The sequence below is a fragment of the Lagenorhynchus albirostris genome, chromosome 3 (genome assembly GCF_949774975.1).
Source record: "Lagenorhynchus albirostris chromosome 3, mLagAlb1.1, whole genome shotgun sequence".
Classification (NCBI taxonomy): domain Eukaryota; kingdom Metazoa; phylum Chordata; class Mammalia; order Artiodactyla; family Delphinidae; genus Lagenorhynchus; species Lagenorhynchus albirostris.
Genome location: NC_083097.1, coordinates 111,565,747 through 111,623,072, shown reverse-complemented (window position 1 = coordinate 111,623,072; position 57,326 = coordinate 111,565,747). Strand labels below are relative to the sequence as shown.

The following is a 57,326-nucleotide window of genomic DNA, read 5'->3' as shown; positions in this document are numbered from 1 at the left end:
GGGATTATCCTGGATTATCCAGATGGGCCCAATCTAATCACATGTCCTCCCACTGACCTCTCTTTCACCATACTTCAGCCTCCCCTGATTTCTGTTCAGTTCCTCATCATGTCAAGCTCATTCCTACCTCAGGGCCTTTGAACACACTGTTTCCCCTGCCTGCTCCTTTTTGTCACTCAGATCTCAGTTCAAATGAGAGTTGCTTCCCTGCTTCCAGATTTTTTTCCCAAAGCCTTGAGAACACTCCGTTCCTGGGACTGGGCTGGGGCAACGGGATGTCCAAGCTCCTAGCCTGCTCTGGCAGGCATTATCCCCAGCCCTGGGTCCCGCCCAAGGCTGCGGGATGGAGCAGTGTGCATGAGTCATCAAGCCACAGACACAGTCCCCTTGTTGGAGGGACCTGAGCAATGATGGTGCGGCAAACTCCTTGAAAGAGAAGGCTAGGAATTTCCCCAAGTTCTTCAGACTCATGTGGGACCAGGAGGGAACTGGAGAGTGGAGGAGCTGAGAGCGGTCTGCGTGGACAATGCCGTAACCTCTCTGGGCAGCTCTGTGCCCACCTGAGCTGGGCTAGGCTGTGAAGGAGCAGATGGCATGTGCCAGTCTTGATGACCCCTCCATTTACCTCACACTGATGGAGCACCCACTGTGTACCAGGCCCCTGCCCTGAAGAAGCTAACAGCCTAGTCTGGGAGGCAGGCTGGCCACAAACCTTACAGATCTACTGGACAAGGTCTCAGCATCGGGTGACACAGAGAAGTCACATTAGACTCTGCCACGTGGAGCAGGTGGTGGCACTTGAAGCCAGTAAGCAGGCTAGCTAGAAGGGCACAGACAGGATGGAAGGGTAATCCAGGCAGCAGAACCAGCCTGGGGCATTCACTTCCTGGGGCTGCCATAACCAAGTACTGAGAACTGAGTGGCTTAAAACAATGGAAATTGGTTCTCTCACAGTTCTGGAGGCTAGAAGTTCAAAATCAAGGTGTTGGCAAGGCCGGGCTCCCTCCAAATCCTCTAAAGGAGGATTCTTCCTTCTCTCTGTTCCTTGGCTTGTGGCAGCATAACTTCAATCTCTGCCTTCATTGTCACCAGGCTGTCTTCCTTCTGTGTCTAAGCGTCTCTGCGTCTTCACGTGGTGTTCTTCACATGTGTGTGTGTCTCAAGCATATGCGTTGTATGGGATTAGGGCCCACCCTAATGACCTCATCTTAACTAAATCTGCACAGACCTTATTTCCAAATAAGGTCACATTCACAGGTGGGGTGGGGTGGGGGAGGGAGCTAGGACTTCAGTATGTCTTTTTCAATTTTTTATTTAATTTATTTAATTAATTAATTCATTTATTTATGGCTGCATTGGGTCTGTTGCTCTGCGTGGGCTTTCTCTAGTTGCGGCGAGTAGGGGCTACCCTCCATCGTGGTGTGCAGGCTTCTCATTGCAGTGGCTTCTCATTGCAGAGCATGGGCTCTAGGTGCGTGGGCTTCAATAGTTGTGGCACGCGGGCTCAGCAGTTATGGCTCGCGGGCTCTAGAGTGCAGGCTCAGTAGTTGTGGCGCACGGGCTTACTTGCTCCGCGGCACGTGGGATCTTCCCGGACCAGGGCTTGAAACCATGTCCCCTGAATTGGCAGGTGGATTCTTAACCACTGTGCCACCAGGGAATTCCCCAGTATGTCTTTTTGTGGGGACACGATTCAACCCTAACAGTGGGCAAAGGCTTGGAAGGGCATGGAGCTCAGGGCCAGAGCTCTCAACTGCTTGCTGCCTCATCACCCACAACCTTTGTACACATTTCCCCCGGCTGTCTCACTGGTCCGGACACCTGCTGGGCACGCTCCCACTGCCAGACTCTTTGCTCCCACGGCCCCCTGTCTGAACAGCTTTTCTTTCTATATTGGCGCGCCCACGTCTTCAGGAAATGCTCCCAGGCACTGACCTGGAAGTGCCAGCACCTTCCTCTGAAGTCTGAGACTCACGGTCTGAGTAAGGGCTCATTTAGTCTGTAACACAGTGCCCAGGTGAGGGCCTTGAGGCCAGCCCCTCCGCCGTTTCCAAGTTCCCTCCTCACCACCCCTCACTGTCCCCAAGACAGGGCACTCAGTACCTCCGGAGCAGAACCATCCCACACCAGCAGCCCTGATTGTGGCCGTCTCCCTTGTTCTGGCCACACGGCATCTCCCCGGAGCTCCCTTGGAGTTTTGAGGTCCTCCCACTCTTGCCACTTGGCCCCACCGGTGACCAGGGTTACAGGGGAGCCCCGGCTACTTGAGGCAAGAGGAGGGGTTTGCAAAGGGCTCTCTCTCTCTTCTTTTTTTTTTTTTTTTTACTTTTTGGCCTCACCGCGCGGCATGTGGGATCTTAGTTCCCAGACCAAGGATCGAACCCACGCCTCTTGCAGCAGAAGTGCAGAGCCCTAACCACTGGACCGCCAGGAAAGTCCCACAAAGGGCTCTTTGACCCAATTCCCATCTCCCTCACGCACCTGCCCCGGGTAAGAAGTTCCACCATGGGCAAGTCTGACAGCGTTCACCCCTGATAAGGACAAATGCCTTGAAGGGGAGACTGTTTGCCAGGAGTGGCTGGGCAGGACTTGCCTCCGGAGCCTGGCAGCCTGGTGATATCTCACTCAAGTCCTACAGGAGACGTGCCACCGGAAGCAGAAGGAGCCGAAGAAGGACTATTCTGCAGAGCTTTGTCCAGACTGCAGGGTGAGGGAAAGCCCCGGCACGGACGCACTCAGGCCCCACGATGGGCACTAAGCTCAGCCTCTTCCTTCTCCCCAGCCCGCCCTCCTTTGCCCTGCACTTCCCTGGCTGAAGAACAGCCTCCTCCGCACGCGGCCCCTGGGCTGTTAGCGGCCTTTGGACTGGGAAGCACTAGGGCCTCCCAGGCCCCACACCCAGGCTGACACTCACAGGAAGCAGGGAGAGGCCCAGAACTGTCCCTCCCAGGGCACGGTCCCACAGTGTCCTCAACCGGCCAGTCCTGTTCTGCCCTTTCTCCTGTGGGGAGGAGCTGGGGGCAGGGAAGAGGGCAGGGCCCAGACCGGGCCAGAAGCATTGTGCTGCCCCGGCCCTCAGTCCCGCATGTGCCCATGGAGCTCCTATTCTGTCCGGAGGCCCTGGATGAGGCTGGGCTGCCTGGGCTGCTACTCCATTCGTGCCAGAGGGATCGGAGGGTAGGATGAGGGCTGTGCTCACCGTAAGACCCCAAGGGTCCTAAAAAGGCTCTTTTGGAAGGGTGAGCCAGCCACATCTAATAGGGAACTATTTCAGTTTCGCCATAATCAAGTCTAGCTCAGTGGGGCTGTCTAAAATAGCCAGGTGATAGAAGCCAAATGTCTGCAAGGAGTTTGGCTCCTGAGGCCTATGTGGCGGGGAGGGGGGTGGGCGGGGGAGTGAAGGTCCAGTACAGGTCCAAGTGTCAGGAGGGTAGCCTCAGCCCCTGCACGCAGACTCCAGACCCCCTACCTCTACCCCAAGGCATCAGTCCAGGCCTGGCCCCTAGTAGGTCCTTAAGCTAATGAAGCTTCTAACATCCCTGCTCTTACCAATCCAGTCACTGCCCACATAGCAGACATCAATAAAACCGTTTTTAGATTAAGGGATTCGTGCAGAATTTCATGGTGCCCCAGAGAGGGTAAGGTATGCTCAGAGGTTTGGCTAAGCTTAGCTTGGAACCTACTTGCTAATCAGAGAAGGCATCTCTAGGCCTGGCCAGAGCCCATGTTGGGGGTCCAGTCAGTGGCTTGGATAGCTGGGTTGGTATCTTTCCCCAGGACTGTCTACCAGCTGGGTTACTGAGGACACCTAATTTGGGGGCTGCCTCCACTCCAGGAAGTACATTCTGTCAGTGGCCCCTCTTGGGCTTGGTCCTCTGCTACACATGGTTAGACCCGCTGATCTCCCATTGTCCCCTTCCTTGCAGAGGAAAAGGGAAACCCAGCAGGGCATGGCATGGACCCTGTGGCCCACCGTCTGAGCCCTGAGTATGGTACCCACGTGCAGGCAGGGAGGGGCATACAGAGTATCCAGGGGGTGCCTTTGGAGCAGGGCCGGCTGTCTTTGTTCTTTGCTTCTGCTCTGCAGCAAACCCTGCTGTGTGTCCAATTTCCTCACCAGGCCCATGGAGACCTTCTGGAGAACCTGTGGGGTGTCATTGGTCTCCTCCAGGGGCTTGATCTCCCAGCCCAGCAAACCCCAGACTTCTAAGTATTCTCTGGAGGTCCTTGTGCAGTATCAGGAAGGAAGAACACTTTCTCCCCCCACCCTCCCCTAGACTTCTCTGGGAAGCTCATCCCTCCCCACTGCCGTCTGTGGGCTTCCTGAGTACAGCCCACAGCCCCGAACCTCAAAGCTTCAGTCTAACAAGGTGGTTAATGCCTGCTCCACCACGTGGCAGCTGTTTGAACATGGGCAAGGTACTTGACCTCTTTGGACCTTATTTGCCTCACTTATAAAACAGAAATAATGACAGTCGTTATCTCAGAGGGTCTTGTGAGGATCAAATGCTATCATCCAGGGGCTGACACAGAGTGAGTGCTTAATGAAGAACAGGTGGTAGAGAGTATCACTGTTATTACCTGTGGGTATCCCTCTTTAATCTGCTACTCCTCCTTTGCCCCTCTCCTTCAGTCCCTTAAATCCAGTCTTGTCACCTTCCTAAAGCCTCTGCAGTCTGAAACAGGGTAGCTGGTCAGGTCCTGCTCCCAGGTGAATGGGAGACAAGGATGTGTATCTGAGTATCCTTCGTCCCTGGTCGTAAAGCTAGAATAAGTCCTCCAGAAAGCTAGGATGCTCTCCTAAGTTACCATCCACACTCTTAATTCAAGGGGATTTCAAGAATCAGCATTTTTGTGGTAGAAGCCAAAGCCAAGAAACAGAGAGGGTGAGAGAATAACTGAAGGTCACACAGCAAGCTCAGGCCAAAGCTGGGTGAGTGCCCCAATGGACCTGCCATCCAGCTCTCCTCCCCCACCTGATGTAACAGCTTTCGTTTCTTCAGAAACCTCAGTGGAAGCCTCCTTCTAGAGCTTTCCTTTCAGAGAAAACAGCAAACAAAGTGTGGAGCCAGCCCCCTGGGCCTGGAGCCCTGAGCTCCCCAGGCCGACCCACAGGCTGACTGAGACGTTACCAGAGCTGATGATTCAACTTCCTGCCTTTTGAGAGCTCCCAGACCACAGAGGATTTCTCGCTTGGAGGAGGGGGCATCTCCCTGCTGAGGGCCAAGCAGAGTGGGACAAGGCCCCACCACAAACTGCAAGGAATAGGCAGTGTGTGGGGCAGGCTCTAAGGGGTCACTCTGGAATCCTGGCCAGCTGCTTCCTGAAGCCCATTTCTTTGGGTAATTGACTACTACCTAGGATGACCAACTGTCCTGGTTTTAGCACCCAGAATCCCACATCCTGGGAAACCCCTCAGTTCTGGGCTTGATCACTTTATTACCACCCATATTTCTATAGGACATGACCGCCTCAGTGACTCTGGGAGTCTGGGCCCCAGGGTGGCACATTCTAGAACAGGTAATTGGCAAACTATGGCCTGAGGGCCTCATCTGGCCCTCTGCCTATTTTGTATAGCCCATGAACTAAGAATTGTTTTTATATATATATATATATATATATATTTTTTTTTTTTTCAGTATGCGGGCCTCTCACTGTTGTGGCCTCTCCCATTGCGGAGCACAGGCTCCGGACGCGCAGGGCTCAGCGGCCATGGCTCACGGGCCTAGCCGCTCCACGGCATGTGGGATCTTCCCGGACCGGGGCACGAACCCGTGTCCCCTGCATCAGCAGGTGGACTCTCAACCACTGTGCCACCAGGGAAGCCCTGTTTTTATATTTTTTAATGGTTGAAAACAAAATTAAAGAAGAACAATATTTCATGACAAGTAGAAGTTATATGAAATTCAAATTTCAGTGTTCATAAACAAAGGAACACAGCCAAGCCCATTAATTTACGTATTGTTTCTGGCTACTTTCATATTACAAGGCAGAGTTGAGTAGCTGCAAGAGACCGTATGGACCTATGGATCACAAAGTCTAAAATATTTACTGTCTGACCCTGTACACAAATAGTTTGCAGACCACTGTTCTAGAGGCAGGCAAAAGGTATGGATGCCTGACCTGGGCTGGGTGTGAGTGTGTATGAGTGGGCAGTGATGCTTTTGTGAAGAAACTTAGAACTGAAGGAGAGAGAGATTCAAGGCAATGTCTCAACCCATTTCTTAAGGCTACAAATACTTGCCTGCCCAATTCCAAAAGTGATTCAGAAATGATGCCCCCATACCCACAGGCCCACAGATCCTACCCTCAGCCTGCTAACAATTCTGCAGAGCTTGGGCTTGTGGGGGGGCACTGGGGCTTGCAAGATACATGCAGTACCAAATCCTTAGCCCTAGAGGTAACAGAGTCCTTTTCAGGCATCAATGGGCCCAAATTGGAACATGGGGTCTGACAACTGGACAGAATATTTGAAGCTGGAACCATTCTGGGAAACCCATTTTTCTGACTGTGGGTAAGAACAGTGAGATTCCATGTAGGGTTAGGCATCCCAACATTGTCATACGGTGCCATAAATACAACAGGGGCTCCACGTGCCTGAACAGGTCTTGTCCACCTGTGTAACTGACTTAGCAGCTCAGGACTGCTAGGGGCTGGCAGGCTGTTCTCAGAGCCTGGTGAGGAAGGTCCCCATCTGGTCCCTTACTGAGCAGTTTCTAATTCATGGGACCTCCATTCCATGCTACTGTCAACACCTTCAAGCAGGGTTTCTCAGAGGTAGATTCTGTCCTCAAGTCACTCTCCCTGGTCCGGGTCTTCATTCCCTGGAATGACGGAGCTGACTGCATCTCTGAAAGAAGCCCCCCTCAGTATCTTGGGAAAGAAGGTGGCTCCCTTAAAGTTTGAGTAATGCTTTCCATGCTTTGAAGGCGGGTCGTTAAGAGCAAACGCCATAGTTAGCTTACTGCTCACTGCTCACTGCTCAAAGCAATGACGGTCAACCAGCACACATGGCTCCTTTGGTGGTGGTGGGGGTGCCTTGTGAGAGAAAGCCCTAGAGATGTCTTTGAGAAGACCTGGACAGGTGCGGCCAGGGGCCCTCAGTTTAATTATTACCCTGATGCCAAGAAGAATTTTATAATAGACCTAGGTTAGTTTCTTGAACTCTACATAGACCATGCATGTTCTTGGTTGGATATCCTACCAACCATTGCTTCAGCCATATGATCAGCTCGTTTCTAGCTATATATCCTCATACCGGCTTCTGAGATTTGGGGAGGTTGGGGGATGGTACCAGAGTCCCCTCATTCATAGGTTGATGGTGTGTACCCTGGGCTGTTGGTTAGTTGTCCCTCTGTGTTCCTATCTGTAAAATGGAATGACTTGGGAGACTTGCCTTATCATGGGGCTCTGAAGAACTACCGTACCAGAGAGAACGCCCTCTGCTGATTTCATTGTGGCTATTCCTAAGGAGTTGGCTCAAGGCTGGTGCTTTAGTAGACTGTGTGTGTAGGGGGGGAATCAATTAGGACTTTTTTAGCTTCAAGTAATATGAAACTCACCCAAACTTGCTTAAGCAAAAGGGATCTATTTATTTGTTTGGTTGGTTGGTTTACATAATGGAAAAGTTCAGGGCCTTCAGGCACAGCTTGGTCCAGGGTCTCAAAAATGCCATTAGGACCAGGTTATTCTTTTTTTATTTTGAAGTATAGTTGATTTACAATGTTGTGTTAGTTTCATCTGTACCTCGAAGTGATTCATTTATACATATATATAGTCTTTTTCAGATTCTTTTCCCTTATAGGTTATTACAAAATATTGAGTATAGTTCCCTGTGCTATACAGTAGGTCCTTGTTGAGGACCAGGCTATTCTTCATTTCTGCTTTCTTTAGAATTGACCCTGTTCTTAGACTGTGATGGCAAGACAGCTGCAAACAGCTGCAAGATGACACCCTCACATCTCCAAGTCCATGAAAGGACAACGTCTTTTTCTAGGCCGCTCAAATACCTGGTATGGCTCCGATTAGAACTCATGGCTTGGCTTGTGTCACTTCCCATCCCTAAACCAACTATTATGGAACTCTGAATAGCGCACAATGCATTAGGCTGCTCTGATTGTCCAGGCCTGATTCACATGTGACTCTCAAGAAAGGGAATTAACCACCTGAAGTACCCAGGTTGAAAATGACAAGAGTAGTTCCTCAGGTGAAAGTTGGGTGGCTGTTACCAGAAGAGGAGAAATGGATACTAAGCAGGGGAACCACAACAGTTCTCAACAGGGAATAAATGTGTATAGGCAGGAATCCTTGGGCCTGGGTCTATACAAGACATCAGGGGACTGATGCATAGCTCTAGGATACAATGAGAATATGAGATACCACCCACTTCCAAGAAAATGTTGGATTGCATCAGAAACCCCCAAATACTGTCCACTTCACTGGGACTAGGTACATCATAGTTAATCAGTGTATAATCTGGGCACCCTGAAATCCACAAGAGTTACCAGCCCCTGCCTGGAGCAGGGGTCATCTGGCCCATGCCTCCTTACTCCCTGATTGTACTGTGTTCTCTCTGAGGGCAGAGACCACAACTTTCTCCCTTCTGTATCTGCAGAAATATTTTTAGAATGAATCATAACTTTTAGCAGGTGTGTGGAGCTTGGTACCTTTTCAAACCTCTTTAACATCTACTATCATATTTGATTCTTTGTTCTTCTTTTTGGCTACCCAGGATCTGAACCCTCTTCCTGTGATGGGGAATTCCCCTCATGCTGAGGCAGAGCCCACTTCCCACCAGAGCGGCTGAAAGTACCACGTGCATTTGTTTCCCAGCCTCCCTGTGGCTGGGCAAGGACCCATGACCTAGGCTCTGACAATCAGACACACAGGCTCCAGATTGTGACCCAGGAGCTAGAGGCCCAAAGAAGCACTTGGTTATCGTGAGTGCAGCAGGTCCGCGTTCTGGGGTGGTGGAGATTGTGATACCCGAGGGCATGGACAGGATGGTGCAGCCCAGCCTGCACATCCTAGTGCCTGGTAGTAGTGTGACAGTGATGGCAGCAAGGGCCTGACTGAGTACTGCACTGTGATCTGGGGCCTTGTTAGAAGTGGTGTAGTCTATGGAGCTGCTGCTTTGTTCTGCCCAGAGAGTCTCAACTCTCTCAGCTGCTCAATATCCTTATTATTTTTTGGCTTAAATCAATTTAGCTTAAGTCAAGTAAGTTGATCTGCTTAAGTTAAGAGTCAATTTCTGAAAAAAACAAAAACAAACAAACAAAAAAAAGAGTCAATTTCTGTTGCTTGCAGCTAAAAAGTCTGACTGTTGTAATCCTTGAGATAAGACAACTGCATAATTCCCTTTTTCCAGATGGATAAATTGAGGCTCAGAGACTGGCCCAAGCTCATGCAATGTGCCAATTTCTGTGTTGAGACCAGAACCCTGGACTAAGTGGGAGAGACATACAACTGGCAGGTGGGAACCAGGCAAGGAAGAAATTGCTAAGTAGAGCTGCCTCAGCTGGTAGTAAGCCCCCTGTTACTGGAGGTATACAAGCAGACCTGGGGAGAGTGAGGGAGAGGCCAAGCAAAGTAACCCCAGTTCCCTTCTTCCTCAAGGGTTACACATGTTTTTATCTGCCCAACTTAGATTCCTCTTTGTGAACACAAACGTATTAAGGTGAAAACACAACTCCTGGTGCTGCAGCTTCAAATCCCCACAGTCTTTTTACCAACCCACCTGTTTCTGGCCCAAGACACAACAGCTGCTGCTAGTCCTATATCCCAGAGCAAAGTCATGGCATTTACTGGCCTCCGTCACTTTAATGAAAAAGCCCCTACACCAAACAAATACAAGCACAGACATTTGCAACTAATTATGGTATTGATGATCAGTCAAATTTCATTGCAAATTGCATGTTGAAATTGATAGTGGGCAAGTCATGAATAAACTGGTTGTCTGGAAAAGTGACACGGGCACACAGGACTAGATTAATAATTCAATTTAGACTCAGCCAGACACTCTGAAGAAGAGGAAGAAGCAGATTAGCATTGCCTCAAGATTGCTTGTTTACCCGGGTACCTCCTGCCAATGTGCCTTCTAAGGGAAGCTGATCCTCCTTTAGGATCCTCCCACTTTGGGAGACCACAGGGCGTTGAGCATTGCAGCCTTTAATTCTTGGTTTGCAAAATTGCAGCCTTGAGTGGTGTGGGGAGGAGAAGACTGCCCTATGTCTCATCCGATGTTAAGAAGCCCACTCAGGAGGCTTCTTGGAAAATGGATGCCTCCTGCTGCAGTGAACAGCGCTCTCGGCCTCCCATCTGTGGATACTGGTCTGGGAGGACCCATAAGCCACCATGAAAGCCCAGGTGGGGGACTTCCCTGGTGGTGCAGTGGTTAAGAATCTGCCTGCCAATGCAGGGGACATGGGTTTGATCCCTGGTCTGGGAAGATCCCACATGCCTTGGAGCAACTAAGCCCATGCGTCACAACTATTGAAGCCCGTGTGCCCTAGAGCCTGCGTGCTGCAACTACTGAGCCCACATGCCACAACTACTGAAGCGTGTGCCCTCTAGGGCCTGTATGCCACAACTACTGAGCCCACGTGCTGCAACTACTGAAGCCCACGCACCTAGAGGCCGTGCTCCACAACAAGAGAAGCCACTGCAATGAGAAGGCCGTGCACCACAAAGAAGAGTAGCCCCTGCTCGCCACAACTAGAGAAAGCCTGTGTGCAGCAACAAAGACCCAACACAGCCAAAAATAAATTAAAAGAAAAAATTAAATAAAAAAGAAAGCCCAGGTGGGTTCCCCAGGTTAGGTATGGCTCCTGAGGAGTAAACCCAGAGAAGGTAGGAAAGGAGCCAGAGGGCTCTTACAGAGCTCCGCACTTGTCCTGGTCACCACGGGGTTCCGGAGAGCTAAGGAGTCCAGAGGTGAGACAATGCATCGAGGACACAAGGTAGATGGGCAGTGTCCTCAGGATTGGGCCTTCCTGGAAAGTCACTATGTCCCTGCACCTGGGGAGGAAGGCCGGAAGGAGACACAGAGCAGGCAGAGTGCACTGGTGTTGAGGGGCAGGCACCAGTGTACATGTATGATGCAGCCACAGTGGCCACCTTGACCCACCCAGGAGTGCTTCCCCCTGAGCTGCTCAGCCACTCCAACTGCCCTTGCTCCAAAGGCCCATGCAGAGGAAAAGTCTTAACTTTCATCCTCTAATGGGGTTTAAAACTCAAATGTCTACATGGGATGTGGGCGAGCTCTGGACCAGGCAGACTTGGTAAGCTTGGGCCTGATTGGAGGGGGGCAGCCATGATTCAGCTTCAGGAGACTGCCTAGAGACAATATGAGTGGGAATTCAGAAAAAGATTTAGGCCAGTGATATAAATTTGGAAGTTGTCAACAACCGAATTATATTTAAAGCCAGGACACTGGGGGAGATTAACAACAGAGTGAGTGGAGATAAGGGGTCTAGGGATTAAGCCTTAGAGATGAAGAAGTACCAGCAAAGGGGCTGGTGAAGGAGCAACCAGAGAGGCAGGAGGGGAACCAGGAGAGGGGGGTGATAATCCGGGCGCCAAGGAGGGACAGATGAACTCCCACATTCTATGAAGAGGCAAGGAAAGTGAGGCTTGAGATTCAACAACGTGGAGAACCCTTGACAGAGGCAGTCTTGCCGTAGCAGTGAGGGCTGATGGGAGCGGATGGGAGAAAGGAAGGGAGGAAAGGACTGGAAGGCGGCAAGGAGAGTCAGTTCCCTCCAGGAGTTGTGCCATAAATAGGAGCAGAGAAATAGGGTGACAGTTTGAGGGGGATATAAGGCCAAGAGAAGGTTTTTCTTTAAGGTAGAAAAATTACAGTATTTTTGTGCATTGATGGGAATAATGCTGGAGAGAGGGGAATTTTGATGATGCAGGTGAGAAGGGGGAATAAATGTTGGACTGAAGTCCTTGAGTAAACAGGTAGAGATGGCATCTGGTGCACAAAAAAGGGGGCTGTCCTTAAATAGGAGCACGGAAGGTTCACCCACATTAGCGAAATGGAAGGCAGAGTTGATGAGCACAGATGCAGGTGGGTGGAGGAAGTAGTGGTGGAGCCCATGGAACTTCTCTTCTATTTTCTTAAGCTAGGAAGAGGTTGTCAGCTGAGAGTGAGGTGGAGGAGGAGATCTGAGCAATCCGCTGGGAGAGAGGGTGTGAGGAGACTTGGGGATGAAGTATGATTGCTGGGAAGCTTTTAGGTCTCACTTAGGGAGGGTTGTGGCATTAATTTAAAGTGAGGCTGTGTAACAAAAAGGAAGCAGACTCACAGATATAGAGAACAAACTAGTGGTTACCAGTGGGGGGGAGGGGCAACATAGGGGTGAGGGAGGAAGAGGTACAAACTAACTACTGGATGTAAGATAGGCTCAAGGATGTATTGTACAACACGGGGAATATGGCCAATATTTTGTAATAACTGTAAATGGAAAGTAACCTTTTAAAATTGTATACAAATCAAAAAATAATAATTAAAAAAGGTTCTAAACAACTTTAATAAATAAATAAATAAAGCGAGGCTGCTTAGCTCAGTTGTGGGTTTTTCTTCAGTCCTGGGCAGCCTGTGGCTGCAGGTGGAGAGTAGCTAGAGGGTTGAGTTTAACCAGGGATGTGGTTTTGCCAGGTGACTATAGGGCAGTGAGGGGCAAGGGAGAGAGTATAATACTGCATCATGAACTCTGAGCTGGGTGAGGAGGGAAGTGGGGCAATGAACACTTGATTGGTTCCCCAAAGAACTGGTGGAGGGGGGTACTAGATGGAGTGAGCTGGAGAGAGAGGCAGTGTTTACTGGAGAACGGTATGCATGAAACTGAGGTGATGAAGGGAGTGCACTGACAGGTCACAACCAGTTTAAAGTCTGGGTATGGGAGTGAGAGGCTGAGGCACTGTGGAAGCCAAGATCATGAAGAGGAGGCCAAGGGGTCTGTTTATTTACATGAATGCTGAAATAAAAACCAAGGCAGGAGTGGCCTTGGAGAGGGTGACTGTGGGCCAGGAGCTATAATCTTGAAGGAATGGTGGAGAGTGACAAGGAGGTCTATAAGTGACTGCAAAAAGGGGGAGAAATGGGTGGTCTTCTCTGATGACATGGCTTCCAAACATGGGTGTTTCTAAGGAGGAGGGCAAACTGTCTAGAAGTGGCACTGAGGAGCAAAATGGGCACCGCCCACTCCTAGACTCAGGGACACAAGGAGCATTAGAGGGAAAACAGCCACCACTTGAGAGGCTGTAGGGAGAATGGAGTCCTTACAGGAGAGGCAGTTTTTCATTAGAGCAAGAAAGCAAAAGGGACATTTCGAAATGAAGTTGAGGATATGGGGGAGTTTACTGTTGCCAGATCATGAGTTTCAGCGAGTCCAGTGAAAGGGTTTCTGGACATGGGGTAGGCTGGGCAATGGGGTCAAAGAGGGAAATACAGAGCCACGTGGGGCTTAGCGTCCTGGGGTAAGGGATGCCCTGAGAATTCTGGGCCTTTTGTGGGGACTGATACGAACGGGGATGAAGGGACTGATGAAAGCAGCCTGAGGGGTCCGAGGCAGAGGGTGGTGGCCAGGTTGGGTTTGTCGGGAGGTGGGAGGAGACAGTAAAGGTCAGGAGCCCTCTTCACTCCTGCTGACGGTGGTCTGGAGGTCTGAGGAGAGGCAGTCTTCCCAGAGCAGCTGGAGCTCTGGGCTCCCTCTTACTCCCAGGTAGGAATATTAGTCAAAACACTCTTCATAGAACTGAGAGTAAAACCACAGACATGTCAATGAAAGAGAATTGCCCAGAAATAGACTCATATAGGGTATAATCTGTATATAATGAACTCGGCCCTTAAAACAGTAGAGATGAAAGCATATTTTCCTCCCCAGGGACAACTGGTTAACTGTTTGAGAAAAAACAAATCCAGATTTTACCTTTAGATCTTATACTAAATGAATTCAGGTAAATTAAAAAGCTAGTGTAAAAAGTGTGATATTAGTGTAAAGACAGAAACAGACCCACACCATACCCGATCAATTGATTTTCAACGGTACCCAGGCAACCCAACGGGGAACAAACGATCTTTCCACCAAATCATGCTGGAACTATTGGATAGCCATGCGCAACATAATGAATCTTGATCCTTACTCACACCATAGACCATATACAAAAGTTAGGTTGATATGGATTGTAAGCCTATATGTATGAGCCATATACAAAATTACACATACAAAGATACAAAAATGATACACAACTCAATTTTAAAATGGGCAAAAGAACTGAATTGAAGAAGACTTTACCAAAGAAGATATTTAGATAACAAACACACGAGAAGATGCTAAACATCATTTGTCATTAGGGAAATACTCATTAAAACTACATGCTATGGGCTTCCCTGGTGGCGCAGTGGTTGAGAGTCCGCCTGCCGATGCAGGGGACACGTGTTCATGTCCCGGTCCGGGAAGATCCCACGTGCCGCGGAGTGGCTGGGCCTGTGAGCCATGGCCGCTGAGCCTGCGCGTCCGGAGCCTGTGCTCTGCAGCGGGAGAGGCCACAACAGTGAGAGGCTTGAGTACCGAAAACAAAAACAAAAACAAAAACAAAAAAACTACATGCTAGAAGGACTAGCATTTAAAAAGACTGTCCAAATTAAGTATTGGCAAGGATAGGATCATTGGTTGCCCTAGAACAGATGGGTCTCAGAGGTACAGGAGGAAACACTGGGGAATTATGGGTATGTTGTATGAACATAGCAGAGTTTAACCTCTCTTCAGTACAGACATTTAGGTTGTTGCCAGTTTGGCCTTGTGTCAGATGCAAAGATGTGCCACCCAGATCCCTCCTCAAGGAAGGATTTGCTGTCCAGTTGCAGGGAGTGTGATCAGTCATAGCTTCTTCAGGGTCCACCTGAGCTACAGATAGTGCCTTTCCTCTTCCCAGAGCAGACTGCATGGTGTGACTGAACAAAGGAAGGATATAGAGGCTGGGCCATCTTTATCCGCTATAGGAGTATTCAGATGCAGAATATTTGCTCCAGAGTTCCCTACCAAGATGGCCTAGACTTCACTGAACCTGCATCACAGTTTGACTTCTGCTCAGTCCTGCTTCTCTCCCTTCCTTTCATAGATGCTGATCCCTCATATCCTCAATAAACTTCTGGCACCCCAAACTCCATCTCAGCATCTGTTTCCTGGGAACCTGACCTATGACAGGGCTATTACAACACAGCTTCTATGATCATTCTTGTCCATGTTTCCTGTCCTATAAGCACTCTTTCTGTAGGATATTTGCCTAGGCGTGGAATTGCTGGGTCATTAGAGTATGTTATTTACAGCTTAATTGAGTAATGCTGAACTGTTTTCCAAAGTGGTTGCACAAGTTTGTGTAGATTTACATGGATGAATATTTCTGCTGATCCTTGGTATCGTGACTTTTAAATTTTATTCAATTTGATAAGTGTGTAATGGTATCTCATCATGATTTTAATTTGCATTTCCCTGATTATCAAAGAAATTGAGCACTGTTTTTTAACGTTATTGGCCTTTGAGTTTCTTATTTTTCAAAGTGCCTATCTTTTGTCCATTTTTCTTTTTCTTTCTGCCAAATTATTTTTAAATTATTACTTATTTATTTCTTTTAAAACCACTTTATTGAGGTGTGACTGATATTAAAAAAAGCTGTACAGGGCTTCCCTGATGGCGCAGTGGTTGAGAGTCCGCCTGCCGAAGCAGGTGACACGGGTTCGTGCCCCGGTCCGGGAAGATCCCACATGCCGCGGAGCGGCTGGGCCCGTGAGCCATGGTCGCTGAGCCTGCGCGTCCGGAGCCTGTGCTCCGCAACAGGAGAGGCCACAACAGTGAGAGGCCCACATACCGCAAAAAAAAAAAAAAAAAAGCTGTACATATTTAATGTATACAACTGGATGAGTTTGAATTGCCCATTTTTCTATTAGGTTGTCTTTTATTATTAATTCTAATGAGTTCTGGATAAAACCCTTTGTTAATCTTATCTGTTGCAGTTATCTTCTGCTATTCTGTAGCTTGCCTTTTAACTCCCTTAATGTCTTTGATGAATGGTAATTCTTCATTTTATTCACCTTTCTTTTGTAGTATTGCTTTTTGTGCTTTAAGAAAACTTTCCTTACCCAAGATTATGAAGATATTCTTCTACATTATTAATTTGAAACTTTACAGGTTTCCCTTTTATATTTAAGTCCATATGCCCCTGGAGTTGATTTTGGTGTATGGTGTGAGATAGGGGTCCAGTTTCATTCTTTTCAAAATTAATTAATTAATTAATTAATTAATTAATTATTTTTGGCTGCATTGGGTCTTCATTGCTGCGCGCGGGCTTTCTCTACTTGTGGCGAGCAGTGGCTACTCTTAGTTGCGGTGCACAGGCTTCTCATTGCAGTGGCTTCTCTTGCTGTGGAGCACGGGGTCTGCGCGTGCAGGCTTCAGTAGTTGTGACACGTGGGCTCAGTAGCTGTTGCTCGAGGGCTCTAGAGCGCAGGCTCAGTAGTTCTGGCGCATGGGCTTACTTGCTCCTTGGCATGTGGGATGTTCCCAGATGAGGGCTCGGACCCACGTCTCGTGCACTGGCAGGTGGACTCTTAACCCCTGTGCCACCAGGGAAGTCCCTCCAATTTCATTCTTTTTTGATATGGATATCAAATTGTTCCAGCCAACTCCATTGAGAGTCTGTCTTTTTGTCACTGCTACACGTGCCATCTCTGTCACAAATCAAGCATCTGGATATGCAGGTCTGTTTGCATAACTTCCTCTCTAGTCCATTGAATTGTCTATCCCCCAATCAATGCCATACTCTCTTAATTACTATAAATATATAGTAATCTGGTACAGCAATTCATCTAGCCTTGTTCTTCCTCTAGAATGACTTAGCTATTCTTGGTCTTTTGCATGTCCATATAAATTTAAGAATCATCTCGTCACGTTCCACAAAAAAATACTGATGAGTTTTTGAGTTTTTATTAGAAATAAAATTGAATCTGTAGATCACTTTGGGAAGAATGGACAATATTTGTAATATTGAGTCTTCCAATCCATGAACACCATATCTCCACTTATTGAGATCTTTAATTTCTGTCCATAATGCTTTCATTTTTTCTGCATTGGAGATTTACTCAACTTTTATTAGGTTTATTCCTAGTGATTTGGCATTTTTAATTGATATTACAAATGCTATCCTTTTAAAATTTTCTCTTTGTTGCTGCTATTAAGCACATTGATTTTTTTTTAAGTCCAGGACACTTGCTGAACTCTCTTAATAGTTCTAATTATTGGTAGATTATTTTTTATTTCTTCTGTAAACTATCCTATCATCTATAAATAATGGTAGTTTTGTTTCTTCCTTTTCCAGTCTTTATTCCTTTTCTTTCTTCGCTGTGCTGGCCATAAGCTCCAGTATAATGTTGAAAAAAAGTGGTAGTAATGGATATCTTTGTTTTGTTCCAATTCTCAAAGGGAAAACTTTCAATGTTTCACCACTAAGTATGATGCTTGCATTAGTTATTTTTCAAAAGAAGCTTTTAGAAAATTAAGGAATTTTCTTTCCAGTTCCAGTTTGGCAAAATTTTTTTTGAATTATTCATCCATTTGATTCAGTGGATGTTGAGTTTTATCAAATGCTTTTTCTGCATCTATTGAGATAACCATAAGGTTTTTCTCCTTTAATCTGTTAACGTGATAAATTAATGTTTTCAAATATTAAACAAAACTTGCATTCATAAAATTAATTATAACTTGATCATAAGATCCTATTTTTTTTCCTTTGATTTTTGCAAAACACCTCAAATTTTACTCATGGTACAAAAGTATTTAATAAGCACCACGTTGGTACAGAAAAACACACAGCCTATAGTTCATCCTTTAAAACCAGAACAGCCAAGTGAAAAGTCAGTAGAGATTCTTACTTCTACTTGAAATAAAAAACAAAACAAAAAAAGCTAAGGTACACATTAGGAACTGAACCACTATAGTTTTTCTTTCTAGAGATGTGACATCCATGTTTTCTGGTCAGTAATGTTCTATCAAACACTGTACTAAATCCAAGCAGACAGATTGCCAGTAAAGCTGTTTGCTATCTCCTACGGAGCTAGACCAGTGGAACACTGTCTTGGTAGGATTATTTTGACAGCAAGAAGGAAGTGCAGAGCCCCAACCCCAACAGAAAACCTAAGGAGCTGATTTACAAAGAAAGGGTTTTAAGCAAACCTGCACAAATACTAACATGCTCTAAGAAAAGGAAACCTTTTAGACCATTTTCAGCATACATTCATTGGTGCCCAGTAAAATAGGAACACCAACATAGAAAGCATTTTTGCTTTCATAACACTAATAGCCAAAAAGCACACAGCATATAATACTTTGATCTTGAAGTGGGTAATCATGGAAGTTCTAAGATTATATCCACTAGGTTAGCCTGAGTATTCGTCTATAAAAATATTTTTCCAAAAACATGTAAACGGGCTTCCCTGGTGGCGCAGTGGTTAAGAATCCGCCTGCCAATGCAGGAGACACGGGTTCAAGCCCTGGTCTGGGAAGATCCCAAATGCCGCGGAGCAACTAAGCTTGTGTGCCACACCTACTAAGCCTGTGCTCTAGAACCTGCGAGCCACAACTACTGAGCCCGTGCACCACAACTACTGAGCCTGTGTGCTGCAACTACTGAAGCCTGTGCTCCACAACAAGAGAAGCCACCGCAGTGAGAAGCACGTACACCGCAACGAAGAGTAGCCCCCGCTTGCTGCAACTAGAGAAAGCCCGTGCACAGCAATGAAGACCCAACGCAGCCAAAAATAAATAAATAAATAAACTTAGTTTTAAAAAAACCACGTAAACGAGAGTTATAGAAACTATGGAACTACATCAGGAGCAGCAGAAAGTGATACAAGGACTGTACATGTAAGACTAGGAATTGATTTTCACATGTACCTTCTAGGTAAAGGAAGTCTCTCTAAGTTGATTCCTACAGCCAAGATGAACTGTGATAGTAGGATTTTCAAAAATCTTGAGATGGTCAGCTAGCTTGAGTTAAACCCTAGATAAATACTCCCAGTCAAAAACCCCATTGAGACTGCAGGACTGAAACTCTGACCCATATAAAAAGCTGTGAGTCCACAAAAAGTCTCATGGGACATGCAAGGCCTGCTGGGCCAAGACAGTTGATGATGGTGGGTTCTTCCAACATGGACACACCAACATGTATGCTGGGGAAGTGTCCCCCAGGTGGAATGCTGGACTTGGGCTTAATGCAGGAGCCATACTCAGAAGCTCCTGAGAGACGTGTCTACTCGGGGAGGAGTACTAGGGTTACTGAAGACAAGAATGTGTCCCAGGAAAGTCAGCTAATTTTCTCCTGACCCATCAATACTTAACATTAACGAAGAGTTGCAGAACAGAGTCAGTCTTTCCAAGATGTATTCTTCTGACATCATTAGCCAAAGCCTCTCCCAGTCTATTGGGCTGGTGATGTCTAGAAAGATCCCATTACCTGGAGGTGGGACCTAGGGCCACAGATTGTTCTGGGAAGCTGGCATAGAAGATGATTTGCACAATGAAGTCACCACTAAACCGCTGCTTAAGTCCAGTCCCCAGCCTTCTTTTTCTGCTCAATAGTCCAGAAACATTTCTTTAAAAGCCAGAAGATCCGTAAACGTGAGCAGGATGTCGAAAATATCACCCGCCACTTCATCTATGGTGCTGTAAAGTTGTAATGAAAGCCGCCATGTTAAATCCAGGAATTTGCTCCAACAGCTGTTCTTCCATATACTTTTCTACCACAGAAATAGATTCTATAAAAATAGGTGTGTAGGTGAGCTTATTCTCTTGTGTCTTCAAACTCCTGGTAGTACCTGTCCATGAAATTCCTCTGTAATAACTGGAACTCATCATCCATGATAATGGCCTCTAAATATCCAACCACAGCATCAAATTCTGCATCAGAGGCGGAAAAGATGGACAGCGCGAAGCTCTCCTCCTCTAGGGCATGCATCACCGTGGCCGCATCCACCGCGCATGAGGGAGCCGGCCGCTGGCGGGCTACCCCGCCCACGCCCGCCCATGGCCCAGGCGCAGCCTCTGCTCTGCTCTGCAGAGCCCCAACCGGCATCCAGAAGATCTCGCTGCAGCTGCCGAGGCTGTGGCTTATGGCCCAGCCCAGTAGGGCCTGCGCATGACGCCCTGACCTCAGGCTCCCCGGCTGCAGCCAGCCGGGCCTCTAAGCCCTACCAGGCCTCACTAAGCTTGACGCTCCTAAATTTTTAAAATAATACTTTTCATATGATCTTAAATTTTGTTTAATAATAGGTCAGTTAGCATTTTTTATATCTGTGTTCATAAGTGAGATTGGCCTTTAGTTTTCCTACATTGATCCTGTCAGATTTGGGGGTTAGGGTCATATTAATTCCATGAAATGAGTTGAGGAGGATAGCTTTGGTTTTCTGGGAGTAGAAACTTCTAAACTTCTAGAATAGTTTGTGTATGAATGAAATTTTATTTTCTGTGAATGTTCACTATAATTCACAGGTAAAGCTATCTGGATTTGAAGTTTTCTTTGTGGGAAGATTTTAAATTACTGATTCAATAAAATATCTAGGAATAAACCTACATAAGGAGGTAAAAGGCCTGTACTTGGAAAACTATAAGATACTGATGAAAGAAATTGAAGATGACACAAACAGATGGAAAGACAGCTGTGTTCATGGATTGGAAGAATTAATATTGTTAAAATGACCATACTACCCAAGGCAATCTACAGATTCAATGCAATCTGTATCAAAATATCAAGGGCATTTTTCACAGAACTACAACAAATAACTTTAAAATTTGTATGGAAATGCAAAAGACCCCGAGCAGCCAAAACAATCTTGAGAAAGAAGAATAGAGATGGAGGAATCATGCTCCCTAACTTCAGACAATGCTACAAAGCTACAGTAATCAAACAGTATGGTACTGGCACAAAAACAGACACATAGATCAGTGGAGCAGAATAGAGAGCCTAGAAATAAACCCATGTACTTATGGTCAGACAATCTATGACACAGGATGCCAGAATATACAATGGAGAAAAGACAGACTCTTCAATAAGTGGTGCTGGGGAAACTGGACATCTACATGTAAAACAATGAAATTAGAACATTCTCTAATACGATATACAAAAATAAACTCAAAATGGATTAAAGACCTAAATGTTAGGCCAGAAACCATAAAACTCCTAGGAGAAAACATAGGCAGAACACTCTTTGACATAAATCATAGCAATATTTTTTTGGATCAGTCTCCTAAAGCAAAGGCAATAAAAGCAAAAATAAACCAATGGAACCTAGTTAAACTGAAAAGCTTTTGCATAGCAAAGGAAACCATCGATAAGACAAAAAGACAGCCTACTGAATGGGAGAAAATATTTGCAAATGATATGACTGATAAGGTGTTGATATCCAAAATATATAAACAGTTCATACAACTCAACATCCAAAAAACAAACAACTTGATTAAAAAATGGGCAGAAGACCTGAATAGACATTTTTCCAAACAGGATATGCAGATGGTCAACCTGCACATGAAAAGATGCTCAACATCATTAATCATCAGAGAAATGCAAATCAAAACCACAATGAGATATCACCTCACAGCTGTCAGAATGGCTATCATCAAAAAGAACACAAATAACAATGTTGGTGAGGATATGGAGAAAAGGGAACCCTCCTACACTGTTGTTGGGGGTGCAAATTAGTGCAGCCACTGTGTAAAACAGTATGGAGTTTTCTCAAAAAACTAAAAATAGAACTACCATATGACTTGGCAATTCCACTCCTGGGTATATATCCATAAAGAACAAAAGCACTAAATCAAAAAGATATATGCACCTCAACGTTCATAACAGCATTATTTACAATTGTCAAGATATGGTAGCAACCTAAATGTCCATCAACAGAAGAATGGATAAAGAAGATGTGAGATGTGTACATATTTACATATACATGTATATGTACACATATACACACAGTGAAATACCACTCAGTCATAAAAAAGGAATTAAATTTTGCCATTTGTAATAACATGGATGGACTTGGAGGATATTATGCTAAGTGAAATGTCAGACAGAGAAAGACAAATACTGTATGATATCTCTGATATGTGGAATCTAAAAAAATAAAACAAGCTAGTGAATATAACAAAAAAGAAACACACAGATATAGAGAATAAACTAGTGGTTACCAGTGGGAAGAGGGAAAGGGGGGGAGGGGCAATATAGGAGTAGGGGGTTAAGAGGTACAAAGTATTATGCATAAAATAAATAAGCTACAAGGATATATTGTACAATGCAAGGAATATAGTCAATATTTTGTAGTAACTATAAATGGAATATAACCTTTAAAATTGTGAATTGTGTAACTTATGTAATATTGTGCATCAACTATACTTCAATTTAAAAAAATAAATAGATAAATACTGATTCAATCTCTTTAATATTTATGAGACTATTCAGATTTTCCATTTCTTCATGAGCCACCTTGGATAAATTATTATTTCTAGGGATTTTTCCGTTTCACTTGAACTTTTTACATTTATTGGCATTGTTGTTCTTAATACCTTCTTAGTATCTTCTTTTTTTTTTTTGGCAGTACACGGGCCTCTCACTGTTGTGGTCTCTCCCATTGTGGAGCACAGGCTCCGGACACGCAGGCTCAGCGGCCATGGCTCACGGGCCTAGCTGCTCTGCGGCATGTGGGATCTTCCCAGACCGGGGCAGGAACCCGTGTCCCCTGCATCGGCAGGCGGACTCTCAACCACTGCGCCACCAGGGAAGCCCCTTAGTATCTTCTAAATGTGTATTGATCTCTAGTAATATCCCCTTCTTCATTCTTACTATTATTTATTTATTCTTTTTTCTTTATTTTCTTTTTTCTTCACAATAAAGAGTATTTCAATTTCCTTATTTTTTTGAAAAATAAATTTTAATATTAAAAATTTTTATTGTATGTTTGGTTTTTATTTCATTAATTTCTTCTCTTATGTTTATTATTTCATTCTTCTACTTTGAATATAACTTCCTGAAATGCATCCTTGGCTCATATTTTCAACAATTCTTTTCAAATATGTACATTTAATGCTATAGATTTTCCTCTAAATACTACCTTAGGTATACTCAAAAATTTTTATACATAGTGCTTTCGCTATTACTCAGTTGTTTTTCTTATGAATTTATAGAAGTTCTTTATATACTCTGGATACAGCCATTTACTAATTATATGTTTTGCAGATATTTTCTCTGACTCTGTATCTTGCCAGTTAATTCTTGTAATATTTTAATGAACAGGAAATTTTAATTTGAGAATAATTCAATTTATGTATTAATTTTATGATTTTTTGAGTGTGTCTAGCTTAATAAAATCTTCTCTCTCCTGAAATTATGAAGATATTCTCCTATAGTATCTTATATTTTTGCCTTTTCTAGCAAAGATTTATTTAAAATATTATAATTGCTGAAGCTGTGTAAAAAAATTGGCAGTGAACTTGAAGAATCTTACACATGTTGATTCCTCCCTTTTGACCCAAACACTCACTTCTAGGAATCAATCCTAAGTAAATGACAACTCATTTAGGAACTAGTAACTTAGGAAATAATAACTCACTTCTAAAAAACAATTTTAAGGATATTCATTATAGCATAATATAATAATAATTTCAGATGACTTAGATATACAGTAAAACAAAGTATATCTGTAATGAAATATTTGTAGCTGCTGAGAAATCATTATGGGATTCTGGGATTTCCACATAAACCTTAACTACTACTTTACTTCATAACAACAAAATATGTACATATTGTAATTTTAAAAATCTAATAAAATATTTTAGAATCACACTTTTAAATAGCTTTAAATCACAAACACTAATGCTCACAAATGTAATTTTTTTATTGGGGTCAAATTCACATAACATGAAGATAACCATTTTAAAATGAACGATTCAGTGGCATTTAGTGTATTCACAATGTTGTGCAACCACCACCTCTAAATAGTTCTAAACATTATCCTCACCCCCAAAAGAAACCCTGTACTCACTAAGCATTCCATACTCTCCATTCCACATTCCCCCCACCTCCCAAACACACACACTCTCTAGCCCCTGGCAACCACCAATCTGCATTGTTTCTATGGATTTACCTTAATATATGGATATTTCCTATAAATGGAATCATACAATATATGACGTTTTGGGTTTGGCTTTTCACTTAGCATGATGTCTTTAAGGTTCATCTATGTTGCAGAATGTATCAGTACTTCATTCCTTTTTATGGGTGAATAATATTCCACTGTAGCTCACAAATGTTACTTTATTTTATTTTATTTATTTATTTATTTTGGCTGCGCCAGGTCTCAGTTGTGGCATGGGGGATCTTTAGTTGCGGCATGCGGATTTCTTAGTCGTGGCATGCATGCAGGGTCTAGTTCCCTGAACAGGGATCGAACCTAGGCCCCTACACTGGGAGCGTGGAGTCTTATCTACTGGACCACCAGGGAAGTCCCACAAATGTAATTTATTTTTTTAATACATTTATTTATTTATTTATTCATTTTTGGCTGCATTGGGTCTTTGTTGCTGCACACAGGCTTTCTCCAGTTGTGGTGAGCGGGGGCTACTCTTCATGGCAGTGCGTGGGCTTCTCATTGTGGTGGCTTCTCTTTTGTGGAGCACGGGCTCTAGGCACACAGGCTTCAGTAGTTGTGGCACATGGGCTCAGTAGTTGTGGCTCGCGGGCTCTAGAGCGCAGGCTCAGTAGTTGTGGCACACGGGCTTAGTTGCTCCATGGCATGTGGGATCTTCCCGGACCAGGGCTGGAACCCTTGTCCCCTGGATTGGCAGACGGATTCTTAACCACTGCGCCACTAGGGTAGTCCCCACAAATGTAAGTTTAACATTAAAAAAAAACAAAAAGCAAAACAGCATACCAAACTCCATATAGAGCATGATGCCAATTTTGTATTTTAACATGTATAAGCATAGGAAAAATGGGAAGGAAATGCACTTAAATATTAACAGTGGTTACCTCTACTTAGTGGGATTATAAGTAACTTTAATTTTAGTTGTACTTTTCTGTATTTTCTTATTTTTGCAATATGAAAACCAAGTCATTTAAAAACATAAACATGAGGGAACACTTCCCAACTCGTTCTATGAAGTCAGTATTACCCTGGTATCAAAACCAAAAAACTGTAGACCAATATATTTAATGACTATAGATATAAAAATCCTCAACAAATACTAGAAAACCAAATCCAATAACATATAAAAAGTTTTATAAACCATGACCAAATATGATTATTTCAGGAGCACAGGTTGGTTTAACATCTGAAAATCAATTAATGTATATATTATAGCAATAGAATAAAGGACAAAAACCACATGATAATCTCAACAACTTCTGACAAAATTCAAGAGCTCTTTATGCTAAAAACACTCAACAAACTAGGAATAGACAGGAACTTCCTCAGCCTGATAAAGAACATCTACAAAAAACCCTAATATCCTATTTAATGAGGAGATGCTGAATGCTTTCCCCTGAAGATCAGAAATAAGACAAGAATGTCCACTCTCATCACTTCTATTCAACACTGTAATGGAATTTCTAATCAGGGCAATTAGGCAAGAAAAAGAAATAAAAGGTCACTGGACCAGAAAGAAGTGAAACCATCTTTATGCACAGATGACACAATCTTGTATATAGAAACTCCTAAGGAATCCACTAAACATCTATTAGAACTGATAAATAAGGTCAGCAAGTTTTCAGGATATAAGATTAATAACAGGGACTTCCCTGGTGGTCCAGTGGGTAAGACTCCGCGCTCCCAATGCAGGGGCCCGGGTTCAATCCCTGGTCGGGGAACTAGATCCTGCATGTATGCTGCAACTAAGAAGTCCGCAGGCCACAACTAAGACCTGGCACAGCCTAAATAAATAAATATTTAGAAAATATTGTCTTAAAAAAAGATCAATATACAAAAGCCCATTGTATTTCTCTATACTAGCAACATAATCCAAAAATGAATTAAGAAAACAATTCACAAAGAATAAAATACTTAGTAATAAATTTAACCAAGGAAGTGTAAGATATATACTGAAAACTGCAAAGCATTTTTTAAAGAAATTAAAGATCTAAATAAGTGGAAACACATCCCATGTCCATGGATCAGAAGACTTAATGTTGTTGAGATGGTAATCTATAGACTGAATGCAATCCCCATCAAATTCCAATGGGTGTCTTTGCAGAAACTGACAAGCTGATTCTAAAATTCATGTGCTAATGCAATGGAGCAAGAACAACCAAAACAAGCTGGGGGAACAAAAAAGGAGGACTAACACGTCCTGCTTTCAAAACTTATTACAAAGCTACAGTAATCAAGACTGTGTGATACTGGCATAAGGACGAGACATATAGATCAACAGAATAGAACTGAAAATTCAAAAATAAACTCTTACATTTAAGGTCAACTGATTTTTTTTTTTTTTTTTTGGCCACACCACACAGCTTGCAGGACCTTAGTTCCCCCACCAGGGATTGAACCTGGGTCCTCAGCAGCAAAAGCACAGAGTCCTAACCACAGGACCACCAGAGAATTCCCTAAGGTCAACTGATTTTTGACAAGGGTATCAAGACAGTTCAACAGGGGAAGAACAGTCTTCAACAAATAGTGCTGGCACAACTGAATACTCACATGCAGAATGAAGTTGGATCCCTACCTCACACCATATAGAAAAATTAACTCAAAACAGATCAAAGACCTAAATGTAACAGGTAAAACTCTTAAAAAGAAAACATAAGAATAAATATTTATTACTTGGATTAGGCAATGGCTTCTTAGCTATGAAATCAAAAGCACAAGCAACCAAAGAAGAAAGAGATAAACTGGACTTCATCAAAATAAAAAAATTTGTGCTGCGGAGAGCATAATCAAGAAAGTAAAAAGAACAACCCAAATAATAGTAGAAAATTTTTACAAATCATGTATCTGACAAGAGACTTGTATCTAGAATATATAAAGGACTCTTACAACTCAATAATAGAAAGACAAATACTCAGTTTAAAAAAATGGGCAAAGGAGGTGAATATACATTTCTTCAAAGAACACAGAGTGCAAATGGCCAATAAGCACATGAAAAAAACATTCAACATCATTAGCCATTAGGGAAAAGCAAATCAAACCATAATGGGATCCTCTGTCACATTACTTGGGTGACTCTAATCAAAAGGACATATGGAGTGAGAGTTTGGGGTTAGTAGATGCAAACTATTATATATAGAATGGACAAATAACAAGTCCTATTGTATAGCACAGGGAACTATATTCAATATCCTGTGACACACCATGATGGAAAAGACTATAAAAAATAATGTATATTATATATATATATATATGTATAACTGAATCACTTTGCTGTACTGCAGAAATTAACACAACACTGTAAATTGACTATATCTCAATTAAAAGAAAAGGACAGATAATAATAAATGTTGGCAAGGATGTGGAGAAATTGGAACCCTCACGCACCGCTGATGTGAACGTAAAACAGTGCAGCTGCTTTGGAAAAACAATATGACAGGTCCTCAAAACATTATACATAGAGTTACCATATAAACTAGCAATTCTACTCCTAGCAATATACTCAAGGAAATGAAACTATATGCCCATACAAAAACTTGTATATGAATTCCATAGCAGCATTATTCATAATATCCAAAAAGTAGAAACAACCTAAATGGCCATGAACAGATGAATGGATAAACCGGATGAAATATATCCATGCAATGGAATATTATCCAGCCATAAAAAGGAATGAAATTTTAATATATGCTACAACACGGGTGAACATTGAACACATTATGTAAGTGAAAGAAGCCACATACTGTGTGAGTCCATTTAAATGAAATATCCAGAACAGGCAACTCCATAAAGACAGAGAGTAGATAAGTGGTTATCTAGGTCTAGAAGGGGGGCGTGAGGGGAAAAGTAAAATGACTCCTAATGGGCATGGTTTTCTGAGGAGGAAGGTGATGAAGTGTTCTGAAATTGATTGTGGTGATCGTTGCACAATTCTGAATCCCCTAAAAACCACTGAATTGTATACTTTAAATAGGTGAATTGTATGGTGTGTGAATTAGATCTCAAGCAAGCTGTTTATTTTTTAAAACTTCAATGGATCTGGGACTTCCCCGGTGGTGAGTGGTTAAGAATCCGCTTGCCAATGCAGGGGACACGGGTTCGATCCCCAGTCTGGGAAGATCCCACATGCTGCTGAGCAACTAAGCCTGTGTGCCGCAACTACTAAGCCTGAGTGCCACAACTACTGAAGCCTGCGCACCTAGAGCCCGTGCTCCACAACAAGAGAAGCCACCGCAATAAGAAGCCCACGCACCATGACGAAGAATAGCCCCCGCTCACCACAACTAGAGAAAGCCCTTGCACAGCCAAGAAGACCCAACGCAGCCATAAATAAATAAATAAAAATTAGAAAAAAAACCCCCACAAAACTTCAATGGATCTGACAGTCAGGAGGACTCTGGTGACACCCAGCCAAAGCCATTTCAGTGCCATGTCGGGGTGCTGGAAAGTGACAGGCTGGGGAGTAACGTGAGCGAGGAAGAAAGGAAAATACTTGCAGAAGACTCAGGAGGCTCATCTGTCGACGAGCAGGAGTGAGGCCTGATGCAGGGGAGGGCTTAGGGGTTTGCAGGCCCCCATGAGACACATTCTATTCCTAAGCCTGAGATCCAGTTCCTCAGAGAAGATGGTGATGATGACTCTGTGGGCCTCTCCAGCCTCTATCCTGATGCTGGCTGGACTGGCCAGGCCAGGCCAGTCCTCTCTTCTCTATACCACTAAAACTTAGCAACCTGGAAAGGCTTACCACACACCCTGCCTCATCTTGGAGCCCTTCCCTGGAGGTGCTAGCTCCCACTGACCTCTTGCTTCTCAGCATGCTCTCACACTACACACAAGATGTCCTCACCATACTATATCTTACAGTTTACTGAAGCAGCTTCCAAGTATGGGGAGGATGCAGGAACACACACACTGCTTCCCTAGCCTGTGAGGGCAAGGGGACCCAGGCATGGTTCCAGCTTATATATCCCTGACTCTTAACTCCCACCTGCTCAAGCAGGGCTTCTGCAGCCCCCTGCTTGGTGCCCCAAGGATTTCTGGGAGCTCCAGGGAATGCTCTGGAATAGTCCAGGAAGGTCCCATGCAGGGTCTGCTGTCTCTTCCCTATGCTGTTCTTCTGGTCACTCTGTCTCCCAGTGAGGATGCAGCTCTTGTTGGTGTTGGTTATGCTTTGTCAGAGGGGTCCCTGAGCAGCATAGCTTGGATGTCACTACTTCACTAAAGCAGTGAGAAAGCCCAGTTTTTAAGGACTACCTTTGCTCTCGTGCTTTCTATGGAGTCAGACATTTGGCCATATGAAGCTTAGCTCAGGGTATGTCCTAGTGGAGGAACTACATGGAGTGCAGCCTCAATCAGCCTTAATGCTACAGCTTATAACCTCGAAGTCAGTATGTTCTCTACATAGGCCATGGGATTCCCTAACGATGATACCCAAATCAGGTATCCCTGATTCACTGATGCTAACCTGGGGACCTGATTTGAGACACAGGATATTGCTTGTAACCCAGAATCATGAATCTGCTAAACTCATTCATAAAGATTTCTCTTATGACCATCGCCCCTTGCCTCGGCTTCTACAGGTTGACCTCCCTTTGAGGAGATGGTCATTGAATCTGGGTTTCTAGGAAAACCATGTTTTCCTTGGTGACTACATGTGCCATCCATTCCACCTGGACCAGAGCCAGCGAGTAAGATACACTTGGGCCCTAATGTTTTCAGAAGAGCACCAAGTCCCATGGGGCTGGGCTTAAGGTGGGAGAGGGCCTTCTGCATACCCTGTCCCCCTCTTGAAGAACAAAGATGCTTATTAATTAGCGTATGAAAGAAAGGCTCTGATAAAGCCTACAGTAAATGGTATTTAAGTCTTTTGAATGCAGTGCTTCCCAAACATATTTTTCCATGGGACCCTTTTTTTGTCCACCCCACCCACTATCATCCAGGGGCACATCACCCTAACCGTGAAGTCCAGAACTTATGACTGGCATTTGGGGCCCGCCCTACAGATTTCACTGGCCAACCTCTCTCAACCTCAACCTGCCACCAGTCCTCTCCACATCTTGCATGTTCTCCTCCAAGGCACAGCCCACAGCTGTCTCCACCTGCTGGAGCCACCTGTTCCCTTAAACACCCGAAGACCCCTTTTCCCACCTCATACCCACTGCTGGCTACTGCTTCCAACCTTGAGTATCCTTGAGTACCCCTGGATGCCTGTCCTCTCTCCCTCCTCCTTTCCAGGTCATTCCTTGCTGCGTCCTGAGTTGCCCTTGTGAGGTTATGGGCATGGGATACCACACCTGACAAGAAACCAAGGGGGCAGGAGTGGGTCTTGAAGAGCTCTCAGAACCTGAGCCCCCTCACTCAACTTCCTACCCCACAGGGACTCTGCCTCAGGCAGCAGAAGAGCAGAGGGCAGGATCGGAGGTGAGATGGGGGTGGGGTGACAACCCAGTACCAGCTTCTCCCCTGGGCAGGGGCCAGATGCTGTCCCCATGCCTGAATCTGACACTTGGTGAATGAACGATCAATGATGGTTCTTAGAGGGCAACCCCTACCCCCATTTCGGACACATTGCCCACGTGGGAACTGGCCAACTTCCCCAAACTCAAGACACATCCTGGCTGGAGCTGGCTATGGGCCGGGCACCTCCGGGGTTAGCGGGTCAGGGCGGGGTGTCCTGGAGAGCCGCGGATGGGCCTCACACCCAGCCTGGGCCAGGACACCCAGTCCTTGGCGGAGGCCCAAACCAGCTCTGTTTACAGAATCTGTCAGCTCTGTTTCCCCCTCCCCCTCCCACCACTTCCCCTAGAGTCCAGGGGGCTGGGAGATGGCAGGCGGGGCCTGAGGGAGCCTAGGAGGCAGCCAAATCCCAGGCCGGCCTCTCAGTACTCCTCCCCTTCTTGGCTCCTAGGGTCTATCCGCCCCGTTCTCCAGTCTTCTGGTTTCCCCTTTAAAGCATTGAGTGGGAATGCGCATTTTAAAAGAGAAATCTGTAGAAGACAATGCTTACTCCCAAGGCAAGTTTAGCTAATGGTGGAAAGAAAGGAACAGTGCCTGTAGACACAGGGAGACTTTTCTAGGCAAGGGGCTTCCTGGATACCTCCAGACAGCCTGGAAGGAGGTTCCCTCCTTCCTCAGGGCCCCAAACCTATGGGACCCTGGGAGTTTTTCCAGAACTGCCGGAGGGACTTGGTGCAAATTAGCTGTAGCCGGGCGGGTAGGCCGGGGGCTTTCGAGGGGCAGACACGTCTTGAGATAAGGCCAACGGCCGGCCGGGCCGCAGTGACTCAGCTGCGGCGGCTGCAAGGAAGCTCTGCGGGCCCCGAGGAACGGGACACAGGAGGCGGGGCCCAACCCGGGACGCCCCGCCCAGCCCCAGGGCTCCGGGAAGTTCCGGCCCACCACCCCCAGCTTCCCAGAGGCGCCCGGATTTCCCACGGGTTTCCCCATCTGCTGCAAATAGTAACAAAGGCTGGCACTTTCAGAGCGCTCACTAAGTGTTAGGCACTTTGCTGGCATCGTGTCTTGTTACCTCCATCAGGGCTCTGAAGCAGGCGCCACTATTACCTCCATTAAGAGACATGGAATCTGAGGTTAAGAGATGCCCAGCGACTTGCTCAAGGTCACACAGCTACTGAATGGTAAGGGCTACACTTTCCAAACCCCCAGACACCTCTTGCCCCTTCCCAGCTCCCATGTCTCCTATGTCTTGCCCCTCCAGGTGCTAGCAGCTCCCCTGGGGGGTGCCTCCCTAGGCAAAACCAGAAACCTGGACATCCCCTGGCCTGGGGCTAACTCAGTTCAAATATTTATCATTTTGAGGCAATTTCAGTGGTCTTGATTACGTGTCTGCTGAACTCCCAGCCTGGTTTCAGGTGGCGGCAAAGTTTCCCAGCCCTAAGTTTCCCTTTGACCTCCACTTTGAGGGGAAACTCCTAGGAACAGGGCTATCCCCGGGGAACACTGCCCTGACAGCACCCAGCTCTGTCCTCTGGAGAGACACAGTCTCCAGAAAGCCCCTGCCTTGCTCACAGATTAGCTCTCCAAACCTGGGACCTTGCCAAGTGAGAAGATGCTGGCTAGCCCCTGCCTGTGTGGGGTCAGGGCCAGGACTGTGCCACAGAAAGCCAAGTCTGAGCCCCAGAAAGGGTGGAGGAACAAAGAGCACCCTGGGGCTGCCCTGGAAGGTAGTGAGCTCCCCGTTATCTAGGGTGGGGGAGCACCTGTGGAAGAAATGATTCAAAAAGAGGGTGGGATGAGATGACCTTTAAAACCCCGAATTTCTGTATTCTATGAGTCAGGCAGTGTCCAAGTGAATGGCTTGTTCTGACAGCTGCTTAAATGGAAACTTTCCCAGACTCTCCCACTTCCTTCCCCTTTGACCTCTTTCTGCTGCGCTCCATGGTCTTCCTTCTGGAGACTCGGAGAATATTGGAAAGAAGATGACGCCCATGCATCCCTGCCTCAGTTTGCCACTCTGTCCCAGGGGCCATTGTGTGAGCTCTGGGAGGCTCTGATTCATGGGAGAAAGGAAGGAGGAAAGGAAGGAAGGAAGGATGGAAAGAAGGATGTGTTTTAAGATGAACGACTGCCTCTGGTTGAGCTGGTTTGACCTGGGCCGTAGTCCCAGCTCCAACCTCTTCTCCCAGATATGTGACCTTGAACAGTGTCACTTTACCTCCCAGGTCCTCTGCAAAATGAGTGTATTTTAACATCAACTAACCTTCCTGTGAGGGTAGTTGGTAGCAACAATGAGTGACCACCGTGGGTAAAGTCTTCCCAAGCACAATTGTGTGATGGCGCTCAGCGGGCAGCCCAGCTCTACAGGCAAACGTCATTCTTCGTGATTCTGTTTGAGGAGGTAAGTCCGCAAGGACAGGCAAGTTTTGGTGGGAGAGAAGGGAGAGAGAAGGGGGCCTGAGCAGGGGCTGCAGGGGATGGGTATCCTGCAGTGGGAAGAGCTGTCCTAAAGATACTACTGTGTATCACCTCTGCGTGCCAGGCATGGTGCTAGGGGCTTCACACACATTGTCACATTTAGTTCTATCTATATGGTAGGTACTAGTATTATCTCATTTTACAGATAGCAGTATCAAGGCTTAGAGAGGTTAAGACACTTGCCAGTAGAGAAGCCAGAATTCACAGCCAGGCTGGCTGACTTTGGAGCCCTGTCCTACCCAAGTCCTGACTTGGGTCCCTTGCCCCTTCCCCACAGTTGTCTTGGAGGCTGGTACCCAGTGGCCTGTCTGATTGTGCCTAGTCCTCCAAGATCCCTCCCCTTGCCTGGCACCCTCCTCTGCCAGCTGTCCTGTCCAGTCAGAGTGGCTTTGGCCAATGATGCCAGAGACAGTCTGGCATTATGGCTGTGTTGGACCTTGTACAGAGAGACAAGCGTTGATAGGGGCTAGGATCAAAGCCCCAAATTACAGGATATAAATAAGATGTGAGGGATGGGTCCTGGCTGGTGCTGAATCTTGCATAGCAAAGGAAGAAAGGAAGACTGGGAGGCAGGCAGCCACCTCCGCCTACCCTGCACCCAGAACTAAGAAGTGACCTTGGGCACCTGAAACCAGCTCTGGTTCCATAAGGGTTGAGGAAGGTTTTAGACAGTTATTTAGGAAAGCTGTAAGACTTGAGGCTGCCCTAACTATAAGATGATATTGGAGGACCCCAAGATCTTCCCCAAACACTCCCGCACACATATACACACACTCTCCTGTCAGAGTCAAGTCTGGCCTGGGGCATCCCCTGGTCAAAGCGCTGCACTGCAGTCCTCCTGGCCATCCTGGAAAATCTCTGTCCAGTGGCACAGAGCGCCCAAAGGGGGCCCCCTTCCCCTTTAGTAGAAGAGTCCCTTCCTTGCCCTCTCACCTCCACTCCCAGTCAACTCTTCATCTTTTCTTGGAAACAAATCGCTCCCAACTTCAAAGCATCATAATTCCCCTCAAAGAGCAACCTCAAGAATGTCAAGAGGAAATTATTGAATTATCCTGGTGAGCAGAAAAATCTAATTTATAGCAAAGCATTTCTCCTGAAATTTTAATAGATTTTTTTTTCTTCCAATGGATTTTAATGCTCATTTGTTTCCCGGGCTTGGAAATTTAGTTTGAAGCACTGACATAGCTTTTCAGTTCTTGATTTATTGCCAGCTCCCTGCTTTTGAGCCTGATAGTAAACCCAACATCCTATTTTCTCTTAAATGTGAGAGGACTGCTCTCTCTGTTCAGCCTGCTGGACCAGACATCTTATGGCACTGCCACTTCATAAAGGGTGTGAGGGGGTCTGGAGACCTGGCTGAACCTTCCCTGCCCTCCTTGACTGGCTCTCAGGGGCAAGTCCCCACCTTGAGGATTTTGCTAGCATGGAACCTCAATGCCATGTGTATGAGGATACCACTGGTCTCTGGGGACCAGTCGGGGCAATGGAATGGCTAACCTTCCTCTCTGCCCACTCCCTGCCTCCTAGCCTATCAAGGTGCCTGGCGCAAAATAAGGACTCAGCCAACAGGTGTCAGTTGAAATAGAGGGTGGCATGGCTGAGTGTCAGAGTCCTGCTTGGGCCAATGACAGCTCAGGCTCCCATTAGCAAAGGAATGTTGTGTTGACATCTTTGCCCAGGCTGCAGTCCATTAGATTGGAATCATGTGGGCATAGCACAGAGTGCTGGCAAGGGTGCTGCCTAGAGGTCTCAATTTATGGGGGCATGGCCAGCACTGGGGAAAGGGGCTAGAAGGCCCAATGGCATCAGAAAAATGCATCCTCCCCAAAAGATGAGAAACTCACTGTGCCCCCAACCACCTTTCAAGAGTATCCGACTAGAGCAATGCTTAACCAGAACTCGCTAATAAGGAGAGCGGGCTTTTGGAATGAATGACTGGCAGAGAAGGGAGACATTTAGGAACAAAGCCAACTTCTTCTGAGCCCTTGGAATGATAATATCGATTTTACAGATGCAGAAACTGAGGCTCTCAGAGAGGGGCGGAAGCTCACGAAGCTCTGGCAAGTAGCCAGAGTGACACTGAAGCCCAGATGTTTGACTCCCTGAGGGTTCATCTAACAGCGTGGGAGGCTGTACCAGGGTTAGTAGCCTGACACTACAGGACCTAGCAAAGATCAGGATCCTTTGGGAGGGCGGAGGTTCCTCAGGCCCCTATGGAGGCTGCCCCCCATCCAGTTTTAGAGCAAGCTGACAGGCCCCTGAGGACTCCATCCTAGGTCATGGCTGTTCTCTGGAGGTTACTTCTAGCAGTCCTCCTGTCCCTGACCCCATCTTTCCAAATATCCAGAGACCCTAGAGCCTCTTTCCTCCCAGAGATTGCTGTGGTGGCAAGTGGGAGAATCACCTGGCCAGAGAAGGGTGGTGAACAAGGGGCAAGGAGAAGAGGGTCTGCACCTTTCTACTCACTCCTCACGGTAATGTGCCCTTCTCCATCTCTCCCTGACTGCCTGACCTTCTATCCTCAGGGAATTTGGGTTTCCTTTCCCAGGGCATTGCCAGGAACAGAGAGACAAATGGCATGGCCCCTGAAAAGCTCTGAGGGGCTCCCTAGGCATGGAGGGCACACCCTGGCCAGGGTCTGGACATGGAAGTAGGGGGAGCACTAATGCCCCCAGGAGAGCCACAGGACACAATCTCATGGGCAGAAGGGGCCTGGCATGTGGGTTACGTTGTTTACCACACAGAGTAGGATGGCAAGCAGGGATGGGCACTTCTGTCCCATGCCCAGAACCTGAGGCAGAAGGGGGGCGGGAAGGGAGGGGGCAGTCCCGACTTCGCTAGCTCACCTACTGGCTCACCCTTGAGAGACCAGGGCTGTTGGTAGTGGCTGAGAATGGAGATGAAGGTGACAGTAGGATTTAGGGCAGCCCTTGGAGCCGTCAGAGGTGGCTGCTGGGAGAGCACACTGGCTGAGTCTCCCCTGAGGGCCCACCCCTCTAGCCATCAGCCCCTCTCTTGGCACCTCTCACGGGTCCCGGGCCGGCCTCACTGCACAACACTTCTGCACACGGCCAGGCCCAGCCCCTGCCTGAAGTGGACCCTGGACACTTAGTGAGGTCCTTCCTACCCCGTCCAGCCCTCTGGAGCAAATCTAGGAGCCCAGCCAGGAGTGGGTGGTTTGAGGGAGCTCACAGGATTGTGGGGAGGAAGATTGGGGGCAGGCGTTTCTGTGTGGCTTCAGGGCAGAACCAGGCCTGGGGCTGAGCATCCTGGAGACCCTGCTCCCACGGGGAAGGCGTCCTCACCACTCAAGCTGCGAAAGCACAGAACAGGAGGCATCATGGGGAAAGAGCGCCCTGCCAAAGGGCTCCTCCCCTAGAGGCCTGCCTCTCAAGGCTACACCACACAAGCTTCTGCTCAGGAGAGGGGGAGCTACCACCCGGGTGAATCCACTCTGTTCCTCTAGATTTAATGACTCCCAAAATGTCATCTCTGCTGGGACAACTCCCTGGCTCTCTCCCAGCCAGGTGGAGCCCCGGTCACCTCTTCCCTCCCCAGTGCCCGTCCCTTTACCCTTTGGCAGGCCTTAACACCAGACATGGCTGTGAGCCAGGCCCAGGAGAGCTAAGCGGTGGGTGGGTGGACAGGAGAAGGAAACCTGAGTAGGCTGGTCATCTGATCCCAGCTCCTGGGAATGGGAAGCTCATGAGAGGCCAATACTGGGACCCTTCCCTGAGGGTGTCAGGGAGCAGGCTTCCAGGATGGGGGCCGCTGCGGCACTGATAGACACTTTCCAGAAGGGCACGATAGGGATCGGGGATGAGGAAGCCACTGATGGGACCCCAAACACATGGCAAGTCAGTCTTGGGTAGGTCTGGGGGCTTTGAGGGTCCCAGCTGGTCAGCTAGGGGGGCAGATCCAAGGGGGTTTCTGCCTATGGCTCCCTGGTCGCAGTTGTAGTTTGGTAAGATGAGGTGTAGGGCAGCCCAGCTCTGGAAGGAGCTGTGCCCGGTCAGGGCCTTGGCCCCAACCTTGAAAGCTCCCTGTGCCACAGCCCCTGCTGACCAGCTATTCCGATCAGACTGTGGGGCAGGGCCCTTTTCCGGCGGTTCTGAAGCTTTGAACTCTGATGAGTAATTTCTTGGAGTTTGTCTGGCATCAAGATCAGAGGTTTTGCCCTCCACCTTCTACCTCTGAAGGAATCATGAAGAAGAGCCCTTCTTGAGGGCCCTGGGGGATGCTTCTGATCTGAGAGAGGGCTCCAGAGGCAGGATGAGGGGCATGTACGGACCTGAAGTGCTTGGGGCAGGAGGCTCCTGTACCGGGTCCTCCAGCCCACGCACCTTGGCATGGGCTCCCTGGGTCTGAGGCTGACAGGCACCACAGGTTGATATGCTTCATAGCGGTCATGCAAAAGGCACGCCTGCCACCCAAGCCCTTGGCCGCTAGCCCATGCCTCAGTCCCACCACCTCTCAGCACCGAGCAGACTCACCAAGGGCAACCTGGAATGGCTGGAGCTCCAGTTGCAGCTGGAAGGTCAGGGTTAGACTCGAAGAACTTTCTGAATATAAGAGCTGTGATGTGTAACCAGCAAAGGTGAACTGACCACTCATCTCTCAGCAACCAGGTGCCAGACTTGTCCCTTCAACCTGTCCCACCACTGGTTAGAGCTCAGTAAATGGTATTACCATCCACCCATCCACCCAAGACCCCTGGGCAGCAAGCCCCTCAGCCCCATGTCCAATCTAGCCACAGGCCTTGGCATCTCTTCCTCCCAACACCTCAAGGATCTGTCCATAGCCCTCCACCTCCACTACCACCACCCAGGCCAAGCCACCACCACCTCTCCTCTGGATGCCTGCAGCAGCCTCTCACTGTCTGCCTGCTCCTACCCATGCCCCCTGCTGTCCATTCTTCACCCAACAGCCAGGGTGAGCATCTCAAAATGTAAGTCAAATGGATCTCTTTCCTATTGCAAACCCTCCAGGGCGCTATGATCCCCTTGGGTAAATGTCCTGCCCAGTCTGACTCCCGCCCCATCTCCTGCTACCTTGACCACAGAACTCAGCTACAGTGGCCTCATTCTGTGTGCCCCTAGCTTGACTATGACCCTCCCATCTCTGTGGCCTCTTAACTGTCACTTACTCCTCTTTTAAGACTGGGAAGACTTTTCAATCTGCCAACCCCCTCCAAGGCTCTGAGAATCCCTGCTGAACCTGAATCTATCCCCCCAACACCTGTCACCTCTTGCCGTCATATTTCTTTATTCTTGAGTCTACCTACTTGAGAATGACAGTCACAATCTAGACAACACACATAGAACAAGACATGTGATATGACCACAAGTTAGAGAGGCAGAAATAAAGGGAGGTTGGTGGTAGAGGTGGGGAACAGACAGCCCCCTTCCTTTGCCCCCATCCCTCCCACTATCTCCTAGGGTCATGAGTAAGCTCTCAGAAGAGGACACTTACAGATTCAGGTGCCTACTCCCATTCAACTTTTTCTTTTTTTATTGTGGTAAAATATACATAACATAAAATTTACCACTTTAACTATTTTTAAGTGTATAGTTTAGTGGCATTAAGTAAATCCACATTGTTGTACAGCAATCGTCACCATCCATCTCCAGGAGTTTTTCATCATCCCAAAATGAAGCTCTGTACCCATTAAACAACAATTCCCCATACCTTTCTCCCCCTAGCCCACAACCACATTCTACTTTCTGTCTCTATGAACTCCACTCTAGATACCTCATACAAGTGGAATCGTACAGTATTTGTCTTTTTGTGTCTGGTTTATTTCACCTAGCATAATGTCTTCAAAGTTCATGTATAGTGTAGTATATATGAGAATTTCCTTCCTTTTTAAGGCTGAATAATATTCCATTTTATGTATACACCTCATTTTGTTTGGCCATTCATCCACTGATGTACATTTGAGTTATTACCACTTTTTGCCTATTGTGAATTATGCTGCTATGAACACAAGTGTACAAACATCTGTTCAAGTCCTTACTTTCAGTTCTTTTAGGTATATACCCAGAACTAAAATCACTGGATCATATGGTAATTCTTTTTAATTTTTTGAAGAACTGCCATATCATTTCCCACAGCAGCTGCATCATTTTACATTCTCACTGGCAATGCACAAGTGTTCCAATTTCTCCACATCCTTACCAACACATGTTATTTTCTGTTTTTTAATAGTAGTCATACAAATGGGTGTGAATTAGTATCTCATAGTGATTTTAATTTTGAATTTCCTAATAATTAGTGATGTTGAACACCTTTTCATGTGTTTACTGGCCATCTGCCTATCTTCTTTGGAGAAGTGTCTGTTCAAGTCCTTTGTCCAATTTTAAATTTGGTTGTTTGTTTTTTGCTGTTGAGTTGTGGGAGTTCTTTATATATTCTGGATATTAACCCCTTATATGATTTGCAAATATTGCTCCCATTCCATGGGTTTCCTTTTCACTCTATTGGTATTGTCCTTTGATGCACAAAAGTTTTTAACTTTGATGAAGTCCAATTTATCTATTTTTCCTTTTGTCGCCTGTGCTTTTGGTGTCATTTGCAAGAAATCATTGCCAAATCCAATGACATGACATAGAGATTTTCCCTTATGTTCTCTTTTAAGAGTTTTATAGTTTAGCTCTTATGTTTAGGTCTTTGATCCATTTTGGGTTAATATTTGTATATGGTGTAAAGTAAAGATCCAACTTCATTCTTTTGCATGTAGATATCCAGTTTTCCCAATACTGTTTGTTGAAAAGACTGTTCTTTCCTCGCTAAATTGTCTTGGCACCCTTGTCAAAAACCACTGGACTATACATGTGAGGATTTATTTTTTGTATTTCTTGTATTATATTTATATTATATTTCATTTGTCTATATGTCTATATGTCTGTCTCTATGTCAGTGCCACACTCTTTTGATTACTATAGCTTTGAAGTAAGTTTTGAAATCAGGTGATATGAGACCTCCAAGTTTGTTTAGGCTATTCAGGGTCCCTTGAGATTCCATATGAACTTTAAGATGGATTTTTCTATATCTGAAAAAAACATTGTTGGGATTTTGATAGTGATTGTATTGACTCTTGTGAGTTTGTTTAAGGAGGGCCTGGGCCAGCTAGGGTGTCCCAAGGTGACTGGGAACCAGCAGTGCAGTAAGGATGAATGGTGGTCTGAGCAGAAGGAGAAGGCACAGAGCTAGCACATTGAAGAGTGGGGGCAAGGGGCTACCCTTCTTTAAAATACTGAAAGCTTTGGCTCTTCCCAGGTCTCCATCAGAGACAGGTCTCCATGGCAGGAGTTTACCCATTTGTATAATGTGCATTGCATTCCTAAGCCACTGAAAAGGCTCCTCCAGAATCAGATGCCTCCTCCTTTTCCTCGTTTAGGTTTTTCAGCTCTTGAAGAACCTTATTGATTTATTAGGACCTGGTACTCCCTATCCTGGCTAGGGATATTAGCGCAAATTTTGATGTGGCTGAGATTCTGTCTCACTCCAACCCCTGACCAGGTCATCCTTCCAGTCCAGCCAGCTACCCCTTCCAGGAGGAGCAAGTTCCCTCAAGACTGTGGGGAATAGGAATGTGTAGTTATGGGCCCTCAGGGAGAGGATGGCTGGGCAGAATCTCTTCGTGAAGATTATAAAGATGGTGTCCTCATCCTGGTGCATCTTATAAGCAGATCTGGACCTCAGCAGGTGAGGTCCACCTGCAGCAGTGAAAGCAATGGTGGACACAGGCAGCCTTCTTGTGCAGCCTAGACTCTTGGGAGATGATTCACTGGGCCCTAAGCCATACCTCTGGCTTTGCCTCAGAAAAACTCCTACACTCAGTCCATCACTGAAGACAGACAGAAGGATAAATGAGTAGACTCTGAGCCCCTGATGGGGCACCATTCCCAGTTCTGAGCTGTGACACTCATCCACCCTGCCTGCCAGGCCATGGGAACACAGGAGAGCCTTAACCGCCCTAACTCTAGGAGGCATGGCTGGGGCTTCTGGCCACTCATCCTTCTCTCATCCTTCTCTGGAAGGGGCTGTCTAACTCCAACTCTGACAGAGGGCCCTGGGGTTTCTGGCACAGCCTGAATTTCTCTCTCAATGTTCATATATATGTGACTAGGGGTCAGAAAATAAGGTCCTTGAGCCAAATAGGAACCTTTATCCCAGTTGTTTTTAAAGCATCCCAAACTTTATCAGACTAACTGGAGTCATTTTAGATACAGAAGTAAAGCAGCCAGCAGGGAACATTCTTCCTATTTCAGAGATGAAACGGTAGAGGCCTAGAAGGTTACGTCAATGCTGGGAAGGGTCTCATCCAATTGAGCTTTCGTTTTACCAAGTGAAATCTATCCATCTGTTCATTCATGCATTCATTCAGTACCTACTACTGGACAGGTCCCTTGCCAGGGCCTGGGGATACAACAGTGAGTAGGACAGAACCTCTCTCTCATGGAAGTCTGCTGGGGGAGGCAGATGGTAGCAAACAAACAAATAAACAAAAACCCCTAATGAAGGGAAAGAAGTAATGGAACATGGGTCTATGGGAATATTTAACTAAAGAATCTGACCTGGATCAGGAAGTCAGTGAGATGCCGCAGAGCAACTAAGCCCGTGCGCTACAACTACTGAGCCTGCGCTCTAGAGCCCATGAACCACAACTACTGAGCCCTTGTGCCACAACTACTGAAGCCCACGTGCCTAGAGCCCGTGCTCTGAAACAAGAGAAGTCACCACGATGAGAAGCCCACGCACCGCAACGAAGAGTGGCCCCCGCTCACTGCAACTAGAGAGAGCCTGCGCAGCAACGAAGAGCCAACACAGCCAAAAATAAATAAAACAAAAACATAAATTTATTAAAAAAAAAAAAAGGTGTTCCCTGAGAAAGCAGAGACCTGAAGGACGAGTCAAACAGACAAAGGGGAAGGGGAAGAGTATTCCAGGCAGAGGGAACAGCATGTGCAAAGGCCTGGGGGCTGGAGGGACAGGCCCAAAGAGGAAAGGTCACCTGGGGAGCTGGAGACCATAACCAAGGGTTTGGGATTCCTACCTGTATTCTTCCACCATACCCCACAGCCCAATGCCCCCATGTTTCATGGCGTCAGATAACACCCTCAGCCCCTACTGGGCTGCTCACTGCACCCGCAGGTGCCCAGGAGAGCTCAAAGAAGGACCACAGAGTATAGAATATCAGAATTGTGCGAAGAACATATAAGGTGTATCCAACTTTGTTGAAGCCCCTTCAGGCCCTGTGGCTGGTGGAGGCCTCTGGCTTGAGTTAAGACTAGAGGCCAAAGATTGAGCGCTGAGTAGAAAAGTTTTACTGCCAAACAAAACACTGTTCCAGCAGAGAGTCTAGGTTGGGGAAGGGGGAGAAATGGGGTTGGTCATGAACTATCTCTGTTCTGTATTCAAAAGACAAAGTTTCTGAGCATTGCTGATTGCCTAGGGATGTCTGGCTTGTAGGTCAGGGGAGCACTGGGTTGGCTGAGAGTGGTCGGCTGTGGACCTGGGGTGTCTGCTTCAGGATTATGGTGTCTAGCAGCCTCTGTGTGTACATGATATGCCCGAATCAAGATTTGGGTGCCCAGTCAGGTCTGCCCTGATGTCAGCAGGCTAGATGGCCAGATTGGGGCTTATCACTGGCCACTGGCCTTCAATTCTTTACGTATGAAAGTATGTGGGGACCTCCAGATCCCTACACCCTGAGTCCAGTCCAGTTAATAATTGTTTGCTGAGTGTGACTGTCGATCTGTGATCTATATCCTCAACACCTAAGCCAGGGTCGCCTTCTTCTTCCTCATCCCCTCATGCTGTGTTGAATTCTATTTCCTCTTGTCTTCCACTGTGCCTGCCCTAGTCTAGGCTACCATTATTGCTCACCCAAAGGCATTCATTTCCTCCAAACTTATCACCTCCAGCTCATGGTCTATGAGTCATCTGTCTGAAACGTCACTTATCTTCTTAAAACCTTTCCTTGACTCCCTTTGGCCACTGGGACAAAGCCCTGAGGTTTGCACACCCAAGCAGTCGACCTCTCCAAGCCCACCCCCTCCACGTCCCCCTCACACACTAGGCTCAGCCACAGTGAATTTCCAGTTTCTCCAAAGTCATGCTCCCTCTCACCGTTAGGCCTTTGCCAGTGGTGTTCCTTCTGTGTGGAATGCTGTTCTCACCTTTACCTGGCCACATCCTGCTTATTTTTTAAGTGTCAGTGTATATGCCAATACCTGGGAGCCTTCCCTGACATCTCTCAATTGGGGTTAGGTGTTCCCACCTTGGTGTACCACAGTCCCTTCTCTTCCTTAAATATTTTATTCGAATTGGAGTGTGGGGGAGAGATGTGGTACCTTGGGTTATTTAGGGAAGACATCTATCCCCTGTTGCTCAAACTGCCTAGAAACGTGGGCTGGAACCTCTGGAGAAGGAGATGCCAGCACAGCCCCGCTTCTTCCTCTAGTTCCTACTCTAAGGAGGGTGAGTAGTCCCTTGGGCAGATTATTCTCCTGAGCCATGCTGTAAGGAGACTCACTGCTTCGCCAGCAGGGCACACGGCGAGTAGAGGGCTCCAGGCTGACCAGCCAGAACATTGGACCTACAGGGGCCAGGCAAGGGCCCAGGTTGGAGAAAGGCAGGCCAGCGTTCAAACTCTGCGTCTCTCCATCTGACCGAGTGACCGTGCCGTTAAAGCTGCCTGACTTTCCGCTCAGCTCAGCCCGGGCTTATAGTGGGGGTTGTGCTAGGCCAAGAGGATTCTCAAGCAGCCTGGCTGCCTTTTGAACTTGAGTTTCTCGCTCTTGGGTGAACAGAATGAATATCTTCCTGTGAACTAGAAATGCCTCCCTGGGGCTCTGTTCTTTGAAAGGAATCAAGGGGTCCCACAGACTGACCTCGAGGCCAGTGATTTTTTCCAAAGTCAACACAAGTCACCAACTCTGCTCCTCACCACCACCACCCTGCCACCGCCATGTCAAGTGGTGATGGAAAGTTCTCAAGGGTCCCCTCTCCTGTTGTGTAAAACGGGCACCCATGTGCATGCCTGACTGTTGACTGGGGTGAGTTCTAGGGAAAGGAGAGCTGGGATGACACAGTCATTTCACTGTGCATGCTTCTATAATGTGGGGATGTTTTTACAAGCATGTATCCCTCCTATAATTAAAGATACAAATCTAGTAAAAAGTTCCATCTTGTAGGCCATAGGGTCGGAGGGCAGAGGGTGACAAGGAAGACTTGATAGGTGAGACGGCACTGGAGGTGGGCCTGGTCAGGAGGGCAGCAGTGGCAAGGGGACCTTTGGACCCCGTAAAGGCAAGATCCAGGGCTCAAAGACGAGAGAGCTTTAGGGGAAGAGGGCAAAAAGGATGGGCACACACTGGGCTGGAGGAGGAGTTTATGGAAGACTGGTGAGAGGTGAGTTAGTACTGTAGTGGGTAGGGCCTTGGACGCCAGACCAAGGAGTTTATATTAAGGGGTTTCTGAACCAGAGAGATGTGACCTGAGCTAGGCCTTGGGGCTGGAGCTGGCATAGGTGAGAGAAAGGCCAGGCCTGCCATGAGGCTGTTTGCATATCCCAGTGAGAAGAGCAACAGCAGGGGAAAGGGGTTCCTGGATGAATGAGCTGGGCTGGCCAGGACCTCAGCACTGATGACCCACCCTCCACTTGCACCACAAATCCTCCCAAAGCCTCGCTGGGCACTGGCGGCTCTGCCTGAGGTTCCTGGTCCACCTGTAGCCAGAGACAGGGTGACATCCCAGTGTAACTCTGGTTCAGTCTCACTTGCCCACCTTGACCCAGAAAGGAGGTGGACCTCTTAGGGCCTCCAGTTCCTTTTGCCTTCACAGAAGAACTCCAGAGCAGCTGTTTGATTTGGTGATTTGGTTTGATTTGGTGATTCATTTGCATATCACGTTTTCCTGGGTCCTAGAGGAAAAGCAAGCCTGTACACCACCAAAAAAGTTAGTAGGATGTGTCAGCATGAGCCAGATGACGATTCTCACACTGTAGGGCCACCTGCAAGATGCAGGACGGTGCTTTGGCAATGCTGGGGGTTCGCAAGGGTTCCAGAGAGGGCCAGGTACCTCAACAGACTGGGTCTGACAGCAGGGAGGGTAGGTTAGAGTGCCCCACCCAGTGCACCTCCCAGCCCTGCCTCCTGCCCCACAGAGGCTGCTGGGAACAGTCATGCCTAAGGGGCCATCCAAGGTCATTTGAGGACCTACATAGAGATGGACTGGGCCTTGGGCAGGTTCTTCAAGATCGAAGAACCCTTCTCCTCTTCATAATTATGGTTCCCCCGCCCTGTTATGACCAGCTACCAAGGACTCAAAGTTGAAAGAAAACCCAACGAGCAGGGAGGGAGCATCTTCTCCCCTCTCTGACTCCTCTGAGTTGTTTAATGGAAAGAGATCAAGGCTACTGCACCTTGAAAGGGCCCAGAAATTTCAGAGTCTAATGAACACATCAGGCAAGGAAAATCTCTTCCTCTACCGCTGGTGGTCTCACAGCTAAGAGCTCTGGGGCTTGCTGTTCCCTTTGCCTAGATTCCCTTCCTCACCTGGCCCCATCGTGGCTGAGGAACTCCTGTTCTTTCTTGCAGGTACCACCTCTTCTGTGAAGTGAAGCTTCCCTTTACCACTCTACCAGCACATTCCCCTCCTCCATTGTTTCTGTGTCTTGTATTTAACCTATCACTGCATATTGCACCCTCTGCTGTTTTGCTTTACTTATGGTCTGGTGTGATGTCATATGAGCCTTCCTCTGCTCTGTGTACCCAGGGGGTAGCCAAGTGTCTGCCTCATTGAGCAGGTGCTTGCTAAGCATTGCTGCAACAGAGCCACAAAGCAAAGTCCTGGATTTCCCAAGCCAATTCCAGGCCACTTTGGGACGCTCTACCCTTCCTAACTACCCCCTACCAGCCCACCCTTAGCTTCCAACACCCCCCTACCCCCACCTGAGGTTGGAGCCCGATGTCAGCCACACCTGGAGGTGTCTTTCTTGAAAGGGTCCTCAAACTAGCAGTCTGTAGAGGTCCCCCAAATTCTCGGTGACCTTGGCACTCGGGCCAAGGCAGAGTGAGGAAGGCTGGAGCTGTGGTGATCCCTTACTGCTCTGGAGGTGGACCCTTGTGCACAGCAATGTGGTGATGATTGACAACCCACGTACAATAAGGGTCATGGGTTGTGACCCGGGTGAGTGAGCATGCTGCCTACCCAGGGTGTCCTGATACCCCATCTGGAGATGGCCTGGTGTGGACTCAGGACCCAGGACGTTATCCAGCTTGGGCTATGGGCAGGGCACACGAGACTAGCCAGGCAGGTAGGAGACTGTAGTCACCCTCCATGAAGCGAGCACCTCCGAATCCTCAGTCCACCTCTTCCACCCTCAAGATAAGGATCCAAGGTCTAGGCAGGCCTTGGCAATGAAGAGAAAGCCAGCTCCTGCCACAGGGGCCTTGGCAGTACCAGCTGCCCCCTTGGATGCCCCAGCTGTAGGCCTCTTGCTCCAGACTTTGCATTCCTCTAGGATGACAGTGCCCTCTGTCACCAGCCACTCAGCCAAGTCAGAGCCTTGCCCTCCTTCTGCCAGGGCAGCTTTTCTGTGGGCTTCTCAAGCCTTAGAATTCTCTGGCTGGCTGATGGCTCATCTTCTTCTTAGCTAGGCTCCAATGTCGGGCTCACTCCCAGCTTGAGTCAGCACCCAGCTGGCTGCTCAAGCCTTGGCTCTGGTCTCTAACAGGTCTCTGGGCAAATCTGCAGCTCAGCTCTAAACACTTTTGCATTTGGTCTCTTTGGTTCATTGATCAGGAATCATGCGATCTTTTAAAAACACAGCTGGTAGAGTTGCCCATCTGGGCTTCTGCATTGGGGTCATAAGTTGGGCTACCTAGAATTTATTTAAACCTGCATGTCTGGGTGCAGAGTGAGGCTGCTCTCACAGTGTCTCCTGTGATGGTCTTCTCATTTTCTGGATCATCTTAATTCTTGGGACCACTCTTGGCTGGGTTTCTAGGACTCAGTCTGTTTTTAATGTTCATTTGTCTCCTGAGTTCTTCTAAGGACTATTTTCTCTTGACACTGGGATTCACTAATTATAGGATAAAGCACTTATCTGCACTCCTCCCCTGTCCCTGCAACACACACACACACACACACACACACACACACACACCACACACACACACACACACACACACACGTTTCCCAGACAAGATGGGTCAGAAGTCCTTAGCCAGGTCAGTAACCCAAGATAGTGATGTCCTCTGTGCTCTCCTCCCCACACCATCCTTTGAAATATACACAGGAACATTGCTGATGTGTCAGAGACTGCCAAATGTCCCCCAGTATCTGGTCTAGCTGAGTACATGGCATCCGAAATAAATACTAAATTTCCCAGCCGCCTTTCCAGCTATGTGACTGTTTTGGTCAATAAGCTATAAGTAGGATAGTGTATGCAACTTCTTGAAAGGCATGCCTTCTTCCTTTCTTCTTTTTTCATGCCAACCAGAAAGTACCTTCTGTGATGTGACAGCTGGAGTTAGAGCAGCCATATTAGAATATTGGGATGAAGCCACTCTCTGAAGATGGCAGATATGGTAGCCCAACTTCCAAGATGGCCTCCAGTAATTCTCAACTACTGGAAGGTCCTTGTTTCATTCTCTCCCGTATTCAACAGGACTGACCCGTGTAACCGACAGGATATTGCAGAAATGATAGTGTGATTTCTGAGACTACTTTATAAAGGACACTGCAGCTTCTGCACTTGCTCCAGGCTAGTGGAAGCCAGCTGCCATGTTGTAAGCACACTCAAGCAACCTATGGAGGATTATAGGTGGTGAGGAACTGAGGCTTCCTGCCATCAGCCAGAACCAATGTTGCAGTGCCATTCAAGCCATCAAGTGACCACAGCTCCATTCTGACATCCTGACTGCAACCTTATGAGAGAGCTTAAGCCAGAATCACCTAGCAAAATTACTCCTGAATTCCTGACACACAGAAAGTGTGAGGTAAGAAAAGCTTATTGTTGTTATAAGCCACTGAGTTTTGCGGTAATTTGTTACACAACAATAGAGGAAAAAAAACAAAATAGAAGGAGCCTTGACTCTCTGAAATTGTGGAGGGCCATAGCAGCCCTTACATTTACATCAGACTTTTTTTTTTTTTTTTACATCAGACTCTTTTTTAAGAGACATAAACTTCTCTTATTTTCACAACTATTATTTTGAGTTTTCTGTCATTCCTATTCCTAGTCTTATTTTGGAACTGCTCATTCAGAAACTCTTTTAAGAATTGCTAGCTGGAAGTGCCTTTGGAGGCCATTCCCGTCATTCCTGCTGCCAGGGGTGTGTTGAGGCCTAAATCTTCCCAAGATGATGGGTAGTTAATGTCTAAAAATGTCTGTAAAAGGGATTTTATAATGAGGACCACTGGCCAAGGATCAGGAGACCTTGGCTCCACTCCCTTCTGAGTGCTATCATTTATTTAACATTTTGGTGACCTTACCTGGCACAGAGGGACACTGTCTTTAATATGGGATGTCCATGAGGCTCAAACAGACGTGTAAATAAGCAATTTGGAGAGTGCCAAGCTTCTCTACCAACTGAAGAAAGCACTCTTGCTGTGGGTCTGGCTGTTTCTGTGGCTGGATGCAGTTAGCCTGCCTCAGCATTTACAGGTGCTCCTTTTCATGGACCAGCTTTCGGGTGTGCATCTCTGTGGCCTAATGAACAAATCCTCACCAATGATGAGACACCCTGCTCAGATCCATTCAGCCATGGCAGCTGACAGGGCTTAGTGATGGCTAAGTCCTGATGGTTAGTCTAGTTTTTAACTAAAGCACTTCTTCCCATTGCCCTGGTTGCAAGACAGTGGCCAGACCTCTGACACTCTCTCTCCACCCCATGTCCTGCTTCGTCACAGACCACAATTTCCAAGTGGACTAACCATCCAACATGATTCCTGACCCCCAGCATCACAGTTCCCGGACCTGCTTAATGTTCCTTACCTTTTCCCATTGGCTCTTGCCACACTGCAGGATAGCCCCTCTCTGAAATGTTAGCCTCCTGAATTCTACCAGAGGCCTTGACCTCCTGCTTTCTAGATATTTTCAGTCTGCTCTCCACTCCTGCTCTTGCACTTCAACAAAGACTTTCTGTTCCGAGAGGCTTCAGTTGATTCTCCAGTCTGGCCGCATCAGAATCATCTGAACAGCCAACAATTTTCTTAAACCCTGTATTAGTTAGGATAATGCTAGATGCTATAACAAACAAATCCCCAAATGTATATTGGCTCAGACAATATAGCTGATTTCTTGTTCACAAACAACTCACGTGGGTGTTCCTGATCAGTGGTGTGTGTCCTCCAAGTGATGATTTAGGGACCGGGATCCTTCCACCTTGTGGCTCTGCCATCTCCAACATGTGGTTTCCAAGGGGGCCTTAAACTAGAAGAGGAAAAGAAGGGTGGAGAAGGCACATCTGCTTCTTAACTATTTGGGGCTGGAAAATACATGTCATCCCTGATCAACATTCCATTGGCAAGAACGTGTCACTTGACTCCTCTCAGATGTAACAGATGTGAGAGGAGGGGTATATGCTGGGAAATGTAGCCTCTGCTGGGACGCCCCTTCCTAGCCTCAACTCTGTTCTATGGCAGGGCAAGGGATACACTTTTTTTTTTTTGGTGAACAGTTAGCTGTCTCTGCTACACACTCAAAAGGAAATGAACCTTCTGCCACAATTGTCTTGTAAGACTGCAGCCCAAGTACTACAGGCCGACCAACCTTCCTGCCTTCTATGTCCTGGAGAAGACCCTGAGGAGGACAGGTCAGTGCTAATGCAGATTTATGACCGCCAAAGCCACCAGGGCCCCTGTATTGCTAGGCCTAGGTCAGATTCTCTGGTATTTCCCGTAACGGGTGTTCCAAGCATCCTCTCCTTGCCCTTAGCCCCTTCCCCACCCTCATTCTCAGCAGGTGAGAATTTTAGGGCCGAAGGGCATGATGCCCCTCCGCTTCTTCCCCTGCCCTCTCCTCCCCAACCACACTCATGTAGATTTGTCTGTGCCCACATTCCCTCCAGCTTCACAGCCTGAACTGCTCCCTAGATTTCACACCTGTGTGTCCATCTGCCTCAGAATGCCTCCACCTGCATGTGCATAGGTCCTTCATACTCACCATGTCTCAAACTGAACTCACCATTGTCCAGCCCATCCCCCTCCCCCAAACCTGCTTCTCCTCCTGGGGTTTCTTTCTCCTGTGATGGCGACACCCTAACCACATGGTTGTCCTTGCTTAAAATCTGACGGTCATCATTGTCTCGTTTCTCAGGTTAAATCCTGGCCAAAACATTTCTTGAATCAGTTCCCTCCACTTGTTTTACTAAGTTCAGGTCATCACTTCCTGCTCAGATGCCTGTAGCCACCTCCTAACACGTCTTTATGCCTCTAGTCTGTTCCCCTCCAACCACTCTTCACGGGCAGCCAGAGTGACAGTTCTACGGTACAAAACTGACCACAGCACTCAGTTTCTTGAGTGAAGTATGGACTTTCTCCTGAGGCCCCCGAGTCCCCACATGACTGGCCCCACTGCAGCCAGCCCCTTACTTTCCATGGCACTCCAGCAACACTAGACTTTCCTCTGGCCATGCCCTGAGGATCCTTGATGCCACACGGGGGTCATGGGTGAGTGCTGCTAGAATATCCTTTGTGTTCCTCTCTCTGTTCTTATCACACTCCTTGGTAAAGCTCTTTTTGTACGTCTGCTTCCCAACCCTGCAAGGGCAGGAGCTAACTCTTTGTCTCATGATTTCAGTGTCTGGGACAGTGCTCATCATACAGTAGGTGCTCAGTGAATGAATGAAGATGGTGGAAAGGAACCCGTTGAAAGTATGGAAAATCTTGATTTAGATACGCTTGCCTTATGCTGAATGAACATTTCCTTCTTAAGAGAGCCAAAGTGTGTGTGTGTGTATTTATCTGTGAAATCTGATCCTTTGCCTGAGAGCCTCCCATCAATTAATCATGACTGGCCATTCTGCACAAAACCTCTTCTCCCAAAGCACTTTGCATAGAGGGGCTGAGCTCTCCCACCCTGCCAGTGCTGTGGGCTTAGTTCCTACCACATGACTGGCCTGGGCAGTAGACTCATACCCATGCCTCCCACTGGACCTCCATGGGGACCAGGGAGGAAGCCAGAAAGGAGCATCGTGCCCCATTTTTAAGATAAGAAAACCTGTTCATAGGAGATGAGGTGATTGTACAAGGATGCAGATCACTCTACTGTATCATAGAGTGTACTATGCCCCTGCTCTCTGCAGCTGACATAATGCCCCATGGTGCCAACACAGACCCTGGGCTCTGTGGGAAACTGCCTCAGACACCACCCCAGCTCCTTAGGTCATAATACATCTTGCATGTCAGCTACTCCCTTGGGTAAGGAATTATTGGAACAGACACCACCCAAGCTGACGCCAGCATAAAGAGGACTCTCACAGAATCCAAATGCACAAAGTCATCCCAGGAACTGGAAGCTCATTAGACAAACATTTTGTCTTTTGTGTTGGACTACAGGCCCTTTCCCCCTGCATTTCTAATTCTTCCCTTTTTCACAAAACCCTTAACCATCTTTTACAAGGCCCAACATGACCGCCAGTCCTGAGTCACCATGACTCACAACTCCAGGGCCCACAACCAAAGAAGCAGAGCGTCAGGGCCTTGGGAGCACTTGGCTGGCTCAGCCTGGGTGATTGTTGGTTCTCCCAGGCTAGGCTTTCAGCCCTGGCCCATCACCTGGAACATGTACAGCATGTCAACTGGTACAAACAGGGCAGCAGGGGTTGTCGGCAGGGGAATTCCAAGGAGGGATGTAGGTAGGGAGCCAATTACAAGTGTGGGGAAAACTGTGAAAGATGTTGAAATTTAGTGGTTGTCCTGAATAACTTACCCACCTAGGTTCTTTCTGCCTTTTGTGTCTTTGACTAGGTATTTCTCAGCTCTAAAGATGGAAGTGAAGCTGTAACACCTTAATAGTAATGCAAATAATTCCTGTTCACAGTTACACAGATTGTGTCTAGTGGAAGGCAACTGACTATTGCTGTGTGGATTCTGACCAATTTTGCATCCATTTCTGAAATGATTTCAGCATTCCTTATCTGACTATCATGTGTGATAGTTTTGAGTTCTCCTTTGAATTGGTTGTAACGTTTTAGTGGTTCTCTCGTTAATTAATGAGTTAAACTAAATCTTTGACACATATTCATTTTATATCTTGGGACAGACATGATTATATCCTCTTTTAAAATTTATTGTTAAATACAGACAAATCTTGTGTGATCCCATACTCCAGAAATATTATTGATGCAGAGAAAAAAATTTAGGATACACAGGAAACTGTTAGTGTTCACCTGTGGGGAAGAGGGAGGGAGGAGGTACTTCCTTTTCATTTTATATCTTTTTGTACTATTTTAATTTTTAAACTATGTTAAAAGAATTTCAGTGGAGGTTGGCCAGGCAAAGGTTTAAGGGCCGTCTGTTTTCTTTTTTTATACTTTTCTCTATAAAAAAAATAATAACATTAACTTTATAATTATTTGTTATGTTGTACATATGGTTGTTTGGACTTTTCTGATTGTATATTATATTAAAAAAAACCTGATACATGTTAAAATTTAAAGGAAAAAGCAAACCAAATAGGAAAATCTACATCTTGGCATATTGCTCCAAGCCAGCCCTGGGCAGCCAGTGGTGGTTACGATGTGCTGCCTGTCCTCAGGGAAGAGGATAAGGTTCAGGCTCCACCCACAGGCCAGAGGGTTCCAGGCACCCTCCCTCCACACACACCTTGTGTCAGGGGCTGTGCAGGTGAGGCACCTTCCTCACTGTTCAGTAGCTGTCGCATCCCCTCCCTTCTGCCTTCCTGGCAGCCCAACTCAGGGAACACTGATGGAAGATGATTCCAGAATGGGAACATTCCTTCCCCCTTCCCTTCCTCTCCTGACAGCTGAGAGGCATCCCTCCCTCCCTGGCTTGCAGCTGAAAGGGAATAATGACTGCCAAACCACTGCTTGCACAACAATGCACTTCTGAGCAGGGTACACACAATTTTTGTCAGTTGAATCCTGTCTTCCTCCTGACTTACATGATGGTCTAGATATGCTCTGGCTTCCATGCTCATGGGTGGTTCAACCACTAGTAATAGCTCCCAACACTTCATATTCTCTGTCTTCATTAACCAACCTATGAACTGGCAGATTTTTAAGTTCATGAGGATAGAACCTTCCTTCTAGGGAATTTCCCCAAGCTTGGGTATTTGTCTCTGCTGTTTTCTTAGCGTGTGTGTGGTGAGGGAGGCAACACCCACAGGCAGTGGGACCATTTCTCAGCCCCAGGAGCCTCCCCTGACCTTTGGCATGAGTGTGTGCAGTCCCTTGCATTTGGCACATCTGCACACAGGTGCCTCATTAATGAACTCTGGCCTAGGAGGACCAAGGAATAAGGAAGGCATTAGCCTCCTCTCACGTGCTGAACACCTGCAGCTAGCCTGACTAGAGCTGACCCTTCCCACACTTACCCACTAAGCACAGAGTTAGTCACCCCTGAAATCCTGGGGCTGCTGCCCCATGTACTCCAGAACACCCTCCTACGCAGCACACCACTGCCGTGGGGAGGGGGGGTCTTTACGCCTAGTGCCACTACTTTGGATGTTAGAGCCCAGACACTCCATGTCGTATGACTACATCACTCTCTCCCTTAAGTCCTTCAGTGGCTCCCCATTACCTGCAGGATCAAGTCCGAGCTCCATGGCCCGGCCTTCAAGCCCCTTGCTTCACAATCTGGCCCTAGGTATACCTCTGGCACCATCTCCCTACACCAGGTACCCCACTGTCTAACTACTCATTCAGCCCAGGCACACTGGAGTCCAACTTCTGTGTAAGTCTAAAGGCTGTTTTCCAAGCCCTTGTAGCTGCCCGAAATGCCTCATTTCAGAATTGCATTATGCAGATGCAGATGTAGGCGTGCCAGTGTCTGTTCTAATGCAGGGCCTTACCCTGGTGCTCACACCATCCCTAAGGCTGCACCTGGCTGAACATTGCACAGGTCACTTTCCAGAACGGCTCTCTCCATGGGAGCAGCTGCAGATTCCTCCCACCTCCCCAAAGCTCACTGCCATGGAGCAGAGGCAGTTGTACTAGGACACATCACAGCATCTTGCTGCCAAAGTGACAGCTACAATTATGTTTTGGCTGACAGCTAGAGATGAGAGAATGTACAAACAGCCGAGGCCTCGTGGGCCTTCATGATTCAGCAGTTTGTGCTGTATGCCCAGCTGGTAGGTGAGGTGGGCCCAACCTGTCTGCCGTCCAGGCCCCCCCTTGGTGGGCAACCTGCTGGCTACAGACCTCAAGTTAATACCTGGGGCCCTCAGGTGAAGTCCTCCACTGGGCGGTGATAGTTAATGCCCCCAAGGGCCACCCCAGGCCCAGAGGAGTGGAAGAGTAGAGTGGCCAAGCCCAGGCAAGGCCCAACCCAAAAGATAGGCACTTGCTTCCTAGGCCAGCGCAGGGGCAGGCAGCGCAAAGGGCCAAGCTGCCCAGGGGTGGACTCCATCATGCTGGGCAGCCTGATGCGGGCTGTGCTTGTGAGGGACAGACAGTCTCTCTTGAGGCTCAGGGCACCACCTCCACGAGGAGCCTCAGGGCCACAGGCTATGGTGTCGGTGTAGGGGCCAAGCCACTGCAGCGAGAACAAGCACGCAGCAGCGGCAGCTCCCACTTACTAAGTCCTCCCGTGTGCCAGGCACTGCGCTGACCGCTTCACATACATTCCTTCTTTTCATCTTCCCCACAACCCACTGAGGTAAGTTCTGTTATTGCCGCCACTTTACCAGGGAGGAAACTGGGTCTAAGAGAAGAATGTGATGGTGGCCACATGGCTGGCAAGTGTGGAGATGGAATTTGAGCCCAGACAGTCTGGCTCCAGAGCTCAGTTACGCCTTATTATCCTGGTTCGACCCTTTCAATCCAGTCTTGGTTGACAAAGCTAAGAGACCCCCCAGCACATTCCTCACAGAGTGTGAGTTGAGTTGAGGCCTCCAAGTATACTTTGGCCTGGAAGCCAAGATATTACCAAGGAAAATAAACAACAGCTATTTCAGGTGAAAGGTACTGGGCTATGGAATTGGGGGGGGGGGCGGAATTTAAAAACGACCAGGATTTCCTCATTGTACATATTTGTATGTTCAGCAGAACAAGCGTCATCAGGATGATGCTGTGTGGCCAGTGTTGCCCCTGGAGACAGAGGGCAGGAGCAGGAACAGTCCTTTCTCTCTGACCCGCAGGCCTCCTGAGCCCAGGGCTTGCCTCTTACTCAGCCCTGACCTGGGCTCTGGCTGAGGCCCTGGGAGGGGTGGGCTCAGGGTCTTGGGGTTCTCTGAGGAGCATCGCTGCCCTTCTTAGGTCCCTTGTGAGGCAGAACCTGCCTGTCCTCGCATCCTGTCCAAAGGCATGAAGATTGGAGACAGTAGGCTTCCAAAGTGGGCGTCTGAAAGGCCAGCAGGGCTGGGACGCGGGAGCGTTTGTACTTCAAGTGGCTGCTGCCCATGAATCACCAGTTTCATTCTGTGCTCTCAGCTCCACAGAGGCATCATTTCCACCCAGCCTCACATGGAGCTGGCGGCCAGAGCCTCTTAGTGGGGCTATAAATAGCATATCATCAACTCACCTCTCCTGAGCTCATCACAGGCTCCTAGGTTTACTGTGTGTCTTCCTGCTGCCTGCACGTCACCATCACTCAGATTTCCCAGGTGAGACCTGGCTGAGAGACCCAGGGTACACTCTGGGGGCTGCAGGGTTTGGGTTCTCAGAGCTGTTCAGGGTGACAGCGAGGGCAAGGGCAGACTTTTGAAGAGCTCGGCATTTAACGTGTCATAATTATAATCTCGGGTCTCTGAGATCCTCTCCAATTAAACGCAGCAGCAAGGGACTGTCATTTCTCCAGGAGTCCTAGAAATAAAAGGCAAAGGACTCATCAAGACACACCCAGAGAAAGCCACCTGGAGTGGATAGCAACAAATGAGAGGTTTCATGCCTTCCCGTGGACTTGTCTCCTAACACTGAATGAAATACTTTATGACTCTCTGGCTTCAGAAGTGAGATACACTGAATGAAATACTTTATGGCTCCTTGGCTTCAGAAGTCAGATCACATTTTTTTTAGTATTACTCAGAGCTACCATTATGGAGTGTTCCCTGCGTGCCAGGCTCTGTGCCCAGACTTGGCATACAGCATCTCATCAAGTCATCACAACAACCATATTGAGTTAACTGCTAGCGTCATTGGCTTTCTGTCAGTGAGGAGGCTGAGGCTCCCAGAGTCACAGGGACAGGGCTGCTGGATTCCAGAGCCCAATCTCTGAACCACCACACTTTCTGCCTCCTGCCGAAGAAGACTGTCTGTGTGTCCATGTCCGTGTCCACATGTAGCCATGCATGTGTCCATGTGCATGTGCAACTGGAGGGATCTGAACCGTAGTCTCCTTTTCCCAGCTTCACATACCAAGTGGGTGCCAGATGCTTGCAGTCATCTTTCCCCAAGTCCCAGGCCCCTTTGGCATCCTAAATGTCCCCTGTCGCTATCTTCTCCTACATCTGATCTTCTTCCAGGTTCTTCTGCAGGAGGGGCCCAGCCTCCATTTGGCTCTCCAGGCCCAACTTGATGGTCTTTCTCATGCCTCCCTCCCCTCAGGTCCTGAAACAGGCAGGGGTCAGGTGGGACTCCCTCTCTCCCCTTTGCCCGCCCCCCACTTCCCACCCTGAAGGCAGCCTGCCTCCAATCTGTGTCCTCCTTTGCCTCCCAGAGCCACAGTCCCGTGTTTGAGGTCTGGAGCCCTTTACTGGCATGTCTCAATAGCCTTCTAGGGCTTCCCTGGTGGCGCAGTGGTTGAGAATCCTCCTGCCAATGCAGGGGACACGGGTTCGATCCCTGGTCCGGGAAGATCCCACATGCCACAGAGCAACTAAGGCCCATGCGCCACAACTACTGAGCCTGTGCTCTAGAGCCCGTGAGCCACAACTACTGAGCCCACGTGCCACAACTGCAGAAGCCCACACACCTGGAGCCCGTGCTCCACAACTAGAGAAGCCACCACAATGAGAAGCCCGCACATTGCAACGGAGAGTAGCCCCTGCTCGCTGCAACTAGAGAAA

At 47.3% G+C, this 57,326-nt stretch overlaps 1 long non-coding RNA gene and 1 pseudogene across 4 annotated transcripts; one reads left to right on the top strand and one right to left on the bottom strand.

Moving 5' to 3' along the window:
* Positions 1-19,448: 19,448 nt before the first annotated feature.
* On the bottom strand, positions 19,449-20,025 carry LOC132518246 (ADP-ribosylation factor-like protein 2-binding protein; annotated as a pseudogene).
* An 11,386-nt stretch (positions 20,026-31,411) lies between these two features.
* On the top strand, positions 31,412-52,701 carry LOC132518247 (uncharacterized). Of its 4 annotated transcripts, none has more exons than XR_009539893.1 (6): positions 31,413-31,824; positions 32,869-33,044; positions 47,802-48,132; positions 49,816-49,950; positions 50,574-51,010; positions 52,106-52,701. It is a non-coding gene; the product is annotated as an uncharacterized LOC132518247 (long non-coding RNA). The 4 variants fall into 4 exon arrangements; XR_009539891.1 differs by having other exon boundaries at positions 49,816-50,806; positions 50,937-51,010; XR_009539892.1 differs by having other exon boundaries at positions 31,412-31,824; positions 49,877-51,010.
* The last annotated feature ends 4,625 nt before the right edge of the window (positions 52,702-57,326 follow it).